The sequence below is a fragment of the Cannabis sativa genome, chromosome 2, assembly GCF_029168945.1.
Source record: "Cannabis sativa cultivar Pink pepper isolate KNU-18-1 chromosome 2, ASM2916894v1, whole genome shotgun sequence".
Taxonomy (NCBI): domain Eukaryota; kingdom Viridiplantae; phylum Streptophyta; class Magnoliopsida; order Rosales; family Cannabaceae; genus Cannabis; species Cannabis sativa.
The window spans coordinates 16,796,301-16,868,389 of record NC_083602.1 but is presented as its reverse complement, the minus strand read 5'-3'; the positions used below and the strand labels follow the sequence as shown (position 1 = coordinate 16,868,389).

The 72,089-nt window shown below is 32.9% G+C and overlaps 3 protein-coding genes across 7 annotated transcripts; all 3 read left to right on the top strand.

Moving 5' to 3' along the window:
- The first annotated feature begins 22,002 nt into the window (after positions 1-22,002).
- Positions 22,003-27,645, top strand: LOC115721410 (protein CLT1, chloroplastic). Of its 3 annotated transcripts, none has more exons than XM_030650698.2 (10): positions 22,003-22,726; positions 23,018-23,163; positions 23,491-23,528; positions 24,208-24,323; positions 25,115-25,214; positions 25,300-25,335; positions 25,466-25,516; positions 25,640-25,763; positions 26,215-26,340; positions 27,107-27,645. In XM_030650698.2, the coding sequence occupies exons 1-10, from the start codon at positions 22,266-22,268 to the stop codon at positions 27,277-27,279; spliced, it is 1,371 nt and encodes a 456-aa protein (XP_030506558.2). In that variant the 5' UTR covers positions 22,003-22,265; the 3' UTR covers positions 27,280-27,645. The 3 variants fall into 3 exon arrangements, 2 of the variants coding, with proteins under 2 accessions (XP_030506558.2, XP_060966185.1); XR_009686142.1 differs by having other exon boundaries at positions 22,028-22,726; positions 25,466-25,520; positions 27,107-27,130; XM_061110202.1 differs by having other exon boundaries at positions 22,038-22,742; positions 23,100-23,163.
- Positions 27,646-30,671: 3,026 nt separating this feature from the next.
- On the top strand, positions 30,672-36,132 carry LOC115718396 (rhodanese-like/PpiC domain-containing protein 12, chloroplastic). Of its 2 annotated transcripts, none has more exons than XM_030647162.2 (9): positions 30,672-31,017; positions 31,539-31,655; positions 32,202-32,293; positions 33,289-33,389; positions 33,489-33,599; positions 33,768-33,876; positions 35,470-35,520; positions 35,669-35,757; positions 35,891-36,132. In XM_030647162.2, the coding sequence occupies exons 1-8, from the start codon at positions 30,780-30,782 to the stop codon at positions 35,747-35,749; spliced, it is 900 nt and encodes a 299-aa protein (XP_030503022.2). In that variant the 5' UTR covers positions 30,672-30,779; the 3' UTR covers positions 35,750-35,757; positions 35,891-36,132. The 2 variants fall into 2 exon arrangements, with proteins under 2 accessions (XP_030503022.2, XP_030503023.2); XM_030647163.2 differs by having other exon boundaries at positions 30,681-31,017; positions 35,899-36,132.
- Positions 36,133-45,783: 9,651 nt separating this feature from the next.
- LOC115721356 (small ribosomal subunit protein mS37) lies at positions 45,784-48,145 on the top strand. Of its 2 annotated transcripts, none has more exons than XM_030650638.2 (3): positions 45,784-46,052; positions 47,495-47,674; positions 47,799-48,145. In XM_030650638.2, the coding sequence occupies exons 2-3, from the start codon at positions 47,504-47,506 to the stop codon at positions 47,865-47,867; spliced, it is 240 nt and encodes a 79-aa protein (XP_030506498.1). In that variant the 5' UTR covers positions 45,784-46,052; positions 47,495-47,503; the 3' UTR covers positions 47,868-48,145. The 2 variants fall into 2 exon arrangements, with proteins under 2 accessions (XP_030506498.1, XP_030506497.1); XM_030650637.2 differs by having other exon boundaries at positions 45,785-46,052; positions 47,490-47,674.
- The last annotated feature ends 23,944 nt before the right edge of the window (positions 48,146-72,089 follow it).

Here is a 72,089-nt window from a genome sequence, read left to right as displayed (position 1 = left end):
GCTCACTTTGATCTTAAGTTACATCAGATGGATGTTAAAACAACGTTTCTCAATGGCGACATTGATGAGACAATTTATATGGAGCAACCAAAAAACTTTGTGGTTGGTGACCCAAAGAATATGGTTTGCAAATTAAAGGAATCCATCTATGGACTCAAGCAAGCTTCCCGTCAATGGTACAACAAATTTCATCAAGTGGTTCTCTTATTTGGTTTTGAGATGAATGTTGTTGATGATTGTGTGTATCATAAGTTTAGTGGGAGTAAGTGTATATTTCTGGTTCTATATGTCGATGACATATTACTTGCCACTAATGATATAGGCTTATTGCACGAAACCAAGAGATTTCTATTGAAGCATTTTGAGATGAAAGATCTTGGTGACGCCTCTTTTGTTTTAGGAATTCAAATACATCGAGACCGTTCTCGGGGTATTCTTGGATTATCACAAAAGAGCTATATCGATAAAGTACTCAAACGGTTTGGCATGCAAGACTGTAGACCAGGTGATACCCCTGTCGTTAAAGGAGACAAATTTTGTCTTAAACAATACCCTAAAGGAAGCCTTGAAATTCAAGAAATGCAAAAAATTCCCTACGCTTCGGCTGTTGGGAGTCTAATGTATGCTCAAGTTTGTACGCGTCCGGATAAAGCGTACATTGTTGGAGTGTTAGGCAGATACTTAAGCAATCCAGGAATTGATCACTCGAAAGCAGCCAAAAAGGTTATGAGATATTTGAAGAGAACAAGAGAGTACATGCTCACATATAGGAGGTCAGATCACTTTGAGATCATTGGATACTCTGACTCTGACTTTGCGGGATGCCAAGATAGTAGGAGATCTACTTCGGGCTACATATATCTATTAGTTGGTGCAGCTATATCATGGAGGAGTGCAAAACAAACACTCATAGCTGTTGGAAATTATTTTACCAGGATCTAGATTTACTAACAAGTATGTTGGATTAACAACCTAATATGAATTCTAAAACAATGAAAATAAACACATATAAAGTTAGAAAACCTTACAGTGGGTGCAGCGAAATATTATGACTCCTTCCGTTCAGATCTCTAGCCCTTGATTCCTTTCTGTAGCAGAGCATCACCAAGATCTGAACCTGGATCTTCTTTTCTCCTTCTTTGATGCAGAAATTCCATAGTCTTACATACTATGATTGAGGTACCACTTGATGTGTGTGGGCACTACTCATCTCACAAGGATTTCAAATTTTTCTCTCTTTTTCTCTCTTGAATTTCGTGGCTTATGGCTTACAAGAGAAGAGAACAAATGTTGCTTTATATAGGGAGAAGGGAGAGCACAACTTTCCAAATAAAACAGTTTCCTTAATTACTGTGTAATCAATTAACTGCCTTATTTAGTGTGATCAACCACTTTCCTATTTTTGCTAGGCTTTCATTAGAAATTACATGGCAATTAAAATTGAAAATAATAATTGGGAAACACACAAAGAGGTGCCGGCCATAGGGTGATATGGGCCTCACTTGGATTCGCAATTTCCTCAATTTTATTTCAATTTCTCCAAAAATGCCATTTTTCCAATTCTAATCATTTAAATGCCAAAACTAATTATTTAATAACTAAAATAGATTATTAAATAATATTGTCATTTAAAATAATTATTAATTAGACATACAAAGTCTCTTAATTAATAATTAAACCTAGAAACCCTTTTCTTTACGATTTCATCCTTAAACTGTGAGAATTCATAAAGTAGACATAGTCTAACTTTTAGAATTATAATTGATTAATTAAAATCAATTAACTGAGTCTTACAAGCAGTATGGTCTCAACTAGTATGGGGACCATGGGTCTATATAACCGAGCTTCCAATAAGTCGAACCGAATTTACCAAGTAAATTCCCTAACTTATTAATTCCTCATTGAATCCACACTTAGAACTTGGAATTGCACTCTCAGTCATATAGAAATGCTCTATATGTTCCACGATATAGACACGTCATTAGTTATCCATTGTTATAACCCTAGTGTGATCAATGATCCTCTATATAGATGATTTACACTGTACAGGGATTAAATTACCGTAACACCCTACAATGTATTTTATCCTTAAAACACTTAACCCTGTATAAATGATATTTCACCTAAGTGAAATGAGATCTCCACCATTTATCTTCGTTTGGTTAAGCTCGAAGGAAATCATCCTTTACTTCTATTTGCCAAGTAGAAGCTATAGATTCCATATTTATGTTAGCGCTCCCACTCAATTGCACTACCGTGTTCCCAAAATGTAAGTATCACCCTAACCCAAAAGTAGGCTTAACTTAACAAATCAAAGAACACGAGTAACACTCTTGAAATTGAGCCTAAGCATATCAGGATTGAGATCTTTTGATCTAGGATCAACAGGTGATATTGAATTGAATAGATATTACGGTAAGTTTTGACATATCTAATCAAAGTTCAATATCGGTCCCTTCCGATGTATACTCCATACTTCCGATACTGGTAAACTTTGCCAATGTCCTGGAAAGGACATAACACTTTTCCAAGGTGTAAGAATACCTATCGCTGATTATACCATGTCAGTCTAAATCCAGTGTTCTGACAAATCAGGGAATCAACTTTTGAACATATAATTTAAGATTATATTCCACTGTGCTGACAACACTATAATCTTTAACCAACTCATATGTTCTGGACTTAAAAAGAATTCATACATTATATACACATAATCATGAAGTAAATCATGTGAACCATGCAACATAAAATGTTATTTCTGATCTTTATTAATAAGTAAATCTGATTATATGAAATGAGTTTTATTTAGGGCATAAAACCCAACAAACTCCCACTTGCACTAATATAAAACAAAAAGTGCATTTCAAATAATCATTAACACCTTGATATACCAATCAAGTGTAATAGTAGTAAACTCCTCGTAATAGGATCTGATAGGTTGAATTAAACACAACCTCTTCTCCACCATTACTCTTCCTTAATCACAAAATCCTTGATAATGTGAAATTCCTCTCTATATGTCTACTCTCTTGGGATACTGGATTCTATACTTTTGGGCAACTACTTCTTGGTTATTCAGGAAGTAACCCTAGTAGTTAAGGCAAATTGGAACAGTGCCACAAATGTATAGAACTTTCCTTAGACTGAATAAGTATCTTTCCTGCAACTTTTAACATTCAGTCTCTCTCTGGTAGACCAAGAGATTTCAGATAGGTTTTTACACTTCTCCAAAATCACTACTCCACCCCCAAAGTAATCACCATCTCATCAGCAGACTTTCTAGCACACAGGTAAGTCTCGAAATCTGATGTGGTGTAGTCTAAGAGTTTCAAAAAACCACCCTTATTGACTAACATATAGTTCCTCTTCTTAATCTTAAGATTTACTTGATTATCTTCCAATGTTCCTCTCCTGGATTAATTTGATACCTACTCATTACTCCCACTCAACAGCAGGTGTCTGGTCTAAGGCATACTAAAGCATATCTGAGACCTCTCACTGTTGACTTAAGAATTCTTTCATGGCTTTATCTTTTCTGGAATAGTTGTGACTTTTCCTTAGATAACTAAAATCTATGCTCAGAAGTTTTGAAGCTTCTATAGATTGCCATTGGAAAGAAAATGCATCAGCATCTCATGCTTGCATTAGAGTAAGTAATTTCCAGGTATACCACAAGCCATAGGTTTAGATAAACTCAAACCTACAATACTAGGAACATGAAGTTTTGTTAAGTCCATTGAATAGACTTATTAACGAAAATTTCCTTTCATGTCCTTGTAACAGAAAACTTTAGGTTACTCCATGTGAATGGATCAAACCATAGTTCTATTGGCTTTCTTCTTAGTTTCTTATCTTGACAATCCATTACTTGTTTAAACTCACAATGGATTTTAATCACTAGTGTCTTCCAAGTTATAAGAAGGTGAGTTCCTAGAAACTCTCCCACTACAACAAGGTACCGTGAACTATGTCAAAGAAAACTAAATGGTATAGACCTCTTTAGTTGTGTTAAGACAACAGAGGCAGTGGGATCATCTTGTAAAATAAGATGATAGAACACTTTTGGAATCAAGAAAAAAAAAATATCTTCTTTATTTGCTACTTTATTTTCAGACTTAGTCATTTTCTTAGAAAAGCAATATTTGTTTAAACAAACACTTTCTTATCTAATGACTATGGGATGCTCCACCCCTAATCACTTAGAATAGCTAACAAACATGCAAACCAGGGTTAGCAGTTCTACCTTTTCTTGAGATTTTGATTAGGTCATCCATGAATCTAGTAATGATTTACATTAAGTATACAACCATTACATCATTCTGAAATTTTATTACCATAGAAGGATTTAGGCAACGACTAGTAACTAATCATCAATATGCAACTCGAATTTCTAGGGAGGTAAGTTTGGATATAATTCAAAAATCAAATTAATGATCTTTGAATTGCATATCTACTAACTTTTTCTCCACCCCTATCAGTTCGCAAGATCTTTAACCACTTACCATTGCTAGAAATTCATGAAATTTTTCAAACATTTCAAATTTCTTTTGCATAAGGTAAAATCTAGAGTGATCGTTTTAAGAATACAACAAAGACTCATATCCACCCCTGAATGTACATCCATCTGCGAATGAGATGAACTTAATTTCAGTGGATATAGGCATATTAACTCTTTGCAGAGAATGATCTTGTCAAAACCACTATGAACAAGATTCAAATGCCATAGATTTATAAAATATGTGGTTGTATCTTTTGATGACTTATTTTAGTTACATCAAAGAGTTCTTAGAATAGTGCAAGTGGATTCTGGTCACAGAATACTAAACTCATACAGTTTGAATCCATTGATAGAAAATGGTTATTAAACACTTGTGAAAGTGTAACTGTATAATTAGTAATTCTTTCTTGGACCACCACTACTAATCTAACTCTATGATTTGCCTATACAAGTAGGAGATATCTAAGATTGAGGATTTATATCATTTTGGGATAGAATTCCGGGAATATAATCATATGCGTCATCTAATTTCTTAAGAGAAAATAAGACTTTATATGATTTATAGACCATTCATCCAATGATATGTCATTAAGCTAATTCGAAATGAATAAGCTAAGAGGAATTAGGATAATTTCGTTTTAAATAAGAATCCAACGATGCTCCGATTAGCGAGAGTCAAAGTAATCTTATTTATACAATCTTCTTGTTTCATATTGTAAAACACTAGTCTAAGGTGTCATCAATTGATGAACAACTAGATGTTGCATATACAATATTTATCTTTCGAGATCTAACACTATTATGTTAGTCTAATGGTGAAAATCCATTAGGGATTTATCTCATTAGAAAAACAAATCAAGTTAGACCAACAATGAAGATTCGAAATTAAACTACAATTTAATAACATAAAATAACATGGTTCAATACAAATTCATACACAATTCAGAAATTATGAAGCACATAGCAAGTAGGAATGACAAGTGAAAATACTAAAACATACAATCCTAAATAATTTCCAAGGTTTTCAACAAACTGATATCAGTGTCCCGTTTAGGCGAGAGTCAAAGCTACCATTCATTGAATAGAGTTGTCAGCTCATCTAAAATGTCAAACATTCTAGCAACCTTTTATTCGATCAAGATTTGAATCCGCGTTGTCCCGCTTAGGCGAGAGTCAAGGCTATTCTATCTTATGAGCTTTCACCATTGTTTCATATTCTTGCAAGTCTTATACAGTCGCCACCATTAGGGTGAGCATAAACTATATAAAAAACTTACAAGATTACTTATCTTTCGAGATTAAACGGTGCTAACTTGCTAATGAACGTTCCTCCATTAGGGAGGATTACTCACTAAAACAATAGCTATGTAAAACCAACAATGGAGATCGAATATCCTTATAATAATAAAGCACATTATTTAATGAAGGGTTGTATTTTCTTCTAATATTTATTTTAATCCATTTATTTTAAATATATATTTAATTAAAATTTCTAATTTAGAATGAAAAATTCCAAATATAAATTTTAATTTAATATTTATAAATTATACTTAGATGGATAAATAACGTGAATTATTTCCATCTTAGTAATAATTTCCATAAATATTTTGAAAATTATTCAATTTAAGTTGTTTCAAAATTCATTTAAATTAATTTACAACTCAAATTTAATTTTCTATAAATATATATTGCATTTCGAAAAAGTGTATAAGAATACTACTTTCGAAAATGCTTTTAAAATAAAATAAAATAAATCTTGGAAAATTACTCTAATTTTATGTTGGCCCAAAATTAATAAAAATTAATTTTCAACAAAAAATTATAATTCTCCTATTTAATTAAATATCTAAGAAAAATTTCAAATATTTAAGTATCATGATTAAAAATCAACTTAAATATTAATTTTCTATTTAATTAAATACACTAGAAAAATACTTCAAGCAAAACAGATAATATCTATCTAGACTTTCATACACTAATTAATTCAATTTCTAATTATAATATATTTTACTTCATTTATTTTAATTAATCATTAAATGAAAAATTATTGATTTAAGTTGGTCCAAAATTAAATAAATAATTTTCAACTTTAATCTATTTTTCAAATGAAATTCGAAATTTCTGCATCAAGGTGATGCGATTCAAAATTTTGGGAAATGATTAATAAAATAAAATAAAATATATTTTGAAAATTATTCAGCTTTAAGTTATTCTGAAATAAGATTCCAAACTTAAAATAATTTTCAACTTTAATTAAATAACATGAAAATAACAATATTAAAGTATCATGATTAAAAAATCAACTTAGATATTGAATTTTCAATTTAATTAAATGTATTAAATTCAAGAAATAAATAATTAAGTAAAGAGGAAACTTAATTATTAATTCTAGTTTAATACTAGGAAAATATACTAAACTTAGATTGTACCAAAATTAATTAGGAAACAATTAATTTCACAATCTATGATATTTTCCTATTTAATATTAGAAATAATAACTAGTACTAAAAATAACTGTCTAGAATATATCATTGACTAAGTATTTTTCTAAAATTAACTTTAAAATATTACATGAAAAATAAATTTCATATATTTTAAAAGTTAATTATGTTGCTAATTCAATTTTAATTAGGTTAGACTAATATAATTAACCTAATACAATTATTTAAATAAGGCAAATGGGCATTCACAATTGGGGTAGTTCATGTGAGGGGGAGCTGGGTCCAGTATGTCGTACCCACTTCTAAGGCCCCCAACTCTCACACAAGGCCCAAAAGAGAGGAATTTAACCTTAAAATAAACAATTGTTATTCATTGAATAAGCCCAAATCTAATTGGACCTAAATAAATTTCCTTATGTCAAAATTTATTTTAGCAACCTAGTCCATTTACTTAGTAAAAACTTAAATGGGCTTCCTATATGCATCTAAGCCCAAAAGCAAACATATAGGCTCACACAGGTCAAATGATTTGGATGGAACCTATCATGTTACTAGGTTTACACAGATGAAAGAAGTACAAAATTTACCTGTTACAAATTATTTATAAGATCTATCGTCAATTGGACTATGATTAAAATCAGATCATTGGATCATGATCTGTCAACAAGTTAATCATAGCAATTTAGATCAGATAAATAATAGGTTTGTTAAAAAGTTTTGAATAAACAATATAAATAAACAAACACTGTTCATGTAACAGATGTGAATCAAGATATTAATATAATTAAATTATTATTCTTAAACTAACCAAATAAAGGAAACTAATTTTAAAATATCTAGGTTTATTTGAATCAAAATTAAATTAAATATCTAATAAGATCAATGATTTGAAAGGAAAGAATCTTCAATATCACTTTCAGATCTTATAATTTAATAAAATTAAAGTAATAAAATAAACCAATTTTAAAATAGATTTGGTTAGATAATTATTATTTTAGGAATAAAATAATAAATGAATAATAATTACCATAATTATATGTCAAAATATCTTAAATTAAGCAATATTCAAATCTCTACAAAAATATCTATGTTATTTAAATATTTAAGATATGATTTATAAATTTCTAATAAGGAAAAAATGATATATATATATAGAAAAAATATCATTTTTATACTTATAATTTATAAATAATTAAATATTTAACAAAATAACAAATTTTTGAATTTGAAAACATTATGGTAAGTATATCTATAAAAATATCTATGTTAATTTCAAATTCATTAATTATTTAATTTGTCATATAAGATAATTTTAATATAATATTTTAAATAAAAAGACAAAGTTATCTTTTAATTTAAAATATCTTAAATATCAAAATATCTAATCTTATAATTAAATAATAAATAAATATTAAAGAAGTTAACAAATTTTTAAATCTGACCATAATAGGAAATATTTAAAATTGGAAACATTCCAAAATAAAAATATTTAAAATTAGAAAAATTCCAAATTAAAAATATTTAAAATTGGAAACATAAATTTTGGGAAACAATCCCATGCAAAAATTGGATTTTTGGAGAAAAAAACCTCAAAAATTCGCAATTTGTGGGGAACTGCCAGTATAGGCTGCATGCAGAAACCATGATTTCCAATCTTCCAAAATTCATATCTTTCTCAATTTTTATCGGAATCGAGTTCCGTAAAAAACAAAATTGCTTAATTTTTCACAAGGAATCCAAATAAAATATTTTCAAAAATTTAAAAAATATTTTTCATGGAAAACGAAACTGTACAACATATACATTCATCAACTAACACATAAACCACATGAAACCATCCAAATCAACACAGAACATATCAATCATCGTTTTAATTCATATTACATGAAAGTAAATCATTACCATGGCTCTGATACCAGTTGTTAGAAATTATTTTACCAGGATCTAGATTTACTAACAAGTATGTTAGATTAACAACCTAATATGAATTCTAAAACAATGAAAATAAATACATATAAAGTTAGAAAACCTTACAGTGGGTGCAGCGGAATATTATGACTCCTTCCGTTCAGATCTCTAGCCCTTGATTCCTTTCTGTAGCAGAGCATTACCAAGATCTGAACCTGGATCTTCTTTTCTCCTTCTTTGATGCAGAAATTCCATAGTCTTACATACTATGATTGAGGTACCACTTGATGTGTGTGGGCACTACTCATCTCACAAGGATTTCAAATTTTTCTCTCTTTTTGTCTCTTGAATTTCATGGCTTATGGCTTACAAGAGAAGAGAACAAAGGTTGCTTTATATAGGGAGAAGGGAGAGCACAACTTTCCAAATAAAATAGTTTCCTTAATTACTGTGTAATCAATTAACTGCCTTATTTAGTGTGATCAACCACTTTCTTATTTTTGCTAGGCTTTGATTAGCAATTACATGGCAATTAAAATTGAAAATAATAATTGGGAAACACACAAAGAGGTTCCGGGTATAGGGTGATATGGGCCTCACTTGGATTTTGCAGTTTCCTCAATTTTATTTCAATTTCTCCAAAAATGCCATTTTTCCAATTCTAATCATTTAAATGCCAAAACTAATTATTTAATAACTAAAATAGATTATTAAATAATATTGTCATTTAAAATAATTATTAATTAGACATACAAAGTCTCTTAATTAATAATTAAACCTAGAAACCCTTTTCTTGACGAATTCATCCTTAAACTGTGAGAATTCATAAAGTAGACATAGTCTAACTTTTAGAATTATAATTGATTAATTAAAATCAATTATCTGAGTCTTACAAGCAGTATCGTCTTAACTAGTATGGGGACCATGGGTCTATATAACCGAGCTTCCAATAAGTCGAATCGAATTTACCAAGTAAATTCCCTAACTTATTAATTCCTCATTAAATCCACACTTAGAACTTGGAATTGCACTCTCAGTCATATAGAAATGCTCTATATGTTCCACGATATAGACACGTCATTAGTTATCCATTGTTATAACCCTAGTGTGATCAATGATCCTCTATATAGATGATTTACACTGTACAGGGATTAAATTACCGTAACACCCTACAATGTATTTTATCCTTAAAACACTTAACCCTGTATAAATGATATTTCACCTAAGTGAAATGAGATCTCCACCATTTATCTTCGTTTGGTTAAGCTCGAAGGAAATCATCCTTTACTTCTATTTGCCAAGTAGAAGCTATAGATTCCATATTTATGTTAGCGCTCCCACTCAATTGCACTACCGTGTTCCCAAAATATAAGTATCACCCTAACCCAAAAGTAGGCTTAACTTAACAAATCAAAGAACACGAGTAACACTCTTGAAATTGAGCCTAACCATATCAGGATTGAGATCATTTGATCTAGGATCAACAGGTGATATTGAATTGAATAGATATTACGGTAAATTTCAACATATCTAATCAAAGTTCAATATCGGTCCCTTCCGATGTATACTCCATACATCCGATACTGGTAAACTTTGCCAATATCTTGGAAAGGACATAACACTTTTCCAAGGTGTAAGAATACCTATCGCTGATTATACCATGTCAGTCTAAATCCAGTGTTCTGACAAATCAGGGAATCAACTTTTGAACATATAATTTAAGATTATATTCCACTGTGCTGACAACACTATAATCTTTAACCAACTCATATGTTCTGGACTTAAAAAGAATTCATACATTATATACACATAATCATGAAGTAAATCATGTGATTATATTCTACTGTGCTGACAACACTATAATCTTTAACCAACTCATATGTTCTGGACTTAAAAAGAATTCATACATTATATACACATAATCATGAAGTAAATCATGTGAACCATGCAACATAAAATGTTATTTCTGATCTTTATTAATAAGTAAATCTGATTATATGAAATGAGTTTTATTTAGGGCATAAAACCCAACAATAGCTTCATCCACCATGGCAGAAGAATTTGTTGAATGTTATGAGGCATCTAACCATGGTATATGGCTGAGAAACTTTGTCATAGGGCTGCGTATTGTGAATGGAATAGAAAGACCACTTAAGTTGTATTGTGACAATAAGTCAGCTGTATTGTATTCCAACAACAATAGGAGCTCGACGAAGTCAAAACACATTGACATCAAGTTCCTTGTTGTAAAAGAAAGGGTACAAAGTGGACAGATTTGTATAGAACACTTAGGTACAAACTCCATGATTGTAGACCCCCTTACTAAGGGTTTGCCACCCAAGGTCTTTCATGAGCACACTACTCGTATGGGTGTTTTAGATTATGAGGATATCTAGATTCAGTGAGAGTTTGTCTTTAGTGTGTTTCATTTGTTTCATGAAACATGTGTATTTTGGATATTTTCTGATCGAAAATTATGTTATTCAGTTTATTTCACTTTGTACATTTAAGCTAAAGTTTTGATCTCCATAAAGTAAAGTAGGACCAATTGAAAATTGACATGTATAGATCACCATGCATGTAATTTTCATACCACATTATCATAATTGATCTATGTCATTTGGCTATGTTGATGTATGTGACCATTGATGGGTTTAGTTGTGATTGATACAACGAAAATCGCTTTGATCCTATGTTGATATAGTTAATGGACGAGATTGCACATGCCTATGGTTATGATGACAAAGTTATGAGCTCAATAAGGTTAACACATTTATATGTATACATATGTGACCCAGTGGGAGATTGTTAGAATTTATTGGGGTCACAATTGTATATATAAAATGTGTGTTGGGTCATCAAATAAATAAGTCAAATTTATGTGGTCTATTTTGGAATAAAGTTTATGACTTAAGGACATGATTTTTATGATTTTAATATGTGGATACCAATTAGACAATTTCTAATTTTGATGAGGGGCCAAATAGAAATAGTCAATAATATTACCAACAGGTTTGTCTGTTGGTAATATAACGGGTAATGGTCCCCATTTGCATCGTATTTTTTTTCACTCTTGTATCCCCATCACCAAGAGAAAAAGTTTCAGAGAAAGTTTTGATGCAAATTGGAAGATGATACCAATCAAAGGTCATTACAAAATCGATTCTATGGACTCCGGAACGCTTCTGCTAATCTATATTCTATTGTTTGATTCTCATGAATTAATTAGGGTTATATTCAGAGTTTACAGTATTCTAACAACTAAATCTCAAAAGTCCAAGATGCCTCAAAATCCTGATGTTACCTTTTAGGCATAACTTATTGAGTCTAACATAAGGTCTATTACATATGTTGGACCCACCTTACAATCCTGTGGGATAAAAATCAACAACGAATTTATAGTTCGTTCGGTGGAGAAGGGTGAGAAAAACTGTCATCCCCCAACTCTCTTGCAGAGCGGCTCTAGGTGTAGTACCAGCAACTCCTTGCATATTGGAGTGTGGAGTATTGAGCACATCAAGGTCGAAGCCCTTCTCTCGCCTATTTAAAATCTTTGTAGCACATCTTAGGTTGGGGGAGCCAAACCCCTTTAGAAATCACTTACTTTTATGCTGTCAAGTCCTAACTTGTGAGGAAGAAATGTTCTGGCGGCTTTTAGTATTTGGGAGCACATAGTCATGCTGCCAAACAAAAAAGAATTCAAGCAGAACTTCTTTTGGACGAGCGACCTTCACCCAATTGGCACCACTACCTTTTCTACTGATACGTAAGTCAAGTATTTTCTTGTCATTTTACTTTTATATTTTTCAACCTCCAAACTCATTGGTCGTTTACTGTTTTCTTTTTTTTTTAGCCCTTCTAAAGAGACCTACCCTAATCGCAGCAATCCAACGTTGTCACGAGTAGCTCGTCAACCTTCCGATTGGTTTGTGAGAAGCCGACTTTCTATTGAATGATAATAATCTAAATGCTTGTAGCCTTCTCAAAAAAACCAGAATACCGTGGATATAAAAGATCGCAAGTATTTTGCTTAGGAACAAGCCCCTGTGGATCCTAATGATGAGGACCACGACAATGTGGCTCGCACCTATTACAAGAATAACCTTGCAACTCGAGAAGCTACCGAGACTTCAAAAGGGGCTCCTCGAGGTAATTCCACTCACTTTTATGGATGGTCCCCTACTGTCCTCGACCAAAACCCTACTCACCTGGTCAAATTTAAGGATAGCCAGTATAATTTCCATATTTAGAATTATGTCGACCTCTTATGCAATATATTTAATAGTTGGTATCCATAATTTCATATTCAGTTGACTAGCAACAGATCTTATTATGGAATTGCCAACCAATATAGTACATATGCTCATAGGGCTGCTAGTTGGAATTGGGACATGTCTCCACTTAATTCCTTTGATCTCTTTATGATTACTGGTTATAGGGAGTTTAGTAACAATAATAGCAACCCCTCATCGCCTAGCACTTCCGACAATTACCTATGTGGGATTTTGATCTCGCCACTTTATAATTAACCTCACTTTATAGATTTTAACCTCCTTTTGTTTTATCTTTGTAGACATTGATAATTTGGAGAGAATCTCCTCTGCAGCCCTAGTGTCTCAGTCAAGCAAGGTAAAAAATGAAGTGCCTCCGAGGCAAATACTCTATAAAGCAGATTCAAGTTTTGAAGAAGAAGAAAGGGACTGGAAAAAAGAATACTTTTACCACTGGCATTATTCTAGAGAAGGACAATGTTTCCCCAACTAATCCTACTTTGGCCCCTGAATCTACGAGCACAAAAAAGCAAATCTTGGGGTTTATCCACCAGGTTACTTTCTGCTGTCAAACTATAGGTCATACTGTTGGACCCCATTTGTCTGTTGCCCTTGGATGTTGGTATTGAAGGTTCCAAGGCCTACTCGTAATATGTAACTCAATCATGTTGCCATTTTAGGACTTATTAATGAGACTACTAGAACTTGTTCAATAACGGCACTCCTAGCAACCACTTGGCAAGAAGTATAGATCTCATGCAATCAAGTAGTTTTTCAACTTTCTTGTTCCATCATACCTTCTATTTTTTTTCTCTTTCTAACTTCATATTTCATGCAAGCTTCTTTTCTGGCATACATGGGTCATCAAAAAAATCTTGTAAATTTAAACCACCTAACTTGGAGCTTTGTAAGGCTAATGAACACTGCGAGTTGTTGCTACTCAGTGGAATGATGCTCAAATAGAGATCACTCGTTTTAAGAAAAACTTTGAAGATTTAGAGAAGTCCGAGAAGGAACTAAAGGCAGAAGTTGTCAATTTGAACAACAACTACTCGAGCCCACCCAAATAGACCTTGATGAGGCCAAAAAAGATGCTCGTGTAAGGGTTACTTTGATGGCCAAGTGCTCCATTTATAAAGCTTGGTTAGCGAACAAAAATATGGACCTCAACTTTTTGGGTAATGCTGCCGAGAAGATGATGGATTACTTCAAGCAAACCGAGCAAGAGGAGGGGGCTCAGATAAGGAGAATGAGGTCGAGGCTACCAAAGAAGAAGAAGACATATTCTCTAAGTCTCCTACTATGTAGACTTAGTTTTAATAACATCATATTTTGAACAATGACCTTCTGACCGAGACAATATCTAGCCCTTTGTGTCATTTTTATTTATGTAATTAATTCTATTTTGCTTTGTAAGATGGCCAACTTAGCTTTAATTACACTATAATTTATGTCAATTCTGTTTATATATATTTTCTCTACTTTTGTGAGAAAATTTTATTTGAGCTTTAATTATGTTGAATATGTTATCATCAATGAGTAAGTTTTATTTACATAACTTTATCCAAATAAATCTTTTTGTTTTGTTTCAGTATTCGTTAATTTATCAAGTAAAGAGCGAACTTAAATATTTTGAACAGTACTTGATTGTTTTGAACATTTTTGATCGATCATGTGCGAGTAGTTAGTGCTCCATCTACACCTTAGCTTGTGTACTATTTATCAAGACTCACTATGGGATCTTGTTTATAATACTTTCTATGTATGCAAGCTATTTTTATTCAGATCGCATTTAGCTTAATATCGTTTGCAAGACTTTAATAATCTCATTTACAGCAAATGCTATTTTTATTTCTACTTAAGAAAGATTTAATTTTTTTTTTTATTTTTTGCTGCTCCAGACCAGTTTTAATCAAATATTTTCATCTTTTTTTTTTTATTTTGTATTTTGAGGCATTGTCGAGCCTAATTATTATACATTTCTAGGCACTACCGAGCCTAGTTATTATATATTTTTAGGCATTGTTGAGCCTAGTTATTATATATTTCTAGGCACTGTCGAACCTTGTTAATATATATTCATAGTCCCCCAAGTAATTTGAAAGAAATATTTTATAATTACTTAAAATAAGATGTCTTCATTAAGATGAATTACTTTTACACAATTAATAAAATAAAATAGAATTAACTACTGATAATAGGGCCTTAAGTGCTCGTTGTTCTAGGTGTCTATTATTAGCGAGCCAGGGAGCCATGCTAATTTATAAACTCATGTTCCTATAACTACTTCTACAATATAGGGGCCGCCCAGTTAGGGTTAAATACTCTTATTGCAGGGCCTCGTGTAATAGCAAATACACTTCGCAACACCAAATCTCCTACTTTAAAAAGTCTTTCTTGAACTCTTTTGTTAAAATATCTTGTGATTCAGTATTGATAAGCAACATTTTATGATTTGTGACTCAGTGCGCTTTTCATCGAGCAGATCTAAGGACAATTTAAGTAGTTCTTGGTTTTGTTCCTGGTCGTAAAATTCACGTATGTGTGTCGTAATGTTAACTTTTACTGGCAACATAGCTTCTAAGTTGAATGCTAGTGAAAATAGAGTATGTCTGGTTGCCATTTTTTCTATCGTTCGATGGGCCCAAAGTACCTGAGGTAGCTCTTCTATGTTGTTTTTATGGTACTAAATTAGGTACGCAGCGAAAGAGTTTCATCTTATCTGATTATTATTGTACCATAGCCTAATGGATCTTCATATGTGTGTACATTAAATCAAACATAAAACAATAAGTTTAGAACACATACCTCTCCATGACTATGAAGGTATCCTCGAAACTTCTCATATGTTGTATCATTTACTCTATATGATGAGGATAATACAACTGAACTCACACCAGTGCCTTCCAAATAGATCCACCACATAGAAGAAGTAGTATGGGCTATTAGGATAAAGTGTATATGTTGTTCTTGTTGAATTCTCAACAAAATGAGCAAGAACAATTTGAGAGAGAAAACTGTTTTCTTTTTCTCCTATGTATTTCAAAAATAGCAATGTGAAAAGCTTTATTAATTTTAAAAATTATGTTGTTGAAAATCTTCTTCTAATTTCTCAAATTAGGCTTTTATTTATAGTAGTTAAATTCTATTAATTAAATCATATTTAATTATTTAAATAAATAAATATCTATAACAGAATTCAGTTACTAATAGTTATGAGGGAATCTCTCAACCACTTGAGAGAATATCTTAACTAATTTGAAATATCTTTAACCACTTTTCAAATTTAAATATTTATTTGATTAAATTAATAAACTCAAAAAGACAAACCTCCATAGGGACAGACGCCTACCATGTCTTGTTTAAGATAAGGATGGTGTCTTTTATCCTGATAACTTTTGTCTCAATGAATATTGTCTTGACAAATTTTATCTTAATAATTTTTGTCTTTTCTCTATTTAATTAATTTGAAAAATTATTTATTGATTACAAAAAATAAATAATTACTATTTTTTTAATTTAAAATAGATTTTTTCGAACAACATTATACTACTTTTTTTCCTTCCCGTAATAGTATTTTAAGGTGGCAATTCGGGGAGCATGGACCTATAATTCTAAGCTCCAATAAACTAGATTATTTACTGAGTCTCGTCAACCAATTAATTATTGTTTATTAATTCTAGAATTAATCTACTATAAATATAGAATCGAACTTTTAGTAATTATAGAATTATATTACTAAGTTTTACTAAATGTCCATGGATATAATCAATTCTAGTGACTAGTCCTCCATGTGTTGGTTCATAATTAGTTTTGGTCAAATTACTATTTTACCCTTCTAATTACTTCTTTATCATTTGGTATCATTAATTCACTAATGGAAGTATGATTTAGATCCCATCTAAATTTATGCACAAATTTCCAGCTCTAAAATTAACACTTAAAGGGAACCAACATTTGATCCGTTAGAAAAGTCAAGATTTCATAATTATAGATCATGTTTCCAGTCATCCACATTATTAGATTCCCAAAATAGAAGTTGTAAGAATCATCTTCTCTTAGAAACTTTAACGAGTGATTCAAAGAAATTAATAACATGAACATGAGTTCATGATTACTCAAGATTTAGGCCGATCTATTATTGATCATCATTATGATATGAATTAGATATTTATAGTAAATGACATGTTAGATAAAGATAACTTCATTCATATTGGTCATTATCATATATAATTTCTATTATATACATCACATTCACTTTGATATCGTACTACATTTGTAATCTAAACCGAGATTACTTGCACCGAAGAGCGCGCATTAATGAATTATACTAGCAACTATCGATTAAAGATTCCATAACTTTAATATGTTGCTAACTGTTTTATTCATAGCTAAGTGATCTTAGTTCTCTGTACAACTACAAGTCACAACCTCATATATAAATGAGGAATGTTCTGATATTTATATATAAATTATTTAATAATAAATATTAATAGTTTAGCATTCATGCGTATATCAAAATATTTAACTCTTTATTAATAATCAAAAATGTCTTTATAAATTTTTTAGGGCATAAACCTTAACAATCTCCATCTTTCCCTAAAAGCAAACTGGGCATCTCCCTTAGTCCCATATTGGTTATATAATCCATAAAAAAATTTGCTGGTAGCGTTTTTGTTAATAGATCTGTCAGGTTATGTTTTGACTCGATCTTCAAGACCGTCACATTAACTCTCTCTACTATATCTCTTAGTAGATGGTACTTCCTCTCAATGTGCTTGCCTCTCTTGTGGCTCCTTGGTTCCTTGGAGTTGGCCACTGCTCCACTGTTGTCATAGTAGAGCATCAGTAGTTATTCTACTTCTGGAACTACTTCCAGAGCAATGTAAATTTTTTTCAACCAAACCGCTTCCTTGACTGCTTTGCAAGCTACTATATATTTGGCTTCCATGGTTGAATCTGCAATACTAGTTTGCTTAATGCTTCTCTAGACTATAACTCCTCCACCAAGAGTAAATACTGACCCATATGTCGACTTTTGACTATCTTTGTCTGATTTAAAATCAAAATTAGTATATCCAATAGGATTCAATTCTCCACTGAAATATACAAGCATGAGATCTCTCGTTCTCCGAAGATACTTGAGAATGTGCTTTACAGCTATCCAGTGTTCCAAACCTGGATTAGATTGATAACGACTAACAATCCTTACATCATAGCATAAGTCAGACCTTGTACACAACATTGCATACATCAAGCTTCCAGCTGCTGATGCATAAGGGTACTTTCTCATGTCCTCCTCCTATTGAGGAGTCTATGGATATTGATCCTTACAAAGAGTAATTCAATGTCTAGTCGGTAACTGTCCTTCCTTGGAATTCTCCATTGAGAATCTTTCTATCACTTTATCGATATAAGTTGCTTGAGAAAGTGATAATGTTCTCTACTCTTTATCTCTATAGATTTTAATCCTGAGAACATTGCTTGCTTTTCCCAAATTTTTCATTTGAAATTTATCAACTAACCACTTTTTTACATCTGATAATCTTTCTACATTTTCTCCAATAAGTAGAATGTCATTAGCATAAAGAACTACGAATACCACTACATTACCTTTAATGTATTTGTATACATAAGCTTTGTCTTCCACCAGTCCTCGATAGATTTGGTGTGGGTAAGGAGAAGCACAAACACTTTGTGTTCTCACTGACTCTTGCCACCTGCATCATGTTGTTGTACTTGGCTAAATGAGTTCTAGGATCAGTGCTCCCTTCGTACAACTCAATTTGGGGCATCTTGAAGTTTTCTAGGAGCAGAGCTTCCGTGATCCTTCTTATGCAGGGCTCCGGGTCCTCATCCTCAGAGTGGGTGAGGGGCCCACTTTATTTTTTGGACCAATTTTATCAATGTAGAAATTTGTTCTTCCAACCTATTTGTATCACTATTTGGGAGATCTCTTCCACGGACTTTGTCGTTCAAGTGGTTCCTGAGGTCATTACCACATGGCCTCACCTTTTGACTTTTTTCTTTCTCGTACTTGGCATCCAAACACCTTTTGAGATTCATTATGGACCAACTATTGTTGGAGTACTATCCTCCTATCTAACCGTCCTAATTTACTGAATCACTAGGGCAATTTTTCCTCCTCTTGGGCTTTGGTGCTTTCCTACCAGTTCCTTTTGACGCTACAAGGCCTTCTAGGTTGAAGGGCATCTGAGCCCAGCGACATCAATCGCCTTCTATGCTTGAGAAGGCCTGTTGGCCTAATTTGTGTTTAAAACAAGGAGGTACAAGAGGATGGGGGTTCTTAGGGTCACTTACCTTTGCCTTCCCCTTGTCCTGTGTAGGAGCAGAGATTCCAGCATTGGTAGGGTTCTCCCTAGTGTTTCCTCCGACGCATTCCACTGAGGGGTCATCATCAGAATCTTCCTCATCTAGATCTCCAAACTTGGCTTGAAGGCGAGCTATCATTTTCTCCATCTTTTGAGAAAATTTCTCTTAACAGGCTAGCTTTTGTTTGGTCTCGAGCAACTCGTTAGACACTCTAGCTACTTCAGGGTCTTGCTCATAATGGTAGTCGTCTTTGTAATACCCACCTTTGACGTAATCTTCATCGTTTTCCTCCTCTTAATTCATCTCAACATCTTTGTCATCACCGACACAGTCATGTTGGATGTTTGGGTTGTCCTCTCGATTGTTCATGTTGGATGTAACCCCGCCTCTCGCATCGCTCAACTGGGCGTGCTCTGGCAAGAGAGGGTTTACTTCCTCTATGACAGTCTCGAGGCTACCTTGAAGAGTCTTCTTAGGAACCGTCTTTCATGTGAAAACCATGGCAGCAACAGTGGTTTACATCTTTCTTCAGTTCTCAATGAAAGCACCAAAATTTTACCGAGATTTTTGAAAACTAAATATTTGAGAACTAAAGAAAAAATAAAGTGCAAAGATAAGGAGATAAAGATTTTTTACGTGGTTCATGTATTAATTAACCTTAGTCTACGAGTCATTATTTTGGCCTCTTAGGGCGTTTTTGATGTGTTTGCAATATTTTTGCAGGAAATTTTAACTCCATACTCTCAGTTTCTCTTGAAGAAGAAGACCAAGAGTAATACTAGTAGAGTTTTAGCTATGTAGGTTGTATTTCCCCCTTTGTATGAAAATTGAGGATATTTATAGGCTAAGTGGTAGGTATGGACAGACCCATGACCTGCTTAAGGTTTTTGCTAAAAACCCACAACTGGGGTAAATTACATGTAAAATTAGAGCTTACAGTTGGATCCCGTGAGAAACATTATGTTTGTGCGTGCTACAGCTGGATAATGAAGACCATTCTGTACTAAGTGGACACATGTCATCCAAAGTTTTAACCTGTAAAAGTAGAGGTCACGTGGCGCTCAAAGCTTTCTCCTTTACAAGCAGGGTTCTGTAATACCCACATCACAAAAAGGTGGTAGAGGTGTGCGTACTACCATGCTTGGATATAGGGGACAAGATTGATATTCGCCAGAAAAAGTATAATCATCACTTGGTGATCTGGCGTGCATGAAAGGTAGACATTTGCGATACTCCAAGGTGGTCGACATTCGCATTAGGCCCTTCGAGTACCCGTCAGAGTATCACCCGGGCAAGCTTCCATGTTTAGACCCTTCCGGATCTGGGAGAAGCAATTCACCTTCCACAATCAGGAAGTGAAGGCAGAGTTAAGTAGGCTTCCATGTATTCTTCCATCTTAATATTTTCCCGGTTCCATGAAGCTTTTCTGTGACAGGATTGTACCAAAAGGTTTTTAATTAGGAAATTATTCAGTTGATCTTCCTCATTAAATGCCACATGTCATACGTCTAAAAACACGGATAACACTATTAAAATAAAAAGTTAAAGAAGAGAAGAGTCATCACCCAAAAAAACATACTATCAAAATAAAAATTAGAAAAGATGTTGATGAGTCATCACCTAAATATAGTCTTTAGATATTTTAATAGACTTTAAAAAATTAGAAAAAGTTGCTTCAAATTAAACATACTATCAAAATATAAAATTAAAGAAAAGAGAAAAGCCATAAAAAAAAGAAAAAAAAAACATGCTATCTAAATAAAAATTAAAAAAAAAAAGAATTTCTTTCATAGCTTGTTGATGAGCCATCACACTCAAATACAACTTTTTGATATTAGTAAATTGAAAAAAAAAAAAAAAGAAATAAAGAAAAGAAAAGATGATGCATTAATAAAAAAGTAAAGAATAAGTGTTCTCAATGTGAGATTAGTGCTAAGGAGTTGAAAATGCACCTTTCCAAATTTTGTAATAATTCAGAAGAGTTTTTAACGGCTAAACTCTCTTAGTTATCGTTTCACTTAGACTTAACTCTCCAAACTTAAATTTTAACGGTAAAATCTTCTAAACTACTAAATTGTTAGCAAATTTAAGGCGTCATCCGGTTAACTGCCACTATGAACGGTTTATGTGTACACTCTTATATACGTTAGGACGTTTATATTGGTAAATGTAATATTTTTATTTTAAAATTTAAAACAAATTATAAAAATAAAAATAAAATATTTAAAAAAATCAAAAAATATTATAAATTTTGAAATAATTTTTTGTAATTTTTAAATAATAATATTAAGTGTGCCAATATAAACTTTCCACAAGAATATACACATAAGTGTTTCATGTTGGCCGTTAATTTTGAAAAATAGAATACACCTTAAATTTGTTAATATTTTAGTAGTTTGGAAGATTTTACTAACTATATTAATTGCAAATAAATTGATAGTTGAGAGAATTTAAAAAAAAAAAAAAAACTCTAATTCACAATATGTCACACTAGTATTACCTAATTTACCTTCACTTCAATATGGAATCCAAAAAGAAGAGAGAATAAATGGAAATGGAATTTTGTTCTTTTACTTTTTTTTGGATGGAAAACGACAACAAATAATATCAACTTCTAGTCGATCCACCTGATCATACCACCACATTCTCCTTTTAAAACTTCTCTTTTCTCGCCAAAGTCTCCTTTTAAAGGTGTTTTTTTGCATCGAAGTTTGAACTTCATCATTGCTTCGAAGTCCGCCATAGCCAAACGCCTCTCTCAGCCACACTTTGTCTCGTTTCTTTCCTAAATAATATCAAACAAGGTCCTTCCTTATGACGTCATGCAGTCGGTGCTTGGCTTCCAGCGGTGTTACCTCGGATGGTCTGATCCGTATCCGGCTTCCTCCGAGAGCCACACTGGCAGCGGCAAAGATCTCGATTCTTCCTCGAAATTTAGGCGACCTGCGGCCGGGGAACGTTCTCCGGTCGAGGCATTTACGCGGGCTTATGCCTCCGGTGGAGGTGGTTGCCGCCGGAGCAGGGTGGGAGAGGTCTTCGGACGGGGGTGAGGAGGAGAAGGAGAAGGTTGGCGTGTGCTCGTACACGATTGGGGATCAGAGAGTGTCGGATGTGGAAACAACTGGCGGCGAGTTTGATCGGAGGAAGGGGTTGGAAATCGTGGCAGCGGCGGCTGTTACGGTGCTGCTTGGAGTTGGAAATCGAGTGTTGTATAAGCTCGCGTTGGTTCCTCTGAAACAGTACCCTTTTTTTCTCGCCCAGCTCGCTACTTTCGGGTACTTCAACGTAAATGTAATACTGTAAATTTGTAAATTATTCATGTTTCTCAAAAATATATATGTATATATATATATATGTTTTTTCGACTGAAAATACCACCTTTGCATAGTAATATTGCGCATATTTATCATTTAATGGAGTCTCATATTAATCTATATATGCATGTTGTTCTTCTCTTTCTCTCTTATTTCAAACACTATAAATAAATTATGGGAATTAGTTTTGGTCTTGATTTAAGGATGTTAAACTTATTTGCTCTGTTTTCCCCCTTGCAATTTGCTTTACAGATACGTAATTGTATACTTCTCTATCTTGTATATACGGTATCATGCTGGCATTGTTACTGATGAGATGCTTTCCATGCCGAAGGCTCCATTTCTTGCAGTAGGCCTGTTAGAAGCTCTTGGTGCTGCTACTGGAATGGCAGCTGGAGGTAACCATCTTATATTCTTTCTTGTCCTTCATTTTGCTTCATAATTACCAGTTGAGGTTCTGGCCAATACTTGTGTTTTGCTGAATCTTGTTCCTCTTAGTTGATAGCTCTGTGATACTATTCAATATGCATGAAGATCTTATTTTGTTTTTATTCCAAACTTTAGTTTGAGTTTTAGTAAATCCATTACTCATGTGTTTAAATGTATGAAAAATGTTCTGTTTACTGTTAGCTCATGCTGGTGTTCTGGCTAAACAGATAATCAAGTTCTATTATATGAGTCAAAACTAATTGTTTATTTATCGTATTTTATGTGTCCTTGATCAGCTATTCTATCTGGAGCATCAATTCCAATTTTGTCCCAGGTAAGCAGACTTCACTTTTTTCTTGTTCTTCATTTGTCTTACAATAACTTTGGTTGTAGATGTAAATTCTTATTCTGCTAGTGTTCTGTTCTCTCATGTCCTCTGATTGACACATCTGTGAATTACATTAGCTACCCAGCCTGCCATGACCTCTTGAGGCTAGCTGGAAGTGGTTGGTGAGTGGGTTAAAGGGTTTGGGGTTCAGGTTTGTTTCCTATTTTTATTTTTAAACAAGGTCTGATTACCACTCTAATGTTGAACTTTGGAGAACTAATCCAATATGATCATCCTGTTCATAATCTAAACTGTCAGTTCAATGAAACCATAGATGTGAAAGTATTGGCGTATGCCTGTTCGATTATGTAGAATGAATAGCTGCAAAGAACATTTAAGGTAGATTTGTAAATAACAAAGTACATCAGCATTGTGCTTAGAAGTTGTTCTGGTGAGATTCTGTTAGAGTACTAAAACAGGATTGAGAAAATGGGAGGAGCAGAATGGACATGCTGTTAAAAATGTTGATAGAACATTAGTTTTTTTGGACCAATAGAAATTATAGAATATGGATACTATCATTATAGGCTGTAGCCTTGAGATTATTTTTCATCTCATATTTTTTTATGTATGAAGTGGAAGTTGGATAAATATAATTTGACTGAGACCTATGTTAATTTTGCAGACTTTTCTTGTTTGGCAAATTCTCCTGTCAGTTGTTTTCCTTGGGAGGAAATATAGAGTAAATCAGCTTTTAGGGTGCTTTCTTGTAACTATTGGTGTAATCATAACAGTAGCAAGGTAAACATTGTTCACATCCTTTTGATTTTGAATTTGATATAGGATGGTAAATATGATTGTCTGTAGATTATGGAGTTTTGATGGGGATTTGTTTGAAGAAGGGTCAAAACTGTCAGGGAAATATTTGTAAATAACAATTTTCTTCAAGATTTACTTATTCTTTGGCGATATTATTCGCGTTGAACCAACATGCAGTGTAGTTTATATTTGTAGTGTAGTTTGTAGTAGTTTTAGTCAATAATAATAATGGAAAGTAACTTATCGGATCTTAAATTGGAGAGCACATTTATCCATAAACAATAGAGTATTCAACGATGTGAAAGAGAATGTACAGGCAATATTTAGGAGAGTCAAGTATTGGGTGGTTATGTGGATTTTCATTATAACGAGTTTAATGCTTTTTGCTTTTCAATGCTCTACTTAGTGAGTGGAAATTCCACATGTAATATGTGATAGTCTTTTTGTTTAGAACTAGACTCCAATTTGTTTTACTAGGTTGCAATTTGGATGATACCTTAACATTTCTTATTAAATCACAACCTGTGTTTCTTATGAAAATGCAAAAGGACAAAGCTTTCTTGTGCATCACAGTTTTGATAGTTCAGTTGATCTATCAATTAACATGATTTTTTTGCAAATTTGGTTTTCTTACTAGTTTTATTTCAATCAATTAAACAGAAAGTTGTAGTCGATCAAGCTGAACCAAAAACCATATTACAGTTCCTCTGAACTTTTATTATGTCTCAGCACTGTGCATAATTGGTGTGCTTAGCTCTGAATTATTTTTGCAGTGGGTCTAGTGCTGGACATTCATTGAAAGAAGCGGGTATTTTTTGGAGTCTTTTGATGATAGTTTCGTTTTTGTTCCAAGCAGCTGATACAGTGTTAAAGGTTAGAATTTCTGAATGCTTAATCATTTTTTTCCTGTTAAGAACATTGTATGCCTATGTGACAACATCCTTTTGAAAATTTGCAGGAAGTAATTTTTCTTGATGCTGCTCAACGACTAAAGGTGCCATTTGTGATTATTTTTATGTGTATATGTCAAGCAGAAGCAGATATTGTTTTGACAGTTTATTAAAAAAAACCAATAAACAAATCTTTCTTTCACATATTGAAACTAAGTTTTCTCTTTGGTGCAGGGGAAAACAGTTGATTTATTTGTTGTAAATTCTTTTGGATCTGCTTTCCAAGTAGGTATCAAGTAATCATAATTAATTTTGATAATTTTGTTTGTTGGAAGAAATTACTCTTCCAAATTATATTTCTATACTTAGTATTAGAAACTAATGGGTCTGTGTCCATGTCAATTGCAGGCACTCTTTATATGTATACTCTTACCCTTTTTATCAAAACTATGGGGCATACCATTTGCCCAGCTACCAAACTATCTAAAAGATGGTGCAGCTTGCTTCTTAAACATTGGTGGATTATCCAAAGGTAACCTTTGTTTTATTATGATATTCTTTTTTCTGATCTTCTCTTACGAATGATTATTGAAAAATTCCATTATTTAAATAATAAAAAGAACAGAAAAAGGGGAGAATAAACAGATATGGCTGGTAACTGGGTCTATGATTTCTTCATTAGTTAAAGTGCTTGACTATTCCATTCAAGTTTAATCTATGTTTACAGGAATAGATAGATAGATATCTCTGGGTTAATATTTAGTAACTTAGGAAACCGTTGACTATGGCATGTAGCTGACAAATTTTAATTTACATTAGCAGCTCTATTATCGTTCAGTAGTTTACATAGCATTAGCATGAAATAATCAGGCAAGAAACTGGAAAGAAAAGTTAAACTGTAAAAAAGGTTTCTTGAATTCGTTTAATGACATTATATTTGAACTGGAAGAATTGAAGTGGTTACATTGATTAACTAACTACAGGCTGTGATGGAGCTCCGCTGCTACCTTTGCTTTTTGTTATTGTTAACATGGGTTTCAACATTTCTCTGCTGCATCTGCTTAAGATCTCGTCTGCGGTGGTTTCTTGTCTCGCCTCAACATTCTCAGGTACTTCATTTAATCAACTTATGAAATCAGTGCCAATTTTAAGTATATCCACATAATTCAATATATTTTGTACATGAATATGGGAGGGTCAAAAGTTCAAAACTACTGGTTTGGTTGGAGAACGCATAAAAGAGAAGCCTCAATTATATATGGGCATTGAGAGAGAATTACATGTAGAAAGGGAAAAAGAAACACAAGTTTAAAAAGTGAAAAGGATGAAACGGTATGAGAATCCTTTGCTCACCACACAAGTTCAGTCTGGGTTTGAAAATGTTATATGAGCTATATAGGATGCTCAAACTGTTTTAATGTTCTCTCTCTTACAACTTACACAACCCACATCACACTAACCTGAGTTTGGCCCAAAAAGGTGAGATTTGATCCTAAGTTCTTAGGTTTAACACCACAATGACTACCAACTCACACATTTGGCTCAAAATGGATTTGAGAATGGGATGTATGAATCTGAGGAAGGGCTTGAACTTCTAAAAGAGTCTAAAATCATTAGATATTATTGTGATTAGCTTAATAAGATGCTACAGATGAGCAATAAATAGTTATGATACTGCGGAAATTTTTCTGTACTATTGAGTTGATCGACTCAGTTTGAGCATTTGTCACAAAGTTTTGTTCCATTGTTTGATAAAATGTTGTAGAACTGCTTGATTATTTTAGTTTCTTTCGTGGGCTTTATTTTCTTTTAATAAAAGCTTTAGTTCTTGTGGGAATTTTTTTTTATACTAATCAATGTGTTCATACATGGCAGTACCAATTTCTGTGTATCTCTTTACACTGCCACTTCCATATCTTGGAGTGGCATCATCCCTGCCAAAAGGCTTTGTGGCTGGAGCCATTGTTCTTGTTATGGGTTTGCTCATCTATTCTTGGACACCTTCAGTGAGTTCCTCTAATGCCTCCACAGCTCCTACTAACCACTAAAATCTTATCACTGTCATTGACTCATTGGCACCCCTTAGCTCCAACTCCAACACCTACAATGGCTAAATCAAAGCCTTGTTTTTTTGGTAGTGAAAAATAATATTTTGTTGTAATCGTATTTCAATTGTTCCATAATGTAAAATGCCTAATAATGTGCATTCATGATCTTAAAACAATTAAAGATCGCACATCACATCACATCAATTAAGTTTGTGTGGAATGTGGATTCTCAGTTAAAAAGGAACACGAATAGAATTGAGTTAGGATCTTCGTAGTTTTTGTAGTAATTTTGACCAGTTTTAATTATGAATTAATAAATTGGATGACAAATTACTGTTATTGATTATATCAATCGATTACTAGAAAGAACTCTGTAAGTATAATTTTATATTGTCTAATAGTGCATTCCATATTTATAGTGGAGTAATAATAGAATTAATACCAGATTATTTTATTAATGAGATCAATAGTAATTTCGAGTTTATTGGAGCTTGAAAATATAAGCTTTTAGTTCTAAATTGCCTCTATATGACACTATGCAATGAGGATTGATTATTTGGAGAAAGAATTACTTTTGTAAGAATATTATTTTTGAGGGCAAAATAGTATTTTTATATAAATTATTATTTTAAATTTTATTGTTTAATTGAGAATTAAATAAATAAAGAATTTAATTATTTAGTTTTATTTGTTAAAATTATATATTAGTTAAATATAATATTATTTAGATGAATAATATTATGAGAGAAGATATTATTTTAGTGAAAAATAATATTTATTTAATTCACATACAAATAAGATAATCATTAGTTTAATTAATTATTATTTATTGGATAATAAATAATAAATTTAAAATTGAGAAATTAATTTTGAAATATTATAATAATGTCACACGCCTATGAGCTAAAAGAATTCGTATTGATTATTTATCATTTAAATAATTTAAGATAAAAAATTATTTAATTAAATATTTTATTGGATAAGATATGTTTTTTTGAGTGTTATAAGATAAGATATTAATTATTAAATGATCAAATAAATAAAGACATGTTTTTTTGAGTGAATAAAATACATATTCGCTTCTTCTTTCTCTCTTTCTTGCCATCACACTCTTTCATGAGTTAAGCACACACCGTAATACAAAATAATCGAAAGATATTCTTTCTCGGATTCACTAATCAGAGAAGTAGCTACATGTAAGCAACTCAGAAGTAGTTATTAATGTCCTTAGGCGTTTTTCTTCTAAATGAGACATTGATAACTACATTATTAATTATGAGTGTGTTTAGTAAGATTTTTTAATCAGTTTTTTTATTTTCTTAAAAATTTTAATTACAAAAGTAAAAATATTTTTCAAAAACTTATTTTATAAAATTGTTTTCACTTTTCAATTTTTTATTTGAGAAATTTTTTGAAAACAACTAAAAAAGTCACTTTTAAAATTTTAGACTCTGACCTAGTGCCGTAAGTGTCGTGCACCCATATTTATTTGTGCTTTTTTAAAAAACGGGTCATGTCGTGTCGTGCCACAGAAAAATATGAATTGTGTCTTGTCGTTTGAATATTTTTAAAAGGTAGGCCCGATACAACTCATAGGCCTGGTATTTTCGTGTTGTGTTCAGATTTGTGTCATGCTTTGCTCATGCCAGCCCGTAATTCTTAAACAGGTCAGCTCGTTTTCATATCCGGGCTTAAATTTGTGCTTTACTTTTTCATATATTTTTTTGTTACAATTACGAAATTATATGTATATTTTAAAGTTTTAATTATATTCATATAACTTTTGATATAAAATAAAATATTAACATCATTAAATTTTAAATATTTACTTATAAATACTTAAATTTTTATCCCACCCTATAAATAAATTAATATATAATTTTAATTTTTCATGTTTTAATTATAGAATTATAATATTCATTATTATATTTAAATTTTATTATTATTTTAACTTATTTATAATTAATAAATTCATATATTATTATTATTATTATTATTAATAAACTATAAAGTTTTTTAATATGTTGTGTCTTGTTTTTTGGGCTTGTCGCGTGTTGTACTTTTCGGGCTACTTTATTCGTACTTACATGTCATGCTTTTCGTGTTTTTTGTGCTTCTCGTGCTATGTCGTGCTTAAGGACATATTTTTCATGTCGTACCGTGTCAATTTGTTGCATCGTGTCGTGCCCAAGCCTATATTTTTGTGCTTAATCGTACTTGTGCCAATTTCGTGCCGTGTTAAAAATTCCAGATTGTATTTACAACACTAGTCTGACCCCAATTTAGCCCTTGAGACCCAGACCCCACACCCCAAATCTCGCACTCGGACCCAAATCCATACCCGAGCGTGGACTTTGACTCGGACCCGAATCTGGACCCAAATCCCGGCCCTAGACCCAACTTAAATAAAATCAAATGAAATTTACAGAACAAATTTTTATTTTCTATTTTTAAAATTGAAAAACTAAAGTGGTTATAGAACATATTTTTGTGAAATTTTAAAAATAAACATTTACTTTCATGTGATTAAAAAATGGGACTTTTTTCATTTTTACACTTCAAAACAGTTTTTTTTTTTTTTTTTTTTTTTGCATTTTGCATTTTTACGAAATTCTGTATAGAAACTCCTATTGCAACTAGCGCTGCAACCTAAATTGCAACAAAAAATCGTATAGAAACCCCTATTGCAACTAGCGCTGCAATGCAACCGCTTTAGAAACCCAAACTGTAAAATTGAAAAAAAGTTAAAAAAATAGGATATGGGGTAATTTCTCTTAAAAAATTTAAAAATAAAAGTGTTACCAAACATTATCTTATCTATGTTTTTTTTTTTTTTTTGAATCTTATCTATGTTAATAAGTAACAAAAGATAAATTTACAAAATTTTATAATATCATTTTGAAAAAATTAGGCTATTTTTCATAAAATATTTATACTTTCAGATTCAATTTTCTTTTACTATTCTATAAAAATACAAAAAAAAAAAAAAAAACATCAAAACAACAACAAAATAATATACAAATAACAATAAATCAATATCAATTTACATTTTCTCTAAAGGTGTGTTTGGAAGTAACTGTATATTTTAAAATACGTTGTGTATTTGAATATGAGGTGGTAATTACATATGAATTTCTAATAACTTGTTTGGCAAAATAGTAAATAATTACATGAGAAAATAATATTTTTTAGTAGCTGATGTTTAATATAGAAAGTTTTTAGTAATTACACATTGTAATTACATTACCCTTCAATTACTTCTAATTACATAGTTACAGTGTAATTACATGATCAGACGAATATATCAAATTGTGTAATTAGTTCCAATTATACACAAATTCAATTACATTTTAGCTTTCCAAAAGCACTCTAAATCCTAGAAATATTTGTGAAAATTATCCTATTATCGGTTTCTGTAACATTTGTGTGTGTGTTAGGTAATATCCTACTTCTGTTTCTTCTCCCTCGCTTTCCCAACTTCAAAAATCAGGGACTCAATAATGTCTATGTTAAGGGTTTCTCATCTTCCGCCATTCTCGACTCCAGCTCTCTTCGCACCCAGACTCTATCGCCTTCCAATTTTCACTTCCTTTTCACCGTCAAAACTTCGCCAAATCTCTTCATTTCCATCTATATTCCCCAGAACCCTTAAACCCTCTTCATCTTCATCCCAATCTTCTTTCATCTTCAACCGCGTCTTGGCTATGGCGGCACGTTCATGTTTCAGAGCCGCAGCAGGTGGGTCGGTCATTTATATTATTTATTTATTTATTTTATTACAGGTCTCTTGTTTTTCCTCACTACTGATTGTTCTTCATCTGTAATTATGTGTAATCGATATGATATTGAATAGTACAGAGGATTATGTATACATCTTTCTCTATTTTTTCACTGATCGACGTGGACTTTGTTTACAACCATTCTCTTCATCTTTAATCTCTCTGAAAACATTCAAACCAAAAATCAAAGTGTTGATAAATACTTAGAAGCTATAAAAACATTCACTTGTTGCTATTATTACCTTACACCAAGCAACAAGTGAATGTTGCTCATAAGGTTAATCATATTTTGAAAGCTAATTCCATACAAATCTACAAGCTTCTAGAGGTTGGGAATAAGCATATTTCTAACAGTATTTGTTTGACTAATGAGTAAATGATAAAATTTGCTTGTAAAGAAAATAAATTTACTTAGTGGTTTTTGTGCTCACTAAACTATCGCTTGTGAATTGGAAAATCTAAAATTTAATTTTTTTTCAGCTTCGTTTAGTGCTGAAAGTGGCTCGAGTAGTGAAAGGGAAATACTGGTGCAGCATTTACTTGTTAAAGAAAATGATCTCAATCTTCTTTTGGATCTTCAGCAGAGAGTTGTACGAGGTTAGTTTACTGAGAGTTAAAATTAAAAATATAAGCAGATCAAAATCAAATATTGTCGGTTAAATAGCGGCATAAGTATCCAAAGTTTTATGTTTGTAAGCAGCATAAGTACCCAATATTTGTAAAATTGTAATTTTTCTCTAATTTTATCAGTACAGACTCTGTTATTGTTTTAAACGAGACACATATAAAGCCTAAATTCTTGATCATTGGGTCTAGATAGAAATATGCAGTATCAGTTACTTCTATATGTTCTTTTACTAAATTTAAAACAGAGTCTGTACTGACGAAACTGGAAGAAAATTACAGTTTTACAAACATTGGGTACTTATGCCGCCAAAAATAAACATTGGGTTTATGCCGCTTACAAACATAAAACTTTGAGTACTTATGCCGCTATTTACCCAATATTGTGCAGTAGAGATTGAATGGATGTCAAGTCCATAGGCCTGAAAACATCAAATTTTTGTTTGGTTCATGAGGCTTTAATTTCTAGAATATATTATTTTGTGGGTATGCTATTATAATGCTATATGTTACTTGTAGGTGAGGACCTAAGTGATCTTGCTGTCGAATTCTCATTATGTCCATCAAAGAAAGAAGGGGGAATGCTTGGGTGGGTTAGAAAGGGTCAAATGGTATGCTCATTAAAATGGTCTTTGCATGTGAAATTTACATGAAACATAAGTGACATTCTCATGTAAACTATGTATACTACATAGCTTTCTTTCCTACTTTAGAAGGTTATATGATAGACTGCTAAAGGATAACAATAGTCTGAACTCTGAATGTGATTTGCCTTTGTTTATTAGGTTGATATTTGATACTTTTGAAGAGTATAAAATTTCTTCTTTCCACTGCAATACTGAAATTTAAACCTATTTTTTTTATTGTCTTCTCTGATACCAATTCATGAACACATTTAGTAGGAAGTTGTTACTTTCAGAAGGGAATTGCTTTGTAGTAGGAAAAAGTTCAACAAAGTGATTGTGACAGAAGATGGCACATTGTGACCTCCAAATTTATTTTGTATATTAAAATCTGGAGGGAGAATTTTATCTTGTCCAAACAATATCGAGCCCTTAAAGCTTTATTATATATTTAATTATTTATTTTTTTTAAAAAAAGATTGTGTGTGAATGTTTATTGAAATGCACACGCTTGGACAAACACACCCACTATTTAATATCTGTTTTTCTGTTTGATTTTGTTTATTGAAATGGGTAGCTTTTCTTTATTTTTAAAATGTAAGAAATCTCAAGGGTTTTTGGTGAGTAAGAAAGGGTACTTATGAGTCAAGATAAGCTTGCTATAAGGGAAACTTGGGCAAGGTTTTGTGGTAATAGAAATTTATAGGGAAAACTCAAAAATATTATTTCATTAATTTGAGAATAAACCTTTTGTTTTTGCAAGGCTACTGAATCAAATTATAATTGGTCTTTTGGCTGATACTTGGTAAAGCTCAGTCCTTGCGTGTTTTTCCCTTTCATTAATTATATTCTCATAAGTCCTGGTTTCTACAAACACTAGGAAATGATGATGTATTGCCATTAGATGTCGCTGTCAATAGTTATATTTAAGATAGTTAAATGGGATTTGTTGAGCACAGAACACTGACAGTGAAATATCTCAGGTACCTGAATTTGAGGAGGCTGCTTTTAATGCTCCATTGAACAAGGTTGTTAGGTGTAAGACACAGTTTGGATGGCATTTGTTGCAAGTCCTTTCAGAGAGGTATGCCTCTGAAAGCCTATGCCTAACTGGATATCCTACTTGAATACAATTTCTCACAGTTTCTTCAGTACTTATTCTTTTGTCAAAATGTTAATGAAGGGAAGAATCAATACTTCAAGAAATTCCTCCTGAAGAGCTCCACCTCAAAATGCAAGATCCTAGTTTCCTTGAAGATGCACAATTGATTGATGTTCGTGAACCTGAAGAAGTGTATGCTCTTACCTTTCGTTTAAGGATTTTTGATGGCTGGGAATTTTTTCATAGTAATTTAATTTAAAATAAATTTCTGTGGTTTATCAGTCACATATTTCAGGGTTTTTCTTTGTTGTTTTGAAATTTGTCATTTGCTTTACTGCTTCGGTCACTTCTATATGGCAGGGCTCAGGCATCTTTGCCAGGTTTTCAGGTTCTTCCCCTTCAACAATTTGGAAGCTGGGGACCTGAGATAACTGCTAAATTTGATCCTCAAAAGGATACCTATGTTCTGGTAAGTTGATGTAATAGAAGTCTTGGTTGCAACTTCTTGCCTTTAAAATGTTCAAAAAGATTTTTTTTTTTGAATTGGTTTGGCGCTATTTATTTTGTATTCAACTTAGTGCTGGATTGATTGACGTGTACCATGCTTTGTCAAATTAATATTATATTCAATTTGTTGCGAGATTTATTGATGTGTCCCATGCGAAGAATGACATTCCAATAGAATGGCTTTTCCACCATTTCGGTAGAATGGCTACTCCACTCAAAAACAAATGGAATGAACATTCTAATGCACAATTTTTTTTACTCATTAAATTTTATTCCATTCCTATGCTGATTCCTATATTTCCTAACCAAACATACCCTACCCTAGATGTTGAGCAAAATGCTTTAAGCAATTTTCTTACTAAAAAGTGAGGAGCTGGTGGCAAATCCATGGTAAATAGATTAATTCCTTTTCACTCTATAATTGTTTTCATTTTTATTCACAATCTTTGTAATAAGCTTCTGCTTGGATACGTATTAAAAATGCCAGTATTTTTCTTCTAAAAGATTAATCTTGTGAATGTTAACTAGATAACATCTTGCTTCCACTGATTATGTAGCAAGAACTTTGATTTAGTGGTGGCAAAAATGTCTTAAAAAGGTTTTGGGATAATAACTAAGGTTGCGTTTGGTTGGAGGTAATGGAATGAAAAGGAATGGAAATGAATCAATTTTCATTCTTTTTTTTTGTTTGGTTGCATTTTAAAGTAGTAAAATGTCATTCCATTTGGAATGACTTTTCCACCATTTTGGTGAAATGGCTATTTCTTTTTGAAATAGAAGAAAAGACCATTTCAATGCACAATCAGGAAAAGTTTTTTATGCATTTTACATTTTATTCGATTCTATTTCTATTTCTATTCCTCTTCTCCTTTTTATTCCTATTTTTCAATTGGATGCCTGCTGACAGCCGGAAATATCATGTTAGATACTAATCAAAATGTGATTTTCTTATGCGAAAAATTATTGAGTACCAAGAGAAATAAAAATGTGATAAAGGAAAAAGATGTAGTAAGGTAAGAAGATAAATATATCTAATATGCTTTCTGAAGATGGATAAGTCTCTGTTTTCTATTCAGTTTCCAACTGTATTTTAGTTACTTATCATAAATTATATTTGGATATTAAGAAGAGAAGCTATGAATTCTAGCTATATATGTACTTTCCCAACATTTTCTGATACCATTACCATATTTATACTGGTTAAAATATTACCTGCATATTTTGTGACATGGTTTTTAAAGAGCACTTATTTATTTGCTGTTACTGGAGATTTTCTGTTAAAAATGTAATCACACCAAGGACGTCTAGAACCAGTGTATATTTGCTATTAATTTTGTTTTTTTTTCCTTTTCTATAGCCTTTTCAACATTACCGAAACCATTCAGAACTAGTTAATTTGCTATATTGATTGGGTGCCAAACTTTGTATTTTGTACATGTTCCTATGCAATCTATGGACTATTGGTTAGTTTCATTCATAAGATAAATATTGTAATCTAGTTTTGCTCCCTTCTCTTTAAAGCAAGGGTAATTGAGAATCTTGTTTGAAAATGCAGTGTCATCATGGAATGCGGTCATTACAGGTTTCCAAGTGGCTGCAGACACAGGTAGAATCCTTATGAATTTCGAGTGCTATCTTACTAGTTCAGTTGTTATTTACAAGCTAAAATTTCTTAATTGGGATCCTAAACTAAACTTATATTTAATTAGACTTAATCGAAGATTTTGTCCTCTAATCTATTGCTCAATACACAGGGTTTTAGGAGATTATTCAATGTGTCAGGAGGAATTCATGCATATGCTCTGAAAGCCGATCAAACAATTCCTACCTATTGATTTGTTTGGTAAGCAATATGATTTCATAAGTAGAGTTTGCTTCTATGTCCACCCTAAAAACTTTTCTTTCATCATTTCTCTGTTCTTTGTATGTATTATAAGTAGAATTTGAATTTTATTTTGTACTGAGATAAGTCACAGTTATGCAGGCACTTAACAAACATTGAGCGATGACAATCTAGAAATAATTAAGGTTAGCAGGCAGTGCTTGATGATTCTGTTTAACATTAGTTTAGTTTATTCATATGTGGATGATACTTGAGCTTTCACCACTTTTTTCACATGTAAGTGTGTTTTAGAATAACTTATATTGAATTGGAATATATATATTACAAGTATTCAGTAATGTTTGGTGTTGGAATATAGTACTTTCCCTCATAAAAGGATAGCTCAATCAAATTAATCTTAAAATATATAAAATCTAATAATGATACCCATTTACTATTGCCACCCAATTGTATAAACTTCTATTTGCTTTACTCTGAGGATGCTCTCCCCCTCCCTTTCCTCTATCGAACTATCATTTTAAAAAAAATGAGTTTTTATACATGTGTAGTAAAGTTTTAGTGCATGTATACTGTAATTTAAAAAGATATTTATATAGGTTTTGTTTAATTTTTTTTTATATTAAGTTATGGTGCTGGGTAATACTTTTGTTTTTTAATTTTTTTATTACAAAATGAAAGTAAATTTTTTACTTTTAATTTTTTTTTGGAAAATAAATGTGTTCTGTAACTAAAAATGATATGGAAGAAAGATAAAATAAAATATTATATCTTTGAATGATGTGAAGATATTTAACACCTTTAAAGAATACTATCATTGGAGATGCTTTAAGTAATTCAAAAGTTACTTTTCAAACGCAGGAAAATAAGAAAAAACAGAATTTCGAGATTATTTACATTTTACGTATATTTTTGAAAAGCTCCATTTTTAAATGTTTTTTTTTTTTGAAAAGAAGCGTTCATATCATAAATAAAAACAAACGTTAGACCTCTCGGCCGTTACATAAAATATTGTCAGGTAATGAGGACACCGGGATAGTCCCAAACACCTGATGAGCAAACGCCCATCTAGCCACATTATGAGCAGCAAAATTACAAGTTCTAGGAATATAAGAGAAATTACAACTAATAAACGAAGGAGAAGATTTAGTACAAAATGAGACGTAGTTTTCAAGAGCCCAATGAGACTCCATTCCATTAAGCGCATTGATAACCATCCTCGAATCATTCTCCACAATAGCAAATTTAGTTTCGATATCCAAAGCGGCCAGGCACGGCTAAGCGACGAGTAGCGGCTTCACCGCACAAAGCATCAGAAATCTTCCCGGCCGTACTGAATTCTAATCACCTTGCCAAAATGATTTCTTGCAACAACGGCGATGCACGGACTATGTAGGCCCACCTTCACATCACGGTTCGGCAATCCAATCCGGAGGAGGAGGGGACCAAGCTTAGTTAGATGCGGAGTTGGACTAGGCGATAAAGAAGCATGAGAATGCATAAGAATTACAAATACGTCGATACATTTTTTTATATCGGGTGAACGGTTATTATGGACCTTCTCGTTTCGCACTCTCCAGATAGTATCCACAACAATCGAGGCATATAGGAAAACCGCATCAGCGTCGATGCCTATTTTGTTTAGCTCCCAAATAAACTTGACCCAATCCCAAACACGGATGCCAGTATCGCACACTGGGAAAATGCCCCAGGGAGAGGAGCGCCAAAGATGAAAAGCCACATCACAGGACAGGAAAAGATGTTCAAGAGATTCCTCCCCCTGTTCACATAAAGGGCAAGTAATATCTTCTATGTGGAAACGTTTCCCAATCACCGCTCTAGCAGGGAGAACACTTGACAGGATACTCCACCACAGAACCTTGTGACGCTCTAAAATTTTGCTATTCCATAGCTTGTTCCAGAGCTTCGGGGCAACTTCACAATGAGGAGCTCTTTCCAAAGCTTGAGCCAGATACGCCGATTTAGTCGAGAAGCACCCCTTACTTTCTAGCGTCCAAATCCATCTATCATTCCCATTTCCAGAGGGATGGCCCCCTTTAAGAATGTCCGAGACCGATTCTCGGTCAAAGTTATCACGCAGCTTTTGAATATCCCACTGCCCATTATTTAACAGAAGTTCAGCCACACAGTTGAGGTTGGGAGAAGTTCCCTCAATAGGTTTCGGATGGAAGCCTTTCCGAAGAGGAATCCAGGGATCTCCCCAGATCTTAGTATTCTGACCATTAGCAACCAACTTACAAGCACCTTTTTTCAAAATGGAATTCGCCTTCACAACACTTTTCCAAAACCAAGAATCTGAATCTTTGTACCTGCAACTAAGGAGATCTTTTCCTTTGAGGTATTTAGCTATTAGAACTCTACAGCAAAGAGATTGGCATCCATTGAGAATATTCCATCCCCATTTAGCAAGGAAGGCCTGATTCATCTCCTTGGTTTTCCGGAAACCAAGCCCACCCAGGGATTTAGGGAGACACAGTTTGTCCCAAGCCTTTAGATGGATCCCATGGTTTCCTTTCTCAAAACCCCACCAAAAATCTCTGACCAGGCCATCAATTTTGTTTACCATACGAGTAGAGAGTCTCGACGTTTGCATCGCATACATTGGCATCGACAAGCCTACTCACTTTATCAGAGTAGCTCGGCCTGCTTTTGATAGAGTTTTTGCCTTCCATCCCTGAAGCTTTGTCGTGAGGTTATCAAGGATAAAATTAAAGTCAGCATCCTTCTGCCTAGATCTAAATAGGGGCAGGCCCAGATATTTGATGCAGCCTTCAGGAGAATCAATTCCCAAAGCTTCTTTAATTTCTTCACGCAAGTTCACGGGGGTATTTTTACTAAAGAAAACAGATGATTTGAGCTTATTCACCTGTTGACATGACCACAAGCAGAAATTCTCTAGACATCTCCAGAAACCATTCACCTCACGTAAATTAGCTCGGCCAACCAGAATTAGATCATCCGCAAAGAAAATGTGAGACAGGACCGGCCCCCCTCTACTAAGTTGGATTCCCTTAATGGACCCACAGTCGAGGGCTTCATGGAATAATCTAGATAGAACTTCGGCCCGAATGAAGAGATAAGGGGAGAGGGGGTCGCCTTGCCGAAGACCACAAGAAGGGTTGATTCGCCCAACCTGCCCTCCATTGAGGCAGATATTCAGCGATGAAGTAGTGATACATTTAGTAATCCACAAACGAAATTTCTGGGGAACTCCATAGCAATCTAATACATGATCAATAAATTGCCAGCTCAACTTATCATACGCTTTGACCAGGTCAATTTTAATAGCAAAAAACCCCTCCTTGCCTTTCTTCTTGTTGAAAGAGTGAATGATCTCCTGGACTATAACATTGTTATCATGGATGTTCCGACCCGGTACAAACACAGCTTGGGTTGGGCAAATAATGGAGGGGAGAATAGGCTTTATCCTGTTTGCTATAATCTTAGAGATTACTTTGTATACCACATTACACAGAGAGATTGGCCTAAAATGGTTGGTACGGGTAGGGTTTTTGACTTTAGGAATAAGGACAACATTGGTGGCATTGATTCCTCTATGCATGTTTCCAGAGATAAAAAAGTCGGATACCGCATCACAAAAGTCCGCTCCAACCGACTCCCAATAATGTTTGTAAAACAGGACAGACATCCCATCAGGACCCGGGGCCTTGTTGTTATTCATGGCAAACAGAACTCTTTTGATGTCATCAGCACTAGGACATCAAACAAGGGCCTCCGATTCATCCTGAGAAATTTTCTGAGGAAAAAACTTGGCACAATTGTAGTCCACGCCATTATCAGAAGCAGCGAAGATACCTTTAAAAAACTCAATAAATTCTTTCCCAATAGCTCCCCGACCGGAGATCCAGACATTATCTTTGTTTAAGATACTCTCAATGGCATTCCTTCTCCCTTTAATAGCAGCCGTAAGAAAGAAAAACTTAGAGCATTTATCACCATCCTTGAGCCAAGACACCCTGGCTCTTTGCTTCCAGTAGATCGCTTTCCTTTCTAACGTCTCATTCAGAGCACGACGGATGTCACATTCCTGGTTCCAGTCCCGAGACCCAGCTGGGAGGCTCTGAAGGGAGTTGAGCTTCTGTTCAAAATCTTTTAAGATCACATCCAACTTACCGTATTGGGACCGGTTCCAACTGAGGAGGGCCACTCTAGTGGCACCAACCTTTTTGAACAAACGGGCAGGAGCCCAATTATGGTAGACCGATTTCCAGGCATGATCTACTACTAGCTTACTTCGACCATCACGGGTCCAACCTTCTTCGAACTTGAAACATCTCTTAAACTTGGGTTCCAAACCTCCAGAGAGGAGGCTAAGCGGCCTATGGTCCGAATTGCTAGTTTGGGTAGAACAGAGAATAGCCCTGGGGAATAAGTTAATCCAAGCCCCATTTACTATGCCTTTATCCAGCGCAGACTTGACATGGTGCCTCCCCGACCGATGATTGTCCCAAGTGAGATTGTCCCCTTGGATAGGCAAATTGATAAGCCCTCTACTCTCAATCAGATTAGAAATAATTGGAATAAAGGGATCCCGGCCAGAGGAGCCTTCACGCTCAGAATCACAAAGGACAAAATTTGTATCACCCAAAATAAGTCAGGGCCCACCGAATCTATCTCCAATAGTCAGAAACTCAGACCAGAACTTTTTCTTTGCATGCATGTAGGGGGGACCATAAACACAAGATAGAAGCCACGGGAAAGAGGGGGGGGGGGTCCGAATAGACAATCCCCGAAATATGATTCCGCGAACAAGAGATACATTCAAAACTAAAACCCGATTTCCAAGCCAGAATAATACCTCACGCATTGCCAATAGAAGGAACACAAATATTGAAATAAAAGTGTAAAGACTTAAGAGTACGTACCAGAGGATCAGCATCCACTTTAAGCTCGGAAAGAAAAACAAAATCCGGAGAGCGGGAAAATATCAGGGACTTCAGTTCCGGGCGCAGAGGTACGCGACCTGCAGGTTCCAAGCAACACCTCTCATGGTTCCTGTGGAGGAGATTCGACATTCTCCTCCACAGGGTTGTGGGAGTAAGAGGACCCACAGGAATTAGAGTCATTGATCACAAATGAACCAACCAGGGCATTCTTCAAAATTCCGGAGCAGCTCGGGGAGCTAGAGCTATCCTCAGATGGGTCATCAATCTCCAAGTCCGATTCATTAGCTTTGTTTGTAGTGTCCCAAGGAAAATCACGAACCACATCTGGATACTTGCGAGGAACCTTGTGGGGCCTAGAACACAGAGAGGCGGATGCTTCAAATTTTCTTTTCTTGAAAGGAGTTGTTCTCTCATTAACTTCCGATGAAGCCGGGACCCCAATATCCCCTCCTATTTTCCGTATTTCATACAAGTCGAGGTTCCCAAAGTGCTTGAGGTCATGCAATAAACTTTCTTGAGCATTAAAAAACTGAGTCAAAGCTTTTTCTTCATTATCTTGCTCCATAGTACCATGAGAAGCATTAGGCAAAATGGATGTAGTTTTCATGTGCCCAACATTAGCTTGAGATAAAGTATTTGGCCCAATACTATTATTATTATTAGTACCCAAAACAGCCGGCCCCATTAACTCACGGCTTGGAGTAGACAACTTCTTAGATTGCTTCAAAGTAGGCCCACATGAGAGAGTATTATTATTAATGGGAGGAGGCCCACTAACAATATTACTCAAATTAGAATCAAGGAACATTGGGCTAGTATGCTTGTCCACATTATGGGCAGCCAACCCATTGTTAAACACACACGGCCCAATAGCAATAGGCCCAACATCCCTTTTTTTATTTCCAATATTAGTAACATTCAAAGTTTCTTGGCTCAAGAGATTCACACCAATTGTTTCAGCATTTACATTCGGCCCACTTGCAGAAATGGGCTCCACCTGGGCCCGATCCACTAAAGAGACCACATCTTCTTTTCCACATAAATTCAAAATAGGCACACTCATCAATGAACGGTCATTTATAGCTTCAGTAATAGGCACTTCTATTCCAGGAAACGTTCCAGACTCCTTTTCAAAATGAATAGCTTCAACATTTCCATCTTCACCCGATTTAGAACGGAGAGGTACACCACCCGTTGGTCTCTGCTTGGAAACCCACCGGCCAGTGTGAGCGCCGGCGGCGGAGGGCCCGTTTAGTCACCATCCCTGACCGTCTCGAACCACGAGGAACAACGGAAACCGAGCTCCTGAAACCACCATCGCCATGGCCGATAACGATCTCATTGGACGGACGGCGGAACGGGGGATACAGAGCATATCCAACATGATCACGACTTGGAGAGAACGAATTGGCGCTGGCGAAGACATCCCGATAGGTCGAAGATGTAGATAGCCACGACCCAAAAAGAGGGAAGGGAGTCCCATTTTCACTGGTAACCAGCTCCGGCGAAGAAAGCTTACAGCCTCGTCTTTGGTGTCCCAGTCGTCCACAAAAGTAGCAGAAGATGCCTACTTGTTCATATTTAAACTGGAGCCATCTCTTAACTCCCGAATCCAGGTCGAAGAAACAACCCGAGAACAGAGGTGTTTTGTAATCTCTTTCAATCAAAATCTTGAGATATTTGCTCCAAGAGGCAGGGTTGTTCTCTTTCAAATCCACAAAGATTACTTTCCCTGCTTTTCCACCTAACAAAAGCCCATTAGCCATAGAAAAATATTCATGGGGAATATTGTGTACCTGAACCCAAAGCCGCATCGTATCACTCAGCACAGGGGAATCCGAGGTTGAGGACCAAACTTGGAGAAAGAAAGTGTAGCCACGGATGCACCAAGGGCCATGATCAAGAGCCCAACTCCTATCTTCCTCACGAGCAAAGCTTAGCTCAAAACAGTTAGTGTATTGAGGCCCCTCAATCAGAGCCACCACGGTCACAGGGAATTTCCAAGCTTTGGCCACAAACTCCACTACATTGGCCTCACACACAGCCATGGGGGCCACCACTTTTCCCAACAGACAGAAAGTAGATAGAGCTTTTCGAGAAGATTCGCAAGGAACCAACTTAACCGATGCATCATTAACAGAAAGGCATTTGCCTTTAAGAGGGGGAGTCATAGAAGCATTTACTACCTCCATAAATGCCGACAAAACAAAAGACAAAACCTACCAACTACCAGGGACAAAGACACCGAAAATAAAAGCTTCACACACTCAAACTTACACAACAGAATCAACAGAAATACCCCAGGGAAAGACAAAAGACTCAGTAAGACAAAACAGTAGTTGAGGACAGGAAAAGACAAGCAGAAAACCAAATAAGCACCCCACAAAGAGACACGAGCAAGAAGAAATGGAACCCCAGCCGTCAAAAACCAAACTAACACGAGGGCTTCCAAACAGAAAAAACACACACGACACAAAGAAACCAAATAGACAGACACACGAAATCAAGAGAAAATCTAATAACTAGAGGCTCTCAGACCAGGAAGAAAAGAAAACAAGACGGCTAGAGAGAGAGCACAGTAGAAGACCATGCTCCCATCATTGAAATCCCCATTTTTAAATGGGTCCTTAATAAAAAATGATTATGATAATATACGGATGTTCTTACAATGATAATGAGTAGTTCATCAATTTTTATTTCTTTTGTTATGGCTTGTTGTATACATTCTTCGTTCATCTCTTCTATATCTAAATTATTATTTATTTTGTTATAAAATAAACATGTAAATATATAACTCCAATATTTTTGAAATAAAACAAATTATATTGTTAAAGAAATAAACTAAACCAAAATGGTTAAGAAATAAAATAAACAAACCACAATGTTTGACAAGTAAAAAGAAATAAAATCTAATTTAGAAGTTGAACTCATATTCTTTCAACCACTTAATTTGATATTTAGCCTCCTTCAACCACTTAATAAGAATAAGTCCAAAATATTGTGATTTTATTTAAGGAAATTTACATGGTGTACTAACTTTTGTCATTTTTTTTACAAAAATATTGCCAGGCGGTATTTTTTACTTTTTTACTGTATTTTTTTATAAGTTTCATCTTGCGGTATTATCTTGTATTAAGTTTTCATGGTGTTCTCTTGGTGTTTTCTTTGGTGTTCTACTATTGTTTTGAGTTACTCTGCTTTGTGTTTTACTGGTGTTTTATAAAAACACAGTATTTTTGAAAATATTTCCGTGTGACAGTATTTTTGTAAAAGTTAACCAAAATTCCAGTATTTTTGTAAACTTCCCTTTATTTAGGTTATAGATTATATGTTTAAATATTTGAAACAAAATATATTGTATTAATTAAATAATTTTACATAGACGGGATGCTAACCAATCTGCACATGGTTTGGCTAAGCGAAGCTTTACGGATTGGATAACGATTGTATATGGTTAGAAGAGATCCCTTTTACTATTTTTTGTTGTTGTAAATGATTATCTTTAATTTATAATAACAGGCATTTTCTCAAAAAAAAAAAAAAAAAAAAAGATAATCTTACATATCAAATCCTATTACCAAAGAATTCCAAAATAATAATAATAGAAGTACAAATTTTTTAAAACAACCAATTAAGTATGAAATCACAAAAATAATTGTAATAATATGTAGATAAGTTAGTTAAAGAATAAACTCGCTATTTTTTTTTTTTATTATTTTTGTATTACAGTAATTTTTTTTTTGGTTAAAAATGAGAATAAGAGATAAAATTCTACCAAAATAAGAAGAAGACACTAAAAATTATATACTACTAAATGTAAGTGTAGCTATGTAAGATATTATGTTAAAAATTAACATGATATAATAATGTAATTTTTCTATTTTAAAGGAATAATTAAAATTTTAACTTATGCAAGAAAAAAAAATTAAATAATAAACTAAATTTAAATGAGAATTATATTTATGGCCCATAAAATATAAATACATACATTATATTTTGAAAATAACAAATTATTAACTTATTTAGATTTTAAGTTTTTTTTTGTAAGATGTTCTTTTAAAATACTTAAATATTTAAGAATAAATTTATTTTTTTTTTATTTTTTATTTTTATACTTTAAAATAATTTCTTATTTTTGTAGAATTCTATCTTTATATATTAAAAGTGTCTATCTAACGGCATTTCTTAGTTTAACATTCTTGGTTTAACAGAATATACTTAAAATAAAAGAATATTCTGTTAAATTTAACGATTAGGTTTGATCTCCCGTTAAAAAATAAACCCAATAATTAAACCCAAAAAATTAAACAATCTTTTAAATATTAATAATCTCTTTTTAAATTAAAAAAATCATCTTAGCCGCATATCTCTCTAACAAACCTATCTGGGAGAATATTAATAATTTATTTATTTATTTTTTAAAAAATAAAAATATAGATAAAATATCTAGAAAAGATAATATAAAAGAAGATTGATTGTGTTGGATTAGAGATTTTTGGGCTTGGGCTTAAAAAAAAAAAAAAAAAAAGATGAAATGAAATTTGTAATTAGTATTTACCTTATATGTTTGTGCTTATTTTTAGTTTTATTTTTAATTTTACCACCAAGAGGAGAAGGTTGAAAAATATTAGAATATGAAAATATTATTGGTGCTTATTAGTAATTTGCAAAGAATGTGAAAGTCTATAAATATATAGTTGTGTAGCTATTATTAGATATGAAATGAGATAATAGAACTTTTTTCAATTAGAAGATTAATGTACATTTTACTATTAATAACATACATTATTATAACATATTTATGTTTTACTTACTAAATATCTTGACACGTATTTTATTTTTATAAAACAAATCGTTCAAATAATTATCTTATTTTAATTATTAATTAAAATAAAAAACTAAAATATTAAATAAAGCTAACATTTCATTGAGCAGCATGTAACAATCACCTAGTATAGAAAAACGGAGCAACCTGCAACAAAAAATACTTTAAAAATCTAAACCATAAATTAAAAAAAAAAATTAAAAAATAGTCTACAGGTTTCCTTTAATTTAATACAAGATATAATAATACAACATATTTTAACATTTTTTTTTTTTAAAAAAAAAAAACAAAACCCTAAAAATCTCATCAGATCCACTCTCTCACTCTATCGAATTCTCTCGCTCACCTCATCCCTCTTTAAAGCCGCTGCCCACTGCTCAGAGAGTGGACGACGCCGGTGATTCGCTGCCCAGCGATTTGACGACGACGGAGACGGCTTCTCCTCCCTAAGTCGCCGACGGCATCTTCACCAGCGACGGAAGCGACACAGCTCCTCCCTCCCCAACGACGACACATCTTCTCCCTCGCAAACGGCAGCAACTCAGGTCTTTTAACTTTCTCTTATTTTTCCCAAAAACCAGTGACTTAATTAGGTCATTTTTGTCCCGTAATCTGTCTAATTAACTTGGGCAAAAGATGTAATCATAATAGTTAATTTGATGAGTTGAAAAATCAGAATACATATTTGATTGTAAATATATGTTTTTGTGTTTTTCAGATATTATATTGTGTGTTGGAATGAACTTGCTGGCATTTGACATCATACATTAAATTGGAATGAATTAGTGTCAAAATTAAGTGTTTTCTTTAGTTTTTTGTACTATAGATATATGTAAATAAAATCTAAAAGAGAGTTGCATTAAACAAGTGAAGGCAGGACAAAAAACAATGAGGGTGCACTGAATTTGATTGGACCGGAGCATAGACAAAATAACAATTCAACAAAGTCTGAATGTTTTATTTTAAATTTCATCAAAAATCACAACATTTTTGTCCATTTCTTTGTTTCAGAGTTGTCCACCTTCCAAATCATATGTTTTTCTCACTTCCACCCCAATTTTACCAATTTCATTATGACCTTAAATTCATAATAACTATATACTTTCTTTGCTTTAAAAAAAGCATTATTAATAAGAAACTGAAAAATCGTTCGTCTTGGTGGGTAATCTTTAGTATCATTTTTTTTATTTTAAGAATAAATAAATAAATTAATAAAGTGAGAGTAGTATGTGTTAACCTTAAAAAGGTATTTGTTCAGTATTGAGTGACATTGTCACTTTGGAGTTTTTGATGAAGGATTCTATGATATTCATTATTTGTATACTCTTGTTTATGTAACATGTATTATTATAACTTGATGTTAGACTTATGTTATAATTTAGGATGGATTTATGTTGGACTTATGTTACAATTTAGGTTGGATTTATGTTGGACTTATGTTACAATTAGGTTGGATTTATGTTGGGTTGTAATATTTTGAACTAATATATTAGCTAGTTTAGGTGAAAAATCAGGTTTTACTCTTGGATTGGATTGGATGGATCCAATCAATTCAATTAGTATTGGATTAAAATATTGAATGGATCCAATCCGGTCTAAAAAATATTGGATGGATCCGATCCAATACAGGGATTCATTCATTGGATGGAACCGATCCAATCCAATGATTTATTGGATCGGTTTGGTTGAGCCTACAATATTGGATTGGATCGGTTGGAGAAATCCAACATCCAATGTATAATTGAATTGGACCTGGATGAGTCTAAAAACATTGGATGTGATCCAGTGAACAATCTTAAATTAAGTTATACTTTGCCAACCATTTATCATGAAATAGACTAATGGTCAAGTTTCTTACCTTTTATGTCTGATTGGAAATCTTGTATTTTAAGATGATTTTGGAGTAATTACCAAGTATTGTCATTATTCTAAAAGAGTATCTCTTTGATGTTGAATTTAACAATGCCTGCTTGGACATGTAGTTTAGAAGATCACAATGGGTCGGAAAGTTGGTACTCTTCGAATTAATCCCAAGAAATTCGGCTCTCTTCACAAACCCTGCATGAAGGAGATGATGACATTTCTCAACTGCTTGGCACTTAATCACAACAGTGATGAGAAGTGTGTCCGAAATAAGGAACTTCTAAATACTTGTATGGATGCTCAGGTTGGTTTCTTGTATTTGGATTCTGCATGTGTGTGAATTTTTTATGCTTAAATTTATTTTGCAACATAGCAAAATTTCATTTTAGTACCAGCTTTAAAGCTTGAGAGTTTTATTTTTCTTGCAGAACAACAACAGAAAGCCATGGGGAAGCATTAATTACCATATGCAAAGGCTTAGTAGGGGAAAGAAGTAATTTTGGATTTTCTATGTGGCAAATTTCAACTAATTTATGGTTCTTAGAAGTCATCATTTACAGACATAAAGAATTATCTTTTTGTTTTTTGCACCTAGATGGATATTCTTTTTTTTTTCTTATTAAATATCTTCCATTTCCATTTCGAGGAAATGTGCTAAAAAGATCTCAAATTTTCAGTCCTTCGACTAATGGTTCTTATGAGTTTTTGAATAAATTGTAAAACAGAGTATATGCTGATTATAGAGTGAAGTTGTTTCTTAAGAAGTTTATGTGAATTTACTAGTGCATGACAATGTCTTTTCGTATAGTTTGTTGTTTTCCCTTTTGTATTCAGTGGAAACTGTGTAATTACTAGTAAGTAATGGGAATGGAAATGGAGAACTTGATTAAGTAAGAGATAAAAGAAAAGAAATATTTTTTCCACCAATTTTTTAAGGAATGTCATTAAGGGTAATGATTTATTTATTTTTATTTTATTTTTTTATATTAAAGTTTTATTGTCTAACTTTTTGGGGCATTTTTTTTTTATGTTAGTCATAAGTCATAATGTTAATGTTGCGGCCTATAGATTGGTTTAGCATGCTTAGGATATACAGTAAGTTTTTGTAGATGGAAGGAATCTCACTTTGGCCTTTGAGCACTTTTTTCTCCAACTTATAACTGTTACCTTTACAAAAATATATATAATGACAATTTTGTTCTTTAAAATATATATAATGATAATTTTGTTCTTTAAAATATGTTTTACAAAACTAGGCGGAAACTACGTGCAAAGCACGTTGTGTTTCATTATAAGTTCTATTTTTTTTACATAAGATGTTTAAATATTTTAAAGTATTACATTAAATATCTAATTCATAAAATATTAGTTTTATGTTATTTATAATTTAAGATGAAGAATTAGTAACTTTTTCTTGTTTTGCTTCTTCAATTGAGTATACATTGAAATTTTTATATTTTTGAGTCTTCATCTTCTCTTGGTCAGCATAAATTTGTAGTATCCAATACTTAGTTGTCAATTCGTTTATAAAATTTTCAATATATTTATTCTTTTCTTAAGAAATAAATTATAAAAGTTGATATTAGTTTTTATTTATTATTTTTTTTAGTATATAAAGAAATAAATATGTGTAAATTGAAACTATACCTCTTCAGAATATTCTATTATTTTTGTTGCATAACAACCCAAAACTTGTTCTGCTTCATGACCAAACATAATTACAGATACGCTTTCAGTATCGTCATTTATTTGAGCATATATTCTTGCACTGCAAATATAGTACAATTTTTATATATATATATATATTAATATTCTATTTTAAATATATGTTTGATATTTATATTTATTAGATTAGATAGGTACGTAGTGTAGCTGTTGATTCATATCCACATAAACAAAGAATCTTTCATTGTAGTTTTTTTGAGCTCCTTTGTTACATCCAGGACATGACATGTAGTAGAATGATTGTGATAAATTTGTAATAACAACTTTTTCTTGTATCCAGAATTTTGCAATCTAAATAATTAAATTATATAAAATAGTTAGCAATATTTTTAGATATAATTATTAATATATGGAAAGTAAATTTTACATCTGTTGGTTGTAATCTTTGTCATTAAATATTGGATATTTAGATCTTTACAATTTCTTTAATTCCAAGCGATGATGAAGAGGTGATGGATATGTACAACTTTTTACAATTATATTTTTTATTTTTAATTTATTCTTCTACGCACGAGAAATGTTATAATAATATATTGTTATAAGTAATTGTATGTTGTAATTTTTTATTAGTGGTTTATTCGATAATATAACAAATTTAGTTTATTTAATAATTTACCATTTTTTCATTGTTCTTGCTTGTTGTAGTCGTGGATTGATTATGACGTTAGTCATTTTTATCGTTGACAAAGTTAAGCCTTATATAAAATTAAAACAATGAATGAATAAATTATTATCTATAAAATCTACCCAATAAATTAAAATTTCTGTATAAATTACTGTTATTGGTGTATTACTAATTATTAATATATATTTATAAATTTCATTGAATATATATAAAAGTTTTGATATAAAATATAGTGAAATTAATACTCCTAAAACTTATTTCGAAAATTTATATTTCTTTCTTTTTATTATACTATATAATTTTTTTTTTTTATATAAATTTTACAGTTACATATTTTATAACTTAAATATAAAAGTAATTATATATAAATATAAATCTATTGCACATGCGTACTTTTTGTGATTTTCCTGTGGTATAAATATATATATATAATTGTAGTAATTACCTTTGAATGGTTTTACAGATATATTTGTTGCAAGTATGATTGGTTTTTCATCAATCATGTCCGATATTTTTTGGGCTTCATCATTGACAAAGCGACCCCACATGGTTAAACAAATTGGCTTGAAACTAAACATTATAAATATTTGTTAAGTTTATATAATATAATTTAGAAATTTAATTTATTTTATTAGGAATTTAAATTTAGTTTAGTTAAGTTTGTTTTTTTACCTCTTATCAATCAAATATATTTCTTGTATTCTTTTTATTCCATAGGTTGTTGTTACATCTTTTGGTTCCTTGACTTGTATTGCGACGACTAATATATTTGCATTTTGATTATTAATTTTGTTTAGATTTAATAAAAAAACTTCATAAAAATAAAATATATTAAGTATATTAATATATAATTACCAATGTCTTCTTTAGAAGATATGTAGGGGTCTAAGTCATTAAAGTTGACTATTTTGTACTCTGGTTGTTAGTTTTTGTCTTCATTTTTTGTCAATTCTTCTATTTTTGTTGTACAGGTGATTATCCATTGATATGGATAATATCTTTGTATTTAAAATGGTCATGTGCTTTAGTAACACGTGCATTACTGATGTAATACCATTGATACATATTTAATGTATCTTTCCAAATGTCGATATCAGGTTCAAAAATTGTAGCTTCTACTTTATTTCCCTGTGTTAAAGTAAGTATTCAATTTCAATTAAATATATGAAATTTAAAAAATAATATTTAATGTTCAATTAAGTATTAAATAAATTAATTTACCTTTGTATCAATAAGAGTTAACTTTTGATATTTTTTATGTTTGTATGGACTTGTATGCACCAATGACTTATAACCAACGATCATCTTTGCTTTCTAGTTACTTTGTTGGATTGATATTATTGATTGTAGTCTCCATATTGGTTAATTCTGTCATTTTTAAGATTTATTAACTATAGGGTTTAGGGCTTTGGATTTATTAACAAACTTGTCTTTAAAAAAAAAATAGAGAAAAAGACAAAAGATAATAAATAAAAAAGTCATTGTTAAAAAAATAAGAGAGTTTAAAAAAAACAACACTAATATCTCTCTAAGAGATAAAAACAAAATATAGAATTTCTGATTCTCGGTTGCTAGCAAAAGAAAAATATTGATTTTCGGTACACACCTACCCGTTTATTTTAAAAAAATAGTAGATTAAAATAATTAAGCGTATTTTCATAAATTTTTTTCAAAAGTTCGTATTATGATATAATTTTCTCTATATTATATACATATATAAAGCAACCCAATGACTCTTTTCTTTAATTTTCAGCCCAGTAAGAATAGCATCAGCCCAATAAGTGAAACTCTAAACTAAACCTAGTATATAAAGGAAAGAAACATATATCATTCAAATCCTAAAACTATTCCTACGGCAGCCACTATTGTCAAAAGAATATTCAAATTCTTTCAAAATCCTTTTCTGTCTTCAACATTAAAAAGCAGGAGCTCAAAATAAATTCTAGGGTTAGAGTTTCTAATATTTCTTTCTCTACTTCTTCTTTTCACTCTAATGGCAGGGTTATATTGTTGTAATGGGTTCTTATGCTTTCTTTTCTCTTATAAATTTCTTCTAAAAACAGTAAGGACATATTAGGGTTTTCTAGGTTTTTTTCTTATTTCTCTTTTGTACACACCTATGGGTTGGGGTTCTTAATTTTTCTCTTCTCACTTCTACCCGAAAACAATAACCCAGAAAACTTTCACAACCTTCGGCCTAATCTCTACACATCAAATCTGAAAATCACCAACAACACCAAACACACACAAATACAAATATAAACAATATAGGGATTAAGATGAGAAATACAAACTGTAATGGTAAAGATGGAGACACACATATATAAAATGAAATTTCTGTCAATCTCTTTCTTTCAATAATACCTGTACAGATCATGAGAACTTTGAAGATTTTAGCAGATTATAAAGCTTCAACAATCAGTAGAAATTAATCTGGAAGGCTCCAATAATAATTGTAAATTAATGGCAGCAAACAAAGTTTTTTTTTTCTTTAAAACTATTGCAAAGATGTTTCATTTTTGATATATAAATTGTGTAATTGAATGGGTGCTTATGTGAATAGGTATCTTCCCAATAGTTATGTTGTTTTGTAAATTTTTTTGAAATGGGTTGTGTATGTGTAATATTTTTTAATTGGGTCTTTTGAAGATAGCACGTTTTTATTTTTTTGTTTATTTTTTTTTTAATTTTTTCAACTATTCTGGTTTAAATTGAATAGGTGTCTGTTAAAGATAACTTTTTTGTGGTATATTCTGTTAAACTTTTGGTATATTCTGTTAAGTGCACAAGAAAAACTGTTATATAGGCATTTTATATATTAGGTAAGATAATTGCCATATTCTTTTCAAAAAAAAAAAAATAATTGCCATATGTTATAGTTTAACTCAAAAGGGAAATTTAGTCAATTTAAGCATTTGATTACGTTTTTTGATAAAGTAAATAAGATAAATCATTATTAAATTATTTAATTTTCAAACAATTTTAGTAAATAACATATTACAAATATTAATTTCAATTATTCTTCATTTATTTTGTTACATTTTTCTATTAATTTATTTCGATTCTGAATACTGTGTAGTAAACGTGCTATAAATTCAATTAAGATAATTTAATTTTTATCAAGGAATAGGTGAATTCTCAATCCTCCACAAAAGAGGAGGAAGCCATTCCGTAAGGTCGATGCTTACAGGGTCATAATTCCCGTCATAGAAAACATTATGAAACTAGCACTTGATCTTTAAAATCCCTGGCAACCGCCCCATTGTTGCAAGTTCCTTGCTCATGGTTAATACCTTCATCCACATTTTTAGCATTTAAGATGCAATCTTAGGTGGGATCTTCTTTGAACGCAACATCTTCACAAATTTTAAGATTTATGGACAAATTTCTTTCCAAACCATCATTTTACTCTAATTCGGACCAGGTAAAATAACACTATATGCTTTGACTTGAATATTTTTCGTTGTTTCTTCTTATCTTACCAAGACCAAAAAGAGCCTTGCTATCAATGGCTTCCGAAATTCTTTGTTGCACTAACAAAGTCGTCATTTTGCTCTTCCAAAGGCTACATTTTTTCAATTGAACTTATTCACCTCAAAACTTGTAGAAATTATTCTTGATTCTTTAAATTCTCTCAAAACTCCACCTTGGTTCTTGAAAAGTCAACCCCCACCTAGGCTCTGATACTATTTGTTGTGATTTAATACAAATCATACTAATCAAGAACATCAAATTAAATAGAGAATGAATCAAAAGTATAAAGCAAATCAAGATTCAAAACTAATACTTATGCTTAAATGAACAAAAGCACAGACATTGTTGTCAGATGAAATTGTGAATTACACAAATGGTATTGGATATGAAAAATGCATATTATGTGGTTCGAACTCAATTGAGTCTACTCTAGGAGGGAACAAGCACTATGCATTTTTCTTTATTACTTTCAACTTTCAAGAATAGAGTTACAAAGAGTTCTTAAAAACTCAGCTCATAATAGTACATCAAAATCATCTCAACTCCTTTAGAGGGAACCCAAAACTCACATGGAGAAACACAAACTCTCGAAGAGAAACTGGCATGGGTGAACACTAAACTCTCTTGGAGAGGCTCACATGAAGAAACATTCAATTCTCTTAGTGAAAACACTCAACTTACATAGAGATCACAAAATACTGAAACACTCAAAACTTAATTGGTTCTTCTCTCATTTATTCACTCTATTTCATAACCTCTTCTCATCTTTTTCCCTTGTCCCAACTCGAAATAACTTGACGTTGTCTATATATAAAAGCCAAGGCCCAATTAACTTTCATTGAAGATTCTTGATAGCCAGTAATAACTTGCCACATATTTAAGTAATTTCAATCACTCCCATTAATAGTGTATAGGTGACTGAGAGTCAATTGTGCTTGGTGAAAGTTGAGACACATAGTTGTTAAGCAGTTAGTTAAAGTTAGTTAGATTAGTTGCTTAGCTATCATGTTAGTTAAGTGCTTTAGCCTAACTAACTCTCTATATTGTATTGTATATAAAGAGTTGTGCTCTTCAATCAATTCAATGATTTTTTTTTACTTCTCTATATTCAACATGGTATCACAACAATTTTTTTGCTTCTGCCATTCCAGACCTTCCTTCTGTTTCCATAATCTGTTTTTCATTTCGTTTCTTTTCTTTCTGCCATAACTTCTTCAACAACTACCAATTTCACCCCTGTTGTTTTCTCCTATAAAGTTTCAGTTAAACTTGATGATAACAACTTCCTATTATGGCGTCCTCAACTTCTTTCTGCCACCAGAGGTCATCGTCTCCAACAATTCATATCTGACACTCATCAACTGTTGGGTTTTATGCCCTAAATAAAACTCATTTCAATATAATCAGATTTACTTATTAATATAGATCAGAAATAACATTTAATGTTGCATGGTTCATATGATTTATTTCATGATTATATGTACATAATGTATAAATTCATCTGAAACCCTTTTCACATACTTGATCCTGTTTATTGTGCCGTCAACACATTGGAAAGTAAACATGACTATGTGAATAAAGTTTCCTAGATTTATCAGACACAGGGTTTTACTGATATGATAATCTACAACAAGAGTTTACTTGCATTTGGAGAAGTGCTATGTTCTTTCCAGAGCATTGGTTAAAGTAAAGCTCAGGTTGGATGCATGGAGTATGCATCGGAAGGGACCGATATTGAACTTTGACTTAGATTTAATTAAACTTACCGTAAAATCTATTCAAGTCAATATCGCCTAGTTGATCCTAGATCAAATGATCTTAATCCTGTTATGATTAGGCTCAATCTTGAAAGGCTATTCGTGTTCCTTGAATTGTTAGTTAAGCCTACCTTTTGGTCAGGGTGATACGTACTTTTTGGGAACACGGTAGTGCAATTGAGTGGGAGCGCTATCATAAACATGGAATCTATAGCTTCTATTTGGAGAATAGTAAGCAAAGGATGATCTCCTTCGAGCTTGACCAAACGAACATAAATGGTGGAGTACTCATTTCACATAAGCTGAAATATCATTTATACGGGGTCAAGTGTTTTAAGGAATAAATACATTGTAGGGTGTAACGGTAATTTAATCCCTTTACAGTGTAGATCATTCATATAGAGGATCATTGATCACATTAGGATTATAACAATGGATAACTAATGATGTGTCTATATGGTGGAACATATAGAGCATTCTATATACTGAGAGTGCAATTCTAAGTTCTATGCGTGGATTCAACGAAGAATTAATAAGTTAGTGAATTTTAGTGCTAAATTCTTGATCTACTTATTGGAAGCTTGGTTATATAGACCCATGGTCCCCCCACTAGTTGAGATAATATTGCTTGTAAGACTCATGTAATTGGTTTTGATTAATCAATTATAATTCTCAAATTAGACTATGTCTATTTGTGAATTTTTCACTAAGTAAGGGCGAAATTGTAAAGAAAGAGTTTATAGGGGCATATTTGTTAATTATGATACTTTGTATGGTTCAATTAATAAATATGATAAATGACAATATTATTTAATAATTATTTATAGTTATTAAATAGTTAGAATTGGCATTTAAATGGTTGAATTAGGAAATTGGTATTTTTTGAGAAAATCAGATACAAAAGGTGTTAAAATTGCAAAATTGCAAAACCCAAGGCCCAATCCACTAATGCTTGGCCGGCCACCTTTGTAGCTATTTTAAGTTGATTTTTTCATTATTTTAATGCCATATAATTCAAACTAACCCTAGTGGAATGCTATAAATAGATAGTGAAGGCTTCAGGAAAATTACACTTTTCTTCAGACTTTCTGAATCAGAAAAAACTGAGCCTTCTCTCTCCCTATCTTTAGCTGACCACTCTCTCTCTTCTTCCTTAGAATTTCGAAATCCTTAGTGATTTGAGTAGTGCCCACACACATCAAGTGATACCTCAATCATAGTGAGGAAGATCGTGAAGAAAGACTTTCAGCAAGAAGGAGGTTTCAGCATCAAAGATTCAGAGAAAGAGATCCAAGTTCAGATATTGATAATGCTCTGCTACAGAAAGGAATCAAGGGCTAGATATCTGAACAGAAGGAGTCATTATATTCCGCTGCACCCAATGTAAGGTTTCTTTAACTTTATATGTGTTTATTTCATCGTTTTAGAAAGTTCATATTTAGGGTGTTAATCAACATACTTGTGAGTAGATCTAAGATCCTGGTAAAATAATTTCCAACATCAACCTCTATGAAAATATCTTACTCAAGAAGATGAAGTTTGACATCAGATTAATCCCCAATTTACAGACTGGGAAGTATAGGATCAACTATTATACTCGTGGTTGTTGTCCTCCATGTCTAATGGTGTTCTCACTCGAATTGTTGGTGCTGAAACATCTGCTTAAATCTAGAAAATGCTAGAGGTATATTTCGTTACTCAAACCTCAGCTAAAATCGATCTTTATACTACTCAACTTTAGAATTGCAAGAAAGGTTCTCAATCTGTTAATGAATACTTACTTTGAATCAAGACTCTTGTGGATCATCTTGAGTCTGTTGGCCACAAAATTTCCACCAAAGAACATGTTTCATCTATCTTTAAAGGATTGCCCTCGATTTATGATACCTTTGTTATTTCTGTTAACTCTAGAAATGATGAGTACTCTATTGCTAAAATTGAAACATTACTCTTGTCTTAAGAACATAGAATGGATACTCACACTAAAGAACTTAATTCTATTATCTTGCTACTAATCGTGGTTTTCGACAAAAACCACAAAGTTCTACATCATTTTCTCACAATGCAGATACCACAAACTTGAATGATCACAACAACATTGGCAAAGGTTCTTGGAATCCTTATGTTGTTCCAAACAAATCTTGTCCATCAAATATGTTTCCTCAAACAAATACTGGTCAGGTTCGTGGTCAACCTCTTGCCAATTCTTCTTTACATCAATCTCTAACCAATGCCTCTAAACCAGTTTGTCAACTCTGCTCAAGAATTGGTCACACAGCAGCAAAATGTTATCAAAGATTCAACTATGACTTTCTTGGCATAGGAGCAACAAACATCCTAAAACAGTCATCCAACATTGCTACTGCTGATAGTGTTGTGGATGAAGCCTGGTACACGATTAAAGCCCTTGCTCCTTCTGCCTTGCTAATGCAGCCAACTTCACACAGAAGCAGCCTTACTTTGGACAAGAACATGTGCATATGGGTGATGGTGCTGGCTTCCCTATCCAAAACATTGGTAATACCCTCATTCATACTACAAACACACATAAAACCTTATTTCTAAATAGAATGCTGCATGTGCCACACATTCAAAAGAATTTAATGTCTGTCTCTCAATTTGCTACTGACAATAATGCTTTCCTTTGAATTTCATCCTCAAAAATGTTTTGTTAAGGACTAGGTTTCGAAGGAGACTGTTCTAGAAGGACATCTTAAGCATGGGCTTTATGTCATAGATCCAACCCATTTTTGTATGTCATCTTCCAACAGATTAAACAATTCAAAATCTTTGTATAATGTTCAAACTTTTAATAACAATTTCAATTCCAATTCTCAGTGTACTTCCTTTTCTTTGTGGCATAAAAAGCTTGCTCACCCTTCTGTCAAAGTTGTAACAGCCATAATGGCTAAATGTAACATTTCAAATAGAAATAAAGGTGTGAGTGATTTTTGTGATGCTTGTTATAAAGGTAAAATTCACAAATTTCCCTTTCCCATATCTCATACTGTTCTTACCAAACCTCTTCTGCTTGTGCATACTGACATTTGGGGACCCTCACCTATGTTATCCTCTCGTGGATATAGATACTATATTCACTTTATAGATGCCTACTCTAGATACACATGGGTGTTTCTCCTCAAAGTAAAATCTGAAGCTTTACAAACATTTATAAACTTCAGAGCTCAAATAGAAAAAGAGCTGAACCTTCCCCTTCTATCTGTCCAATCTGACTGGGGTGAATTTCAAGCCTTAGAACCTTACCTAATCAAACATGGCATAAACCATAGACTGTATTTTCCTACCACTCACCAACAAAATGGTGTTGCTGAGAGAAAACATAGACACCTAATAGAAACTGGTCTCACCTTACTTGCCCAAGCTTTCATGCCTCTCTCTTTTTGGGATGAAGCTGTTAGAACAACTTGCTATGTTATTAATAGACTTCCTACCCCAGTTATAGCCAATGAAACCACTTTGAACAAGTTATTTTATAAACAACCAAATTACTCTACTTTAAAAGTATTTGGCTGTGCTTGTTATGTAACGCCCGTACTTTTATAAAGATATTAATTTTATTTACAAGCGTTAAACGCGAAATATCATAATGTCGCATTTTTATTTAATATTTGAAAATATTCACAACTGGTCAGTTTTTGTACAAAAGACATAATAAATAATAATAAAATAATTGCGACATAAATTTAATAGCGTAAATAAATAAATAGAGCACCCTAGACCGCCCAAAGTTATATGGACCTCAGCGAGTTCACACACACAAGCGTCCAAAGTTCCACTCGCCACCGGAATTCTAGACTTAATTTCAGTTACCTTAATCTGCACATGGTAATTTGATAAGGGTGAGCTACTAAACTCAGTAAGGAAATGTGTGTCAGGTAATCACATAAATAAAAGTAAATCCTAACTAAAATGCACATGCACATATTTAGACAGATAACAAAACATAAACTTAAAGATATCACTAGTCACTAATAACTAGGTTCTAAGCTAAATCACATAATAATGATTACGCCGGAGTCCAACTTTGGCAAAGAAACTCGAGCTATTGGACTAAATGGCGGAGGGCTGGGTTCAGTAAAATCGTACCCACTACTAAATGACCCCCTATCTACCATATAGACCCAATAGTCAAGTATTTAACCATGATCTTCTCGGTCAAACCATGTCACCTAAACTATAATCTACCTAATTTAAATAATGGCAAACTACTATACATTATTTAAACAACATAACAATCATAATTAAATAATGTGAATCTTATAAACACACTATTTACATACATACTTAAATAACATGAATCTTATAAATATATTATTTAAATATATACCTTTAGCAATGGTCATGCTCTAATACTGTAAACATACATAAATAACATGAATCTTATAAACATATTATTTAAATATATATTATACAGTACATTAAATAACAAACAATAAAGAGTCAGGCAGAAGACCTTAGTTAACTTCTCTTTTACTATTCTCGCTCTTTCTATGAATGTTATTACATACAGAAAACTTATGTTTTTCTACTTAATTTCCTTACCTCGATTGTGGAGATCCTAGCTTGATTGCAAAAGTGATCCTTGAGAACCAATAATCTTCTTATGAAAACCTAGTTTTCATGTATTTTTATTTTATAATATATTATAGTGACATAATTATTTAAATTTAACGTTGAGTCTAGATCGAAAATTCAAATGACAAAACAATATACCTTAGTTCTTAAAGGAGATCTAGCTATCCGAGCCCAAGCCTTGTGTAAGCACACGAATAGTTTGAGATGATCTTGAAATTTAGAAACAAGGTGATAATGATTTTTGAATTTGCAGGAACTATTATAGTTTATGGAAGATATGGGAAATAATGATGGTGTATGGTTCGCTTATATATAGTGCTTATATAGAATAAGATATGGGATGTAGAGTAATATGTGACTATGTCTACAAAGCACAAGGGTACGAGGAAATTAGAGTGATGATGAGAGAGCTTGGCCTTTTAAAGTGTGAGAAGAAAGATGGTGGTGTATAGTAATGGTTTGATCTATGGAGAACACAAAGGACAAGAGAATTATATTGATTATACGAGAGAGCTTAAGTGAGTGAAGTATATGAGTTGAGTGGTATTTATAACCCTTTAACTAACTACACTAACGTCCCTTAGCGACCTGACTAGTAACCTTACATTTTAAAATCAATTAAATAAGTTGAAAGGTATTTCAAAATAATAATTTGTTTAAGGGTCCCTTCATACTCGGTCAATACTAGAATAAAGGAGAGTTTATTTTCATGCATTGACAAAACATGATTAATAAGCATTATTTATATATATGTTGTTAACTATTTACTCCATAAGCTCTAAGTGTGCCACCTTACCATTTGACCAAGTCTTTATTGGCTTGATGACTAACCAAAAGATACCATCCATCCATGTTTTATTCTTAATGCTACACGTAAGCCATTTGCAAGTGTCTTCCATATACTTAATATCATTCAAAGAAAATCCACTAAAATTCTATCAATGCTATAAGTCCAAACTACTCTCTAATTTCTCAACATAGCTACATATCACAAAACTATACCTTAATACTCGATTTGGCCACTATCGTTACTATTGATATTATTATTTAATTAAGTAATTCAACCTATATCACTTAAAGAAAATAATAATAAGACTAAATTTTATTCCTATAGGCCACGTAAATAATTTTCCAACATATCCAATTCTTCAACTCACTTCATAAATATTTGTCATGGACTATTTTGTCATGCTAAAATTATCACATGATTATAAAAGTATCACAATTTATTTAACTTTGAAAACTAACATTAATTCATTTATCATAAATATTCTAAACAATCAACTAATTCCACATCGACATAGCTAATCTAACATAACGGAAAATAATAACCCAATATTTTGGTTATTACAATCTACCTTCCTTAAAAGAATTTTGTCCTCGAAATTTACTTACTTGAGAATAACTCGGGGTACTGATTCTGCATGTCCTTCTCCAACTCCCATGTCGCTTCTCTATTAGAACTATCACTCCACAGAATTTTGACTAAGGGTATAGTCTTATTTCGTAAGACTTTTGTTCCTTTTTCTATCACGCGCACAGGGCGTGCCATATAACTCATGTCCTACTGCAACTTCAAGTTCTCGTATTTAAGCACATGTGTCGGATCAGGTACATACTTACGTAACATGGAAATGTGGAAAACATTATTCGTTTCTGCTAATGTTGGCGGTAGGGCCAAATGGTAAGCTACCTGACCAACTCTGTCCAGTATTTTAAAAGGACCTATAAATCTTGGGCTTAACTTTCCCCTTTTTCCAAAACGCATAATACCCTTCATAGGTGATACCTTCAAGAACACTAAGTCCCCTACAAAAAAAAACTCAACCTCCCGTCTTTTCAGATCTGCATAACTTTTCTGTCTACTTTGGGCGGTGAGCATCCTTCGTAGGAATGGCAAATGGGGCGGGTCTGCCCCGCCCCGCTTCTGACCCGCCCCGCCCCGACAAGCTATTGCCCCGCCCCGCCCCGCCCCGATTACCTTGAAAATTTAATTGGGTCTGACCCGACCCGACCCAACTGGGTCGGGTTTGACCCGATTTTTTTTTTTTTTTTTTTTTTTTTTTGCAAATTTACTTCTTCAAATTTTATTTTATAAGTGACTTTATAAGTTAAGAGAAAAATATTTTCCTAAAATTTTATAAGAAGTTTTATTGAATCAATTAAAGTATTTAATTATATTTTATAATTATTTTAAAATTTATCAAATTTAACATTAGGAGTTTTTTTTTTTTTTTTCCATTCAAAAAAAAAAAATTAGGAAGTTTTTAATAAAAAATTTATATTCTCCTAGTCAAGGCCTCTTCTTTCATGGTTCAACACCATTAAAACTCACCCTCAAAGCTTTTGCGATTGCTGACTGGGGTGCTTGTCTTGACACCAGGAGATCCATATCTAGCTACAGTGTTTTCTTGGGAGATTCCCTCATCTCATGGAAATCAAAAAAACAACAAAGCATATCCCGACCCTCTACTGAAACAGAGTATAGAACTATGGCCAATGTCACCTGTGGGCTTCAATGGATCATATCTCTCTTAAAAGACTTTCATGTGGATATATCTCTCCCTGCTCTCCTCTTTTGTGACAACAATGCATTCATACATATATCCGAGAATCCAGTGTTTCACGAGCACACAAAACATGTGAAAATTAACGGCCACATTGTTCAAGAGAAACTAACCAATGGCATCATCAAACTCAACCATGTTCCTTCGAAGATGAACCTTGCTGATATACCCACTAAACTCCTCTTTTCTACTCATTTCAATGAGATAATTTTCAAGATGGGTGTAAAAAAATTTTACACTCCATCTTGAAGGTAACTGTTAAGATAGTTACTTTATTTAGTTAAGTATTGCAGTTAGATTGTTATATACTTTTATGTTATAAATGTCATCATTTCCTCTCTACTTATATAAGGTTTTCTTTTCCACTTTGTATATTTATCCAATTCATTAATAAAGAATTGTTCTCTCTTTGTACCTTCCTAATACTTTCAATTATTTTTCTTTTAAAGAGATTCAAGGTAGGAGGCAGAATGTGGGTGTTCTTATTTAGATTTTTTGGTGTTATCTTATTATCCTTCCAAAACCATTTCCTAATTAGAGTTTTAATTTCTTTCGATTTAATGTTCATCCTAATAAATCAAATTTGAGACGAAAGCCGATTCGAATTTCTTAAAAACATAAAAGAAGAGTACATAAATAATTAACATTAACAATCGTTGATATATCATTGGGTGTTCAACAACCAAAGCCTTATAGGTCAAATAAAGCATGGCATGTGATGTTGACCTCTTCCTAATAGTAAGCCTTTAATAATAATAATAATAATAATAATAATAATAATAATAATAATAATAATAATAATAATAATAATAATAATAATAATAATAATAATAATAATGCATCAAAGTGAAGCAGTCAACACGTTCATGGAACCAAGATATATATAAACCAAACAACAATAAGAACCGAAATCCCACACAAAAGTTTTAAGCCATTTCACTCATAGGCTGAGAGGGAGAGCTTGAAGTAGTTCGTGGCAGAGAATAGTAAAATTTGGTTTTTTTTTTTTTTAAATTATCGAATCGGGTCGGCCAGGCCGAAAAATTTAACCGGGGCGGGGCGGGGCGGGGCAAAGACCCGATTAGAGACCCGATTGTGTCGGGGCGGGACTGCCCCGTCGGGTCGGGGCCCCGACCCGATCCGCGAAAAAGCTTCGATTTGCCATGCCTGCTTCTAAAGCTTCTCTAACTGCTTCTGGACCTAAGTAGCGTCTTTCTCCAACTTCATCCCAATGAAGCGGTGATCTACATTTTCGTCCATACAACATCTCATATGGTGCCATTTTCATTGTGGCTTGATAGCTATTACTGTAGGAGAACTCCATTAGAGGTAAATGCTTACTCCACGAACCAGTGAAGTCCAGTGCACACGCTCGAAGCATATCCTCGAGTATTTGGATGGTGCGTTCAGATTGTCCATCTGTTTGGGGATGAAATGCTGTACTTAATTTCAATCACGTCCCCATTGCCTTATGTAGACTCTCCAGGAACTTGGAGGTGAATGCGAACCTCTATCGAGACTATCGTCTTTGGAACTCCATGCGGCCTCAATATCTCTTGCACGTACGAATCGGCATCTTGCTCTGCGTTGTAAGTAGACTTTCTTGGAACAAAGTGTGCTGACTTTGTGAGTCTGTCTATAATTACCCAAACTGAGTCGTGTTGCTTGGTTGTTCGGGGTAGTCCCATCACAAAGTCTATGGCTACATCTTCCCACTTCCATTCTGGGATTTTCAGGGGTTGTAACATCATTGCTGGTCTCTGATGTTCAACCTTAACTTGTTGACATGTGAGGCATCTAGCTACAAATTCAGCTACATCCTTCTTCCTCCCTGGCCACCAATATAAGGTTTTTAAGTCATTGTACATTTTGGTTGACCCTGGATGCATTGAGTAGGGTGTAGTGTGTGCTTCCATCTTGGTCTTTCTTTTAAGCTCTATGTTGTTGGCTACACACACCCTTCCCTCATACCTTAGCATGCCGTCTGTACCTTCGGAGAAATCCTCTATCTCCTTCTATGGCAAGTGTGCTCTTTTGTTCTATAAGAACTCATCAACTATCTGTGCATCTTCAAGTTCTTGTAGCGAGCCGCGACAATGCTTAGGTTAGCTAGTTTTCGCGTAATGATCTCTATACCACTACTTTGGAATTCCTATTGTAGTGGCATTTATATTTGTGCAAGTATTGCTAAGCTGGCATAATTGCGTCTACTTAGCGCATCTGCTACTACATTGGCCTTCCCCGGGTGGTAGTGGATTTCGCAATCATAGTCCTTAACCAGCTCTAGCCATCATCTCTGCCTCATATTGAGTTCCTTTTGTGTAAAGAAGTACTTCAGCCTCTTGTGGTCAGTATAAATTTCACATTTCTCCCCATAGAGATAGTGCCTACATATTTTTAGCGCAAAAACTACTGTTGCCAACTCCAGATCGTGTGTTGGGTACCTCTGTTCATACTCCTTAAGTTATTTGAGGCATACGCTACTACTTTGTCATTTTGCATCAGCACGCATCCCAACTCTTGTTTTGATGCATCACAGTACACCACAAACTTATCCTTGTTATTGGGAACACATAATACAGGGGTTGTTATTAGTTTGTCCTTAAGTGTTTGGAAGCTACCCTCATGGTTTTTCGACTAGACAAACTTCTGTGTCTTTCGTATTAAGTTGGTTAGAGGAGTTGCGATATTGGAAAATCCTTCAACAAAGCGTCTGTAGTAACCAACTAGACCCAAGAAGCTTTTTACTTCACTTGCAGTCTTAGGTGTTGGCCAGCTCTTGACTGCTTCGATCTTTGTAGGATCCACCTCAACTCCATCTTTGGAAACTATATGGCCTAGGAATTCCACACTCTCTAACTAGAATTCACATTTCTTGAATTTGGTATAGTTGGTTCTCCTTAAGTCGGTTTGGAGTTATCCTCAGGCGTTCCTCATGTTCCTCCATAGTTTTGGAGTAGATAAGAATGCTGGTAATGAATACGACAACAAACTTATCTAGGTACTCCTTGAACACCCTATTCATCATATCCATGACGACTGCTGGGGCATTAGTTAGTCTGAAAGATATTACCAAAAACTCATAGTGTCCATATCGTGTTTTGAGTATTGTCTTGGGTATGTCCTCCTTCCAAACCTTCAGCTGGTGATACCCAGATCTTAGATCTATTTTCGAGAACACAGTCGAGCCTTGCAATTGATCAAAGAGATCGTCAATCCTTGGGAAATGGTACTTATTCTTGATGCTTACCTTGTTGAGCTCATGCTAGTCTATGCACATCCTCATGCTTCCATCTTTCTTCTTAACAAAGAGTACTAGAGTACCCTAAGGTGAGCAACTTGGTCTAATGATCCCTTTGTCTAGGAGCTCTTGTAGCTATACTTTGAGTTTCTACAACTCGTAAATTTCCATTTTGTATGGAGCCTTCACAATTATAGCACTCTTGGAGCTAACTTGATTATGAACTCTACATCACTGTCTGAAGGTATTCCTGGTAGATCTTTTAGAAAGACCTTTTGGAATTCACAGACTATGTGCATATTTTTCATTGTTTGTTGTGTCTTGACTACTTGATGCACTACATTAGTCAACAATGCTTGACATCATACCTTCCTCAGATGGCTAGTTTATAAGGATGAGATTAAAGAAGTTGATAATAGGGGTGTACGTCGGTCGGTTTAGTCGGGTTATAGCATATTTTTATTAACCCAATATAAATATCGGGTTGCAAAATTTAATCGTAACCCGCCCAATGAAAATTTAGAAAAAGTTCAACCCGCCCAATGATTTTGTCGGTTTGGTCGGGTTAACCCGTCCAAACCGTTCTTCATTTTTTTTTTATAATTATTATTGTTCGTTTCTAGAATTCAAGTAACAAAAAAGTTAAAAAAATAAAAATATATTATTTATATTTCAAGTTAAATAATGCTATAGTTTAAATTAATTTTAAGAACTTTAATATAAGATAAATATAATTGAGTAAACATAAAATAATTGAATAAAATAATAAAAAAAGTGATAATATAGTGTAGATTTTAAACTTTAACTTCAATATCCAAATACATTAAAAATTATTAACTATAAAATCTAAGTTTTAAGTTAAAAATTAAAATGTCCAAACTTTAAATACAAAATAATTTAACTAATAAATGTAATTTATATAATATAAGATATACACTTTTATTAAAAAATATATAAATCGGTTTAATTCGGTTTATTCGGGTTAATTGGGCGGTTTAGAATAATTTGTAAACCACCCAATATATTCATTGGGCGGGTTGGATTTTCATTATATTATTTCGGGTTGTATTTTTTGTCGGTTTATTCGGTTTGGTTTGGGCGGTTTATTCGGGTTGAGCGGTTTGTAAATTTTATTGAACACCCCTAGTTGATAAGGCTAGCTTAACTTCTTTGAAAGTAATCTGGTCTCCGACCTTTGTTGCCAAAAGCGACCAATACTTTCAACAATAGATGAATGGATAGCCAATCCATATCAAGTGCAGCGTCATGATCCTTTATTTCCAGCTCTATCAAGTCATTCGTTAGTTGTATTTTATTGAGTTCTATATATCCCAATATGGGTGCTACAATCCTTGGTTGTTCCTTCCCCTCTAAAGGATTAGAGACTCCTTCAAATGTCGATGTTTTTTTTTATTATTATTCTTTCATATGATGGCTCAAAGCAGTGTGTTGGCTGTTGAACCAAATTCCTTGTGCTTTACCGCTTATGGCAATGCAACTTTTCATCCTAAGGTTGGAGTCGTTCCCTAAGCTTAGCTTTCTCTTTCTCCAACTACTCGCAAAAACGAGCGTCCTCTCAACTAAGCCTATGCCTTGTATGTACTTACGTGGGTGCCACTTCCATAATAGCACAACTCGTTATCCTTGTCCTCCACCATGAATAGCTTAGCCTCGTAGTTCATCTTTTTCTTAAGCTTCTTGTAGGTTTGAAGCTACTCCTTCTTGATTGTTCTATTGAGACGACTTGATCGTCTAAGCAACATAATCTCTTAATATTTAGTTCTAATTCTTCTAAAATAAAATTCTTATAAGAAATCAACCTAACTATTTGAATAATATATAATATTCCTAGTAGATAAAATCAACTAATTATTATTTTTTTGTTCTATAAAAGAAAAGTCTCTCCCTGTTAACATAACATAGTTCACCAAATAATTTCTATTTACACTAAGATAAAATAACTATATAAGTAAGTAACAATAAATACATAAAATAAAATAATAAAAACTTCTTCTTTTAATATTGTTACTTAAAAAAAAAATTGTCTAGGCTTTCTAGTTATGATTTTTTGTAAAAAAAAAAGAATTATCTAGAAATATATTTATACATATATATTAATTTTTTTTTGATTTCATATGGGTAGTACCTAAATTTGGATATTGGCACTAAGGTTTCTGTAATAAATGAAATTTTGAAATTACACAAGGAAATATAAAAATACAAGCATATAATATGAGACTTACATGGTAGTGAGTAGAGACTTTTTAGCTGATGTGTATAACTTGTGAGAACGTTCGGGACCGATATAACTGTGGCTCTGATACCAAACTGTAACGCCCATACTTTTATAAAGATATTAATTTTATTTACAAGCGTTAAACGCGGAATATCATAATGTCGCATTTTTATTTAATACTTGAAAATATTCACAACTGGCCAGTTTTCGTACAAAAGACTTAATAAATAATAATAAAATAATTGCGACATAAATTTAATAGCGTAAATAAATAAATAGAACACCCTAGACCGCCTGCAGTTATATGGACCTTAGCGAGTTCACACACACAAGCGTCCAAAGTTCCACTCGCCACCGGCATTCTAGACTTAATTTCAGTTACCTTAATCTGCACATGGTAATTTGATAAGGGTGAGCTACTAAACTCAGTAAGGAAATGTGTGTCAGGTAGTCACATAAATAAAAGTAAATCCTAACTAAAATGCACATGCACATATTTAGACAAATAACAAAACATAAACTTAAAGATATCACTAGTCACTAATAACTAGGTTCTAAGCTAAATCACATAATAATGATTACGCTGAAGTCCACCTTTGGCAAAGAAACTCGAGCTATTGGACTAAATGGCGGAGGAAATTTGGGTTCGATAAATCGTACCCACTACTAAATGACCCCCTATCTACCATATAGACCCAATAGTCAAGTATTTAACCATGATCTTCTCAGTCAAACCATGTCACCTAAACTATAATCTACCTAATTTAAATAATGGCAAACTACTATACATTATTTAAACAACATAACAATCATAATTAAATAATGTGAATCTTATAAACACACTATTTACATACATACTTAAATAACATGAATCTTATAAATATATTATTTAAATATATACCTTTAGCAATGGCCATGCTCTAATACTGTAAACATACATAAATAACATGAATCTTATAAACATATTATTTAAATATATATTATACAGTACATTAAATAACAAACAATAAAGAGTCAGGCAGAAGACCTTAGTTAACTTCTCTTTTACTATTCCCACTCTTTCTATGAATGTTATTACATACAGAAAACTTATGTTTTTCTACTTAATTTCCTTACCTCGATTGTGGAGATCCTAGCTTGATTGCAAAAGTGATCCTTGAGAACCAATAATCTTCTTATGAAAACCTAGTTTTCATGTATTTTTATTTTATAATATATTATAGTGACATAATTATTTAAATTTAACGTTGAGTCTAGATCGAAAATTCAAATGACAAAACAATATACCTTAGTTCTTAAAGGAGATCTAGCTATCCGAGCCCAAGCCTTGTGTAAGCACACGAATAGTTTGAGATGATCTTGAAATTTAGAAACAAGGTGATAATGATTTTTGAATTTGCAGGAACTATTATAGTTTATGGAGGATATGGGAAATAATGATGGTGTATGGTTCGCTTATATATAGTGCTTATATGGAATAAGATATGGGATGTAGAGTAATATGTGACTATGTCTACAAAGCACAAGGGTACGAGGAAATTAGAGTGATGATGAGAGAGCTTGGCCTTTTAAAGTGTGAGAAGAAAGATGGTGGTGTATAGTAATGGTTTGATCTATGGAGAACACAAAGGACAAGAGAATTATATTGATTATACGAGAGAGCTTAAGTGAGTGAAGTATATGAGTTGAGTGGTATTTATAACCCTTTAACTAACTACACTAACGTCCCTTAGCGACCTGACTACTAACCTTACATTTTAAAATCAATTAAATAAGTTGAAAGGTATTTCAAAACAATAATTTGTTTAAGGGTCCCTTCATACTCGGTCAAGACTAGAATAAAGGAGAGTTTATTTTCATGCATTGACAAAACATGATTAATAAGTATTATTTATATATATGTTGTTAACTATTTACTCCATAAGCTCTAAGTGTGCCACCTTACCATTTGACCAAGTCTTTATTGGCTTGATGACTAACCAAAAGATACCATCCATCCATGTTTTATTCTTAATGCTACACGTAAGCCAGTTGCAAGTGTCTTCCATATACTTAATATCATTCAAAGAGAATCCATTAAAATTCTATCAATGCTATAAGTCCAAACTACTCTCTAATTTCTCAACATAGCTACATATCACAAAACTATACCTTAATACTCGATTTGGCCACTATCGTTACTATTGATATTATTATTTAATTAAGTAATTCAACCTATATCACTTAAAGAAAATAATAATAATAAGACTAAATTTTTTTCCTATAGGCCACGTAAATAATTTTCCAACATATCCAATTCTTCAACTCACTTCATAAATATTTGTCATGGACTATTTTGTCATGCTAAAATTATCACATGATTATGAAAGTATCACAATTTATTTAACTTTGAAAACTAACATTAATTCATTTATCATAAATATTCTAAACAATCAACTAATTCCACATCGACATAGCTAATCTAACATAACGGAAAATAATAACCCAATATTTTGGTTATTACAATACCCCAACACTAGACCCTATAACAAACATAAGCTTGAATTCAGAGCAAAAAAATGTACTTTTATTGGCTATAGTTTGAAACACAAAGGTTATAAATGCCTTGCTTCTTCTGGCAAGAATTTATATTTCTAGAGATGTTATTTTTGATGAGTTTCATTTTCCTTTCCTTAATATCTCTACTAATGCAACTGCTCCTTGTGTTTGTGTCCCAAATGACACCAATTCTCACACCTCTTGTTTCCCAAGCATCTCACCCACCTTCACCAGCAACAACTCAACAACAGCTTCGTGTCCAAACCAACATTACAAATGCTGCTTCCACATCTCAACAACAACAGCAGCTTATTGCTCCTCACCCAACACCACAACAGCAGCAACCTGCTGCACTTCAATCCATTCCACAACAGTAGCATCCTACTGCACCACCACAACAACAGTCTATCACTTCAGTTCAACCACAACAACAACATCCCATTACTCACAATGTTGCTTTTGATGGCTCAACTTTACCTGCTGTTCCATCGTCAACACGGATACTGCTTTGCTCCTCGGGATAATTCTTCCCTCTCTTCAATTGAGCATCTTCTGGCATATGCACCTGACATCTTTGTTGCTCCTCTAATACAAGACACACCTGCAATCAACCAAGATGTCTAACCACCCCTAGTTACCAACAATCATCCTATGGTAACTTGTGCTAAGGTCGGTACATACAAGCCTAAAGAGCTCATAGCTTCTACCACTCCTCTCACAGTGGCATCTGCTCTCAAATCTCCCCAATGGAATTCTACTATGAACACTGAAATATATGCTTTAAAGAAAAACAAGACTTGGGTCGTGGTTCCTCTTCCCCCAGGGAAACAAGCCATTGGTTGTAAGTGGGTCTTCAAGGAAAAAGAAAACACAGATAGTTCAACAGCTCAGTTCAAAGCAAGATTAGTTGCAAAGGATTTTTTGCAACAATATGGTCATGACTTCAGTGAAACTTTCAGTTGAGTCATTAAACCTACTACCATTAGAGTGATACTCACAATTGCTTTATCCAAAGGATGGACAATCAAGCAATTGGATGTTAACAATGCTTTCTTAAATGGGGAATTAAATGAAGAGGTTTATATGACTCAACCTCATGGATTTATTGACAAAGATTCCCCTGATCTTGTGTGTAAACTAAACAAAGAAATCTATGGACTCAAACATGCACCAAGGTCCTGGTTTGATAAACTTAGAAATGCCCTCAAAATGTTTGGTTTCACTTATGCAAGGGCAGATCACTCCCTCTTTTCTAGAATAACAGACTGTCATACCACATTTATTTTGGTTTATGTGGATGATATTATCATTACATGTAGCTCAACAAATGTCCTAACTACTCTCATCAAAGATTTACATGCACAGTTTGCATTAAAAGACCTTGGTTCACTTGACTATTTTCTTGGCATTCAAGCACATCAGTTTTCAATTGGTTTACATTTATGTCAAAATAAATATATAACAGAATTGTTTTGCAGAGCCAAAATGGACCGTGCTAACTCTCTATCAACTCTTATGACTGGTGGTGAAAAATTTTCAGCCTATGACAGTGATCTTGTTGCTGATCCCAAGCAATATCGCATCATTGTCGGTGCATTACAATATGCTGTGATAACTCGACCATAATTTGCCTATGCAGTGAATAAGGTCTCACAGTTCATGCATAATCCCCTCGAGTCCCATCTATAAGTGGTTAAAAAGATACTTAGGTATCTAAAATGAACTCTAGATCATGGCCTCCTCTTGAAATTCTGTTCTACCATGACTCTCACAGGGTTTTGTGATGCTGATTGGGCCTCGGATCCTGATGATGAATATTCCAGCCTTCCCAATGCCACTGCAGAGGTTGTTTGGTTACAGTCATTACTTGCTGAAGTTTGCTTGGATAAGTCCCTACCATATGGTGTGACAATCAAAGTATAGTTCTCATGTCTGCAAATCATGTGCTTCACTCACGAAC

What these genes read in the sequence shown, in the direction of transcription:
- LOC115721356 (XM_030650638.2), top strand. Translation starts at nt 47,504, where the DNA reads ATGGGTCGGAAAGTTGGTACTCTTCGAATTAATCCCAAGAAATTCGGC. An exon ending in ATACTTGTATGGATGCTCAG is followed by an intron (nt 47,675 to 47,798) that starts GTTGGTTTCTTG and finishes TTTTTCTTGCAG; the next exon opens with AACAACAACAGAAAGCCATG.
- LOC115718396 (XM_030647162.2), top strand. Translation starts at nt 30,780, where the DNA reads ATGTCTATGTTAAGGGTTTCTCATCTTCCGCCATTCTCGACTCCAGCT. An exon ending in TTGCAAGTCCTTTCAGAGAG is followed by an intron (nt 33,390 to 33,488) that starts GTATGCCTCTGA and finishes ATGTTAATGAAG; the next exon opens with GGAAGAATCAATACTTCAAG. An exon ending in AAAAGGATACCTATGTTCTG is followed by an intron (nt 33,877 to 35,469) that starts GTAAGTTGATGT and finishes TTGAAAATGCAG; the next exon opens with TGTCATCATGGAATGCGGTC.
- LOC115721410 (XM_030650698.2), top strand. Translation starts at nt 22,266, where the DNA reads ATGACGTCATGCAGTCGGTGCTTGGCTTCCAGCGGTGTTACCTCGGAT. An exon ending in ATGCTGCTCAACGACTAAAG is followed by an intron (nt 25,336 to 25,465) that starts GTGCCATTTGTG and finishes TCTTTGGTGCAG; the next exon opens with GGGAAAACAGTTGATTTATT. An exon ending in CTTTTGGATCTGCTTTCCAA is followed by an intron (nt 25,517 to 25,639) that starts GTAGGTATCAAG and finishes TGTCAATTGCAG; the next exon opens with GCACTCTTTATATGTATACT.